General features: G+C 32.0%; 1 protein-coding gene and 1 long non-coding RNA gene across 2 annotated transcripts in view; one reads left to right on the top strand and one right to left on the bottom strand.

Annotated features, from left to right (window-relative positions):
• Positions 1-2,148, bottom strand: part of LOC139501706 (uncharacterized) — a 2,382-nt gene extending 234 nt beyond the window's left edge. Inside the window, exon 1 of the long non-coding RNA XR_011658634.1 lies at positions 2,049-2,148. This is a non-coding gene — a long non-coding RNA (uncharacterized lncRNA). The remainder of the gene's footprint in view (positions 1-2,048) is intronic.
• A 46,755-nt stretch (positions 2,149-48,903) lies between these two features.
• On the top strand, positions 48,904-52,171 carry LOC139501820 (soluble guanylate cyclase 89Db-like). The gene is made up of 3 exons (XM_071291035.1): positions 48,904-48,997; positions 50,802-50,893; positions 51,859-52,171. The coding sequence occupies exons 1-3, from the start codon at positions 48,931-48,933 to the stop codon at positions 51,976-51,978; spliced, it is 279 nt and encodes a 92-aa protein (XP_071147136.1). The 5' UTR covers positions 48,904-48,930; the 3' UTR covers positions 51,979-52,171.
• Positions 52,172-72,089: the final 19,918 nt, after the last annotated feature.

Raw genomic sequence — 72,089 nt, 5'->3', positions numbered from 1 at the left:
GTAACCAGCACCGGAAGTAAACAACCCAATTTTTACACTGTTATTTACTGGTTACCTGCTTTGGTAACTATGTAACCTGAACGCTCCAAAATGTTTTATAAGACCATCAAATAAAAAAAGAATGCTGCTTTCAGACATCCAACATACTCAGAAAAATTGAAGTTCACTGAAATGCAGGGTTAATTTTCTACAACTGTCGAATTCAAGGGAATATGTTTTAGGCCTACTTTCGTATGCAACCGGATGTGACGTACCATGATTTGGTGGTATTACACATAAAGAACACCTAAATGTCAAATAAACTTAATTAATTTTTTTTCCCTCCAATTGCAAGTTATTTCAAGCATAACTGTCAAGTTTTGTCTCAGTCAGAGCTTTTGTTTCAGAGAAAATCACTATAATGTAAGGCCATATCCTACGGCAATTTCAGTCTAATTTCTTCGAAAAATCCTAATTTCAGTGTATCATAATAAAATGCAGTGTTGACTAATATCTGATCATAAACTCATGATATATGCATTCAAACAATTAAATAGAATACAAAAGATAATTTTAAGATGATAAACAATTTTATTGCACCTTTTAGAGTTTATTTGAAGGTCTGTTTTGGTCTGTTTTGGTCCATTTTTCTTCCTTCCTTCCTTTTTCATCAAAACTTGATATCTTTGGTCTAAAAAATAAAACAAATGTGATTACTTTCCTACAAAAATGAAATAAATGTACTGTTAAATCAATAATTAAAGTGTTTTAGCTGAAAGAACTGTCTCTATAAATGTTAACAGTCTACACGGAAGTTTCTATAAGCCCTTATGTGTAACTTGAGTTTTTGGTCTGTTCCCCTAGTGTGACAAATAAATGTTCCCTTTCAGTCAATCATAAATTGTTACTGGTATCAAAGTCTTTTTATTTACTCATAACAGTTTAATTCTAATAGATTTACACAAAAATCCACTTTCTTGTATTTTACATTAGAAAATGGGGAGAAAGAGTAATAAAAAAATACCTCAAAATGTTTTTAAAAAGGGTTATGTCCCTTGGAATGCTGGTACATAATGTACAAAAAATAAATTGGTAGAAATTATAAAGTATGTGAAACTGGATTCTGATGTGTATAAATCCAGGGCAAATAAGTGTTTAAATGATTTATTGTCTGTGCAAAATGTAGACGACACACTGGCAAATTGTAAACTTTTGCGGTCAAAACAAAAAATAACATGACGATAGTTGATACATACTTGAATGCTGAAGTGTCATCTGCCGACCAATTCAGATATAAGATTATTCAACAGAATGCTCTGCAGAACATGGTTAACACTGAAATAAAAAAATCACATGGTGTATAAACAAAACTGTAAGGGCAATTTAAAATTTAACACAGTAAACTAAATACAGCCTCGTCTGTCCACCCATTTGACTTAGAAAACACCCGTAAACCCCCATTTCAAGGCAATTTTACCTCAAACGTGCTTTCTGTGTCTTAATCCATTCCGAATAGTCCATGTTTACAATGCATGAACTGGTTTATTAATAACTTTTAAAAATGAAAGTACAATAAGGTCACGAGTGCACATGTAGTTTCCCTAAATAGGTGTCATACCACCATTGATTTTTCCCTATTAGTCTTTGTTAAATTGGCACTTTAAAAAAAATGTATAGTATTTACCTTTATTTCAACCAAAGAAATACTTTGCATGTATAAAGTTTAATCCTTTCCAGTAATACAGTGAAAATTTCACGCTACATTTCATTGCATATAAGAAAGTAACCAGCACCGGAAGTAAACAACCCAATTTTTACACTGTTATTTACTGGTTACCTGCTTTGGTAACTATGTAACCTGAACGCTCCAAAATATTTTATAAGATCATCAAATAAAAAAAGAATGCTGCTTTCAGACATTCAACATACATATTAACGACTCAGAAAAATTTAAGTGCACTGAAATGCAGAGTTAATTTTCTACAACTGTCAAATTCAAGGGAATATTTTTTTAGGCCTACTTTCGTATGCAACCGGATGTGACGTACCATGATTTGGTGGTATTACACCTATATGCCATAAACCTATATTTCCTACAAAGCAAAACATCAATTATATCAATATACAACTTTCAGTACCATACTTTTAACTGATGTAAATATATTTACAAACATACAATGTAAATTATAATAAAAAAAATTCTTATTGACCTTTTTTATTATTTTCGAAAGACCGAAACATTTTAAATTTGTTGTACCTGTCATTTTGTATTGTATTAAGGTTTAAAAGAAAGATTTAGGATTAATAAATATTACCTAAGGTGTACTGCCATGTATATATTTGCTACCTATGTATATTATTATAATGACACGAAAAAACTTGGGCCTTTCTACATGTTCAATATGCTTTGAAATATATTATGTATAAACAAATTGTATCTGTGATATTTGAATTATGATTTTATCTCGATATTCAATTATTATTTAATTCATTATGTTATTGTCTTTATTGAATTGTCAATGATTGTACTTACTCTATACAATTAAAAATATTGAAGTCACTAGTATTGTCTCGAAAACAGTGAATGACCATCATGAACATGGATTCAATAAAACAATAATTGATTTGAAATTGGTCCAACATTAACATGAACCTAGCCTACTACTATTTCAAAACTTACTCATTGACGGGTTCATTGTCATCAAATGGACCAACATGCTCCATGTATGCATACATGCTGACTTGCAACACATGACGGTTTAAGCAGTTGGCAATAAAGACCTCATGTTCTGTGATGCAAGTCATCGGGTTGCATTAAATAGCTTACAGCTGATATGTCTGAATAGCATACACATTCATCTGCTGTTGTCATGGAATGGCAGTTTCAACAATCACACCTATAACATGAAAAAAAAAACTTATTTATGTGAAACCAGCAGTACACAACACACAATATAGAAAATGTGAAAACACAAGAGTAGGTTTCACAAATAAACTTTTGGCCAAGGTTGATCATAAGACAGTGCAGATCCTAACCATGGATAAAGGTGGGAGGGGGCAACTATGTGTCCCCATGCATTCAAAATTATGAATTGATTGTGGAGGTATATTTATATATCTTGAATTAAACTCTATAAAAAAAATATCATAAATGTGGTGGTGTCTTATTCATATATACATTGGTATATATTCTATGCTCATCAAATCTAATAATATATATATATGGACATTTTTTCTTTCTTTCCATTGCCAAAATGTTATGACCGTCTCTAGTGACTGGTTTACCCCAATACTTCTTCAGGTGGTTTGTTTATACAATATAACATGATGGACAATATTTTCTTCCCCCCTGCCCATTTATTATATTTGACAGTTCGTAATTCTTTATATAAGTGAAATTGAATCTGTATATCAGAAGGAGAACAAAGTAGAGGTATATGTTGTGGCTGTGCGTTGTTCCAGGGCAGAGGGAAACAAACTATTTTCGGTGGATAAATTAATCGTTAAAAAAACCCAGAAATTTATATTTTCTTTACTGTTATACATGTATCTGCAATTAATTAAACTCTGAAAGTGTTTAATTACAAGTATATTTATCATACGAACCAGTTTGTGTTTACAAGGCGATCGACATTGCTTGATAGATCGTCCATGTCGGACTCTTCGGATGACGAATTTATATCTTCTTCTTGATTATTTTCAACAAGTAACAGCTCAAACTGATACGGTCGAATATCTAAACTTTGAGAATTGCCTTGTAAACTGCTGTCAACACTGTCCATTGTTTAATTACGCAGAAATGCGATGTACTTCGTCCATATTGAGACATTTTCTCAGCTTGTATCAAGTGACGTCATCACGATCACGTGACCGGTATCTAATTAAAAATCAAAGATTACGACAAGCGCTGGATTTTTTTACCATAAAAAGTCCGTTTAATGAGGTTTTGACAAGAAAAATTAATTAAAATATGTTTTTTTACCAATATAAATTGATAAGTTAAAAAAAAATTGTGTCACGTCTCCTGTAATAGGATACAATACCAGTCTATAAACGTTTTATATGTTTGTTCTTCTGTTTTGAGAAAGAAATTCGCGATTATTTTTTTCACATACCATGTAATTTATCTTTGAGGTATGTTTCAAGCCGAACACAATTTACGTAGGATTGGGAAAACAGTTGAATAACATCGAGATTTCAAATCATTTGGTGAACTATATAGTTACAGTTCATTTTTATAAGGATGACATACATACCATTTAGCTTTGAATGAAATAATAAAATCAATAGCAACTTTAATTAAAATATGTAATTCCTTATTTTCCTTTAAATTAATCTGATGAAATTATGTGTAAGCAACAGCAGATGAGCTGATTAATGGACAATCCCTTAGTGTATTTTAGTACGACTGTCGATAACCCAATATGGATGTGTGGTCGTATAGCGTGTATAGTCAAGGTGAAATATGCGACATATTTCTCCTTCAAAAAAGTCCAAAAAGTACATTTTGAAATTGATCTTTTTAAAGAAACTGCATATAATTCGAATTAAAATTATTTAAATGCCTGGAACGTCTTGAGCAAACAGAAAACATAAACATAAACCATCTCGCAAACTCACAAACACAATAAATAAAGGAAGCCTTGGCTCAATGCTGAACAGCAAGCTATAAAGCTATAAAACAAGTAGTAGTTTTCTTACAAATAGAGAATATCAAATAGCTTTTTCAATTTCTAATCCGTATCAACCCAGGACACCAATATAGTCCATAGAGCTCTGCCTAAATTTAGGGAGGTTCCCGAATTTAGGGTGGCAGGCGGGTTTTATGTAGATAACTTCTACTGCGGAATATATACTAGAAAAGTCTGCTCTTCCCAAATGTCGACGTTTGTGGAGATTTATGAGCCAATCATTCACTTGTGAAGATTGACAATCCAACTAAAACAGAAACTATAATCCGATGAAACAGAATAAAGAAGACAATTGCATTAACACAACAGATTACTGATTTAAAATTCAAATTTTAATTCAAGTTAAACTTCATGGTAGTATGGTCTAGTTTCTGCATACTATTCACCATTGCTGATGCTCTAATGATGTCAACTGAAAAGATTGACTAGGGGTTTAATTATTTCAGAAGGTAGCTTTTACATTTTAATTGAATGCACTTAATTGATCTATGCAAAATTAACGTTATGTATTTGCAAGAAAAAAGCATGAATATCAGTTTATTTATAACATAATTTGCATTGAATACTCCAGATCGTCAAGACGAATAAATCCGATTTTGAATTACCTGAAGAGAAACGGTACGTAATTTTTGTCATTTAGAACTATTGAATACATTCATTTCATAAACCAACGTTTGTGTTATTCTTACATTGTGCATCGTGTGGGTTTTGAACTTTCACACATGTTTTAAAAAAAAAATCATCATAGACACCAGGATTGAAATTTTATATTTGCTCAAGACCCGCCTTTCGTCTACAAAAGACTCATTAGTGAAGCTCGAATAAAAAAAATGTTTAAAAGGCCAAATAAGGACCAAAAATTCTAAACCGTTTGGAAAATTAAGGTTATCTATACGAGAGATAGAAAAGTTTTAGATTTCAAAAAATCAAAGTTTTGTGAATAGTTAATTTATACATTTTTGTAGGACCATATCGATGATAATTCATGTCAACATAGAAATGCTGACTACTGGGCTTGTGATACCTTCGGGGAATAAAAAATTCACCATTAGTGATATCGTGCCAGTAGTTGTAAATAAACTCATCATTGTTACCAGGATTGAAATTTTATATATTTGACCCAGACGTGCGTTTCGTCTACAAAAGATTCATCAGTGACACTCAAATAAAAAAAAATGTTTTAAGGCCAAATAAACGAATAATGAAGAAGAAATGCATTTGATATACATGTACGAATAGATGTCGTGGTTTGGAATATAAACACCAGATAGATTTAGTAGGCCATAGATAAAATAAGGGGTGAGGGTGAGAGAAAATGCGTTTTATACACATTGTTCAAGTCTATAAATCTGGAAGAAAGAAACTCTGTTATCTACGCGTGGCATAATTGGGAAGGATCAGGGGGAGAAATGACGGACATTATATAAAATTATGCTAATAATTGACTTCTTTTCCCTAATGTTTGATGTGAAAGATACCAATTAAAGTATTGATTGATTGTTGGTTGCTTAACGTCCAGTGGCAAATATTTCATGCATATTCAGAAGGAAAACAAGTTCACAATAAATACTATAAGTAGGTCATAAATTAATAGAGGCCATCTGGGATGATGGTCGGGGAAATTTGGAGTTGTTGCAGGGGTTCTTAACTTGCAAAGAGTGTGACACTCTCCTTATACGAGGCATCGAATTAAACGTCCCCAATCTGATAATAAATGACTGCGAACTTGATACATCCCGCACAACCAAACGGACGCCCCACTTCGGCAAGCGTTTTACTGCTGGTCGGAAGAAGACCAAATTACCATATTTCTATTCCCCAGTCACCCTTGGGGGCATACAAGTATTGGGATAAATCGTCCTATGAATAAAGAGATAAGAACTTATACAATAATGTATTAATCTAGTATTATCAGCTAGAATCTGTTATACACACGAGACAGATAAAAAAGCAGCCAGGAAACAGGATATGTAGGGAAAATACCTCAAATTTGATTAAACAATTGTTCATTGGTTAACGTCCGGACGTTTTTAATGAGAACGAGTTCATAACAAACACAATAAACAGGTATTATAACGGGGGCGATCCAGGATGAAGGTCGAGACTGCAACTGAAAAATGAAGATAGACAAAGGAGACCATGAAAGTTTGCCTTGCCACAGGTCACCTTGGCAGAACCATTAAAAATGTGTTGCAACAGTTCTGAACGATCTGAGACCATGACATTACCTCCAGTTTAAATCAGGAAACTGTACATATGACAGATAAGAAGACGCCAGAGAAAGAAATTAGTTGAGAAACTATGTAGAAATTTATTTGATAACAACTTTTTCGTTTAATTCTAGAAAACAAATGAATCTTTTATTGACAAAAAGAAAATCTACCTCCTTGTACCAATGTTGGAAATCTTATTTGGATCAAATATGTAGACGTTTGATAACTTGCAATTGTGAATGTTCATTGTCAAACACGTGGAGGATTAGGAGTGACAAATTAACTAAGAACATCGTTATTTCATATCACATCTGATTACTCTCTCTCTCTCTATCGTGAAATGGAATATTTTAGATTTGTGTTGTGTTTTAAAAATATGTCTATGATTAAATTCATCTGTTGAAAACACACAAACATATCGGAATAGTTTGAAGAAAAATGTTATGGAATTAAATAGGCTGGGATTACCTAATGAGTATACCATCAACCTGAAACATCAATATAACGTCAACTATTCATACAATATTGGTTACTTATTGTATCTATCGTGCAGACTCAAATCACTGTTAGATCGCGATTAGAATTAAATTTATGTTTATGTTTTTTGATTACTTTACGTTTTAATGTTTCACAATAACATAGAATGGACACATGTGCAAGTATGGAGATAAAGGATATGTATATGGACAAATCAGAAACTGACGTTTTTATACCACTTAAACAACGAATATGTTTCTTCAACTCTAATGATCTTTTAACAAAAAGAGGGCAACATGCTCATATGTTGAAAATTATATTGTTAGCTATCATTCCATTATTCGTTCTTTTAATTCAAAGTAGTATTTACATTTCAAATGACAGCAAAGTAGTGTCACAACAAAAATCAGTTCGAGACAATATTTCATTTAGTGTAGAAATTGGATTACTTGTGCATTATTTACAGCTAGAAAGAGGTTCAACAGCTTTATATATAAGCTCAGGAGGTAGTAGTTTAGTTTTAACAAGTTTGGAATCCAATCGTTTAAAAACAGATATCGCTCTAGATTCTTTGACAAAATGGATATCAGTAACATGTCCATCTCATTTCCGTACTCGCAAAGCGTATCGAGTGCGACTTCAGGACTATAGAAAAAAGCTCAAACCTACAAATACTACAATTAAAGCGGCTGTCGAATTCTATTCTAGCGATAATGATGTTATGATTGATTGGGTTGGTTTGACAGTGAAAGACTCAGAAAGTGAGTCAACTTGGCAAGAATTAACAGCTTATCATATGTTACTGTTAAGCAAGGAACAGGCTGGGATAGAAAGAGCAGTCGGCAGTACGTTCTTTGCTAGAGGTAGGTAGAATAATATGTTTGCACCACATTTCTAACGCATAAATTGTCTTTAGTTTTCTATGTCGTGTCATGTGTACTACTGTTTGTCTGTTTGTCCTTTTCATTTTTAGCCATGGCGTTGTCAGTTTATTTTCGATTTATGAGTTTAACTGTCCCTCTGGTATCTTTCGTCCCTCTTTAATCATTTTGCTGTTCAGATACACTACCAACATCAAACACCGAAACAGTGGTGACGTTGCTTCGCTAAACTATCAACGTAGCGTTGTAAAGAGGACGTAACCACTGTTTCGGAGTTCGTACCAACGTAATCATTATACCCATATTAGGAAAGGACAATACACAACAATATGTTGTCCATTCACGAAAATTAACGATTAACTGATAAAAACAAAAATCAATTATATTCAGAAAGTAGGGTCTGGATGGGTTTGTAATTCACTTCTACTGTCATGTGTGTTTTGAAAAGAAATGTAAAAGGTTTGAATAAGGTCTTAAACATTAATCCATTGTTGTTTTTATTTTAATAATATGTATCACGTCATCAGAGCTTATTTGTTTTGATTTTTAAATGTTATAATGCTATAAACACAAATTAAAATTAAAACTAATTTCAACAAAGAATGTGTTATCTATTTTGTTTCAAAATTATACTATCTTAGAAAGTAACATTCATAGCCCCGTTATAAGAATTGACCAAATTTTTTCTGATAGAAATACTTTTTTATCTAGAAAATTTCGAATAGCAAGTACTTTCTTTGAAAAGAGTATTCGGTGCCTTGAGATGGAGCATATTTTTGGAATATCAATGTAATATGTGTTTTTATAATCATATAGTGCTCCTAGATTGCCGTCAAAAGTCTGACTATAATGAAAAGAGCTCACGATCTTTCCTCTAACAAATATACATATATACTGTTCATTAACTTGTAAAAGTATATAGAACATTAAAACCTCAGTGACAAGTGCCTGTAGAATTAAAATAACATGAATTATTAAGAATGTATTACATACTTACTTGAAAGATACAGGGTATATTATCAATGATAACTATACACGCATTAATTCAACAATTATGCTTTCGTCTTCAGCGCATATATTTACAACGGATGGGAGCCGAAGAGAGATGATGGAGAACACGTATTATGCATTTTATATTATCGTTAGATAAATTACAGACAAATCGATTCTTTTACAGTCGAAAAATAAAATGCACCCGCATACGGGGAATGATTATTGCATTTGACGGAAATGCGATGTAAATGTCAGCATGACAAATTACAGTAAGATACCAAAGGGACAACAAACTTGTTATTGCCTGCAGAACCAGTCAATATTTTTTTTATTAAACCGAACAAACCAACTTTCGAAACAGTCTACGATCTTCATCTGAAAGATAAAAAAAATGTCACATAAACATGCACAATATGAACCATAAATTGTTTTATAGTCCATGTTGTATTTGTAAATATTCATTTAACTGTAATCAAGACTAGGAATACTTGTGTAAAAAATCCCGTGCATATTATGAATTCTTCTAGACTAGCTAAAGTATCGTGCATGGCAATCCATAGCAATCTCAGTTTATGACGACAATGCCGTTGCCAAGCGCACAAAGCCAAGCAGAAAATTCAATGTCTTCATTATGTCGAATGAAAAATAAGTATGAAAAAGATCTGTTTCATTATTATAGAAAAATCATACTAAGATTTGATAATGTATATTAACAAAATAACATAAAAAAGAAAAATAACTCATTCATTTTTCTATATTGCTAAAACACCAATAAAATGACAAATCACTAGTTGCACTCATACACGCACCTTGATATTAGTAAATTTGAAAAAGCCAATTTAAATTATTAGATTTTCCTAACAACGCGCATCAAAGTTAAAATGACACTTGAAAAGTGTTATGCATGTGACATTACAAATGATATAAAATTTCTTGTTTAAACCAATAAACATTAAGATTTGTCGTCTTACCCGTTTCTTTTATTTTATACTGGGACCTTTTTAATTAACAGCACACAATAGCTATACAGTAGGATTGGTTTTCGTTATTAAGTCAATATATATTCTTTGATTTTTAATCTTTTTGATTAGTTTAATTTCCTAGAGATCAGTTTATTATAAGGAAGGTTTTTGTTTTAAAATCCATTGCACGACTATGTTGCTCCGTTTATGCTACACATTTTACATAATTACATTTTCTAGATTCAGCAGGAGAGTTGAAACCAAAATGATCACTATTATTGATAAAACCAATAATCGAACAACATTGTAACCCGAGAAAAATAACAAAATTTTTATTTCAGAAAAAAAAGTATGCCTTTTTGTCGATAAATAGGACGAGAATAAAGTCTTTTGAATTCACTGTAATTCTGTTATTCCGAAAAGAGGGAATCGGTCGTGATCAATGAACTTAGAGAACTAAGTTGCACATAGTAATGTTCTAAACATAGGGTTAGGTCTGGTCATGGTTGCGACAAATGAAACTGATTTGCAACATATATTATATAAATGCCATCCGAAATAGACGGAACATGCTTTGTCCGTGACTTTAATTGTTTCATATATAATGTTGTTTTTTTTAATAGCGATCTTGTTAGATACAGTCTACAGTCAAAGGAAAAGTCAAACAATCATGTATCGTACTCAATTGAATATATATGATCCATATTCAGGTGAAGCTTAAATGTTACTTCATTATGGTTCTCAATGGTGGAAATTATTATCATTATTTGTCGTACAATATGTAGCTCTTAAAAGACATTACTGGCAATATCTAGATGCTGATAATGAATAAAGAGCGATATATAATTTAATAAATCATATCACCAGAAAGAAAATTAAATGAGACAGATAACAATCTCTTGTCGCTAATTTTCAATGGAGGAAGACATCCTCAAAATCTCAAATAATATTACTAAGAACGAGAAGCTAATATGTAAAAGTAGTTAATGATAATAACTATCAAATTTATGGAAATCAGAACTTGAGATATCCCCCTTGTGTAACATTTATATTTTATGTCCATAATAAATATTTTGGTAATGGTCCAGATGAACAAAATCCTAACAAAGCATCGTTTTCATGTGCAAATATGTCTATATTAACAATATAATCAATATTTTAACCGTTGTCGGAAATCTAGGAAATCCTTACTATATTGAACCAACCACGATGTTATATGAAATAATCCAACCATTATTCTGCCCAATCATAATTTGACTATTCAGGGTGATACGAGAAACAAGAAACCTTATAACCATCAAAATACGTTATTTTGCAATAAAGGCAATCTAAAAAAAGTCTTATGAAATGTTCATTAACTTAACTGTTTTGATCAGTGTGTTTTACCATTTACCACAGTAATATAATCTAAAATTTCGATGAAAAGGATGTTTAAGTTTCCAATATATTACATATTTTACAGTCAGTTATATAGATCATAGGATGTTAAATTGTATGGGAAATAAAATCAATGGTACAAAATTATCAATTTTAAACAATCGCTGGTGTTTGTTTTCAGACTTTGTTAACCTATCATTAGTTTTCTGTTGTTAAATTTATAAAAACTTCACTCATTCAGATTTTAAAAAAATGAACTATTTACAAATAATTGGTTGTTCTTGTTTTGTATAGGAAACCATACTACTTCATCCTGTTACCGTGTTTATTTTAAATATCTCCACATTTTAAAAATATTAGTGTTCTTCTAAGAAGGCATTTACTCGTCTTTCTTTATAATAATCAAAAGTGTATCTCAATAAACATATCGTTCTAGGCTTGTGAAACAAATAAACTGAATTTAAAAAATGTTGCATGTATACCAACCAAACCCCTTTTAAGTCTTGTTTTTCAAGTGCATTTGATCTAATAATTCCCGTATGAATCATCGTACAGCGTTAAATATGAGAAATTCAGTTACTATAATTTGCTACTATCAGGAGTATGAATTGAATTATCGGACCTCTAGAAATTTTAACTTGCTTAAAATTTTCTTGTCTCATTCAAGATTTGACTGTCCCTTTGGTATCTTTCGTCCCTCTTCTCTTTCACACACGTCTTTTTATTAATATTAATAATTTTAAAACACATTTGGTTGTTGCATTTCTTTGTTTTGTGTTTTGTATTAACTTAGTTGGCCGTTTAAAATATGTCATTGAATTGCCGTTTCACAAATATGTTTAATTAATGTTAAAGTACTGTATTTATCTACACAAATAACAATGGAACTACAATTGATAAAATAAAAGATGCCTTAAGACAATGCATAAAGAAATGAAATATAGACTTAAATCATGAAATTGTTAAGACTTCACAACTAGTAATTAGACTTTTTTGTCTACTTAACTTATAGATAATTGGTAAAATTAGATATTGGCAAATCAGCATAGTAAAAAAAATGTACCATTGGGAATTATGATCTTCAAATCATATCTTAACACTGAAATCTTTGCATTTATTTAGAATGATAATGTAAAACATGGACGGAATAATTACATAGGAAATGAAAAAAAGAATAATACAGGACATGATATAATTATATATATTTAAAAAGAATTGATAATATATATAGAACATGAACAAAATTACAAATATCTTGTTATGTTTAGAGCACTCGTCGCATTTTAGGAGAGTACAAGTTCACCTGAGGTTAGCCGATTGATTTGTGATATATACTTAAAAGACAATAAAACAACTTGTAATGACACGATGGGATTATCGACAGGAAACATCTTTCCTTTTATTAGTTCATTTTTTATATAAATAAGGCCGTTAGTTTTCTCATTTTAATTGTTTTCGTTGCCTTATCGGGACCTGTTTTAGCTGACTATGCGGTATAGGCTTTGCTCATTGTTGACGGCCGTACGGTGACTGAAAGTTGTTAATGTCTGTGTCATTTTGGTATTTATGGACAGTTGTCTCATTGGCAATCATACCACATTTTTTATCTATAGTCTCTATAAATCATTACTATTACTGTAACAGTAATACTGTTAAAGGGGCACTAGCTGTCAAGTTCATGGTAACCGATTTGACTCAAATTCTCATATTTGATTTATAACAACATGAACAATGTAAAACAATGTAAAACATTTATCCAAACTATCAATAGTCTAAAATAAACAGTTTACAGAGCATGAGATAGATAATATATAGGTTCGTTTCGTGTGTATTTTGGTCCAGACGCCATCTAATTACCTATCGATTTTACCTCAGATGACCATATAAGCGATGTAAGTTATGAATAGATTCAACCAACACGTGCAGTTGGACTTTTATAAGTCTATTTGATTTTATTGTATAGATTAAAAATAGATGTCTCTCATTGTTTTTAACCGTATAAGAATGTTTTTATGTGCATCGAATTAGTAATCAAATGATTTACCGTAGTTTCACTTTCACTGTTGACATTCTTTTTCTTTAAATAACCAGTACACGTACAATGCATGCGTTGTCAATCTCTAGCAAGGGGTTAAATTGAAGTTCACATGGATACGGATTTAAAGAGATCGACTCATTCACTTTCAAGTGGATAACTAATTATTTTTTTATTTTCTAAGCGTAATTTGACAAAATGGAACCTTTTTGGCTGCAAAAAGCGAATTATTATTTTACTATTTCACTTTCATTATTGATTGAACAGAAAAAAAATCAAACTTTAGATTTTTTATATATCTCGCAGCTTGTGCCCCTTTAAGCTATTTTTCATTTTTGACATGTCACATCTTTTGTACATCCCGTCATTATGTTGTTGCACTGTAGTAATGTTGTGTGTGGTTTTTTTTGTGCTTTTCTTTATTGTCACATTTAATTGTTTTATTTGTGATTAAGATTGTAAGATTAAGATTACAAAGTTGACTGCTGTTTCCCTTTTTTTTGACATTTTTACCTATTATGTCTGTTTGATTTGTTCACACATCGTAGTCAATATAATGGAATTTGATGCGATTATCATACATGCACAAGGTAGAGGTTTAGCTAGCTTTAAAAGTTAAATTCACCATTTTTACAGAAGGAAATGCATGTACCAAGTCAGGAATATGACAGATCGTTTGATGTGCTTGAACTTTTGATTTTGCCTTTGCTTACGAAAAAAGTAATCAAAAATATCGAACTAAGAGTGAAATTCCAAACCGAAAGTCCATAATCAAATGGCAAAATCAAAAGCTTAATTACATCAAACGAATGGATAACAGCTGTCATATTCTAAACTTGGGACATTCATTTTCTTATGGATAAAATGTCCGTGACTTTCTGTTTAGAATTTTCCTCGGAGTTCGGTATTTTTTATGTTTTACTTTTATAATATGTTAACATGATCGATAACAGATAGAATTCGGCCACTTAAGATTGATCAATAGAAGTACACGTAACCTCCGTTTTAGCCTATCTAGTATTTTAAATACACAATTTTATTACATTTTCCGGAATTAAAACACCTAGTGACTATCATGACTATTGCAATGAGAGATCTGTTTCGGCACTAACTATCTGATATTCATTTGATCAACCACAACAACTAAAAAACCTAAAATACATATATGTACTATCGGGGTACAGGCAACCTAGAATACATGTATGTACTATTGTGAATTATATTTATAATTGTCAAATCATACGATTACATTCGAAACTTTTATTACTAGCTGTAATGATAATGGAAGACATGAAAGAAATAAATAAATGTCAAGAAAACAAAATATAATTATACAGAAAACACACACAACTTTTCAGAATAAAGCTTCCTCGCCATAATTTGTTTTAGATCAAGTTTCCAGGTCTAACAATCCAGCTCGATTGTGTCAAAGTATATGTTTAAACAGTCCAAAATTTGCCTCATTAATATTTGGTTTACAATAATTCCTTGTCTCATGTTTATTTACCTTATCATCACATAAAAGGAATAATGAATTACACATTGAATGACAAAACTACATGTACTCTTTAAGCATTCATTAAAGATTCTGCAAAATCATGATTATTGCTCATAAAATGATTGTTAGATAGTTTGTGTCGAAACGGATTTATTTTGGTATAGTTAATCAGTGTATCAATTCTATAAAATGTTAAATAAGACAGGGAAGACGAAGGTTACGTGTACTTCTATTGAACGATTACGGAGGTTAAAAACTAAAATATCCCTATTACTGGTTATGTTAATATCTTGAACTATATCTTCCAATAATAATTGCATCACATTATAACAATCATGTTATTTTTTTCATTGATGAACCGCATTAACAAAGAGAAAACCTCGGGTGAACCTAATATTATCTGTAGATGAACGCAATAAATAGGTAAATATTGAGACGAGTGCTCTGACAATTACAAACTATTTTCGATACTAAGGACTTCTTTAGTTTAATGTGTAGAGTATTACAACAAACTATCATAATAGATAACTTGAATGATTAATATTTGCAAGTGATTTATCTTTTTAACATTTTTCTGTTGAAATATGAAATGTTGAGAATATTTTCAGTAAAAATAAAATAAAACGTATTTAGAAATTGGCATCTTATATGCTCTTTATCAAGAGAAGAAGTAGCAAAGATGATTGTTTACCGGGAACATGGGGATACGGTTTATCAAGGGTTATACAAAATCTGATTACATTTTTAAAAAGTTGAAAGAATAAGACGTATTACCAAAGGTATTTCATGTTTATAGTGCAACCGACCCCGCAAACTCATGCAATATCACTGAAGTACTTAAACAAATTAAAGACAAACAACAACAAATGATACATTGCTTAACGAGTTTAAATTGTTGCAGAATAGCTGTGCCTTTCTCACAACAACACAACAACTATAAATGTAGTTTTACATGCAATATGACCGTTAAACTAGTATTTCGAACAAGTCATGTCTAAAAATTAAAAGGAAAACTTAGGAATTAGTAAACAATCACTATAGATGTATCAGTTATCGATAGAACTTCTGCTATTCGAACATTGGTAAACGATGAATCAAATCAGTAAAAGCATAGATAGTAGAAAGAATATGGTCATGTTGTAGTGTTAAACAAAGTGGTCTGTTGTCCATCTGTTTTTTCTTTCGTGTAATAGAATGAATATAATATTGCGGAATCGACTTTGACGTGGTCAATACGTTTTATTCCTTAAGACTTTTGAGGATTTGTAGGACAATCATGACTAATTATGTTTTTATTATTTTTTTTCATTTCTGAGAAATTATAATTTTCAGTTGTTCAGTTTTCAATGTAAGTAACATGATATAGTACCTGAACTTCTTATGAAGTAACTTTATCAGCTTTGCTTAAAAAATGATTATACCATCCAGTCTTTAAAGATAAAGTTTTTTTTTATCAGCAATCAAAGACGAACTTCAAAGTTATTGTGAAACTTCATATTCTAGAGGTGGCGTGTATCAGATGTGGTTTGTCTGTTTGTCTTTTTCATTTTTAGCCATGACGTTGTCAGTTTATTTTCCATTTATGAGTTTGACTGTCCCTCTGATATCTTTTGTCCTTCTTTTACGGTTAACTTTAGTCGTATCATGGTTTTTACACGGATCACACACACAGTAAAACCGAGAAATAAGCTATTTATCTTACTTGAAATTTACGCGATAAAACTTACCAATCTAGATAACCTATTTTCTTCTTACAAACTATAGGGGTGCACGACTTGTGTTTAAAGAATCTTAAAATCCACTTATCAAAAACTCTTTACAAAATTGAACCACATAGATGGCTTCAATTTATAGCAACAATATTTCACATTCACTGCAAGGGGTTTGTCTGTCTACTGTTTGTCTCCCTTTTACGTAAAACTGGAGCCAATTAAGACTTAGAAGTACAAATTTCGGCGACAACATCGGTAACAACTGATTATAGTTTGTTTTTATTATGGTACATTGTAGATCAATAACATTCTATATGTATTATCAATATCACATACCTTACTTTTGGAAGGTTGTTTGGCTCTGCTTCCTCAAACATGATCTATTGGATTAGGAAATTATGCACGGTTTACATGGTTTCATTTGCTATTAGATCAATTTAAGAGTTACAAGATATGGTAAATTAATGGTATTTGTATGCAGTTACATTAAAATTGGTCTATCTCATTTCTTGGTTATATAGATATTAAAAGTACTAGGATTATAATTTTATACGCCAGACGCGCGTTTCGTCTACATAAGACTCATCAGTGACGCTCAGATCAAAATAGTTAAAAAGCCAAATCAATACAAAGTTGAAGAGCATTGAGCATTTCTTGGTTATCATTTTTCTTCGCCCCTCATTCATTACTTGGTTTTCTGATTTGATTTTTTTTCAAGTTTTTAACTGCTTGTGTTTTTGTTTTGTGTGATTCTTTTTTTTTCTTAAATTTGAAATAGAAATACAGAATCTTGGAGAAACAAGCATCACAGAGACAACAACCAAACGACAGATGAATTTATTCATCCAGATTAATAATCGGCAATCAACAACGACATAAATAAACGAACAAGATCACAAAAAGCAAAAAAAAGTGTCAAGACAAAACGTCAAACTCTTATTTACATTGTATATTTTCTGTAATTAATCAAAATGTATCTTTTATGTTTAACTTTTAAATACATTGTATTTTATTTGTTGTAATAAATTAAATTTTTAAAATCAAAGTTTAAGAATATCATTTAAAAAGTTTCTCTTAATGTATATTAGAAAATTAAAAAGAGATTTGATGTATTAACTCATTAAATTAAAGACGTTGCATAATTTTAGACCATAAAATGTATCACATTTGGATTGTGCATAAATTTTATTTGCATTCATCATAAGTATTTGTACGAATTTTTCCAATTACAGACTTTACTGTTCCTGCAGTTGTTGAATTTATGACCTGTTAATTGGAACTTCAAATCAATGCATGGTGTATATAATCTTGATTTTCTATTGAAATAAAATGCAAATTGAGACTTGTTAGGAATAGAGTTCTTTTCGCCTATCATAAACAATAAAGATTTCCGTCCATTACACTATTTACGGGATGAGGAAGTTTTGTGTATCAATGTTAATATTAAAAAGGAGTCACATGTAAATATCTACCGCACGATAATAACGACTAATGCACTATGATTGTTAGTGGTCGACGCTACAATTTCTCAAAGTCAATCCAGAACAAAGGTCTAAATTAAGCACGGTAGTATACTGATTGACATATATTAAATATAAACCAGTATACAAGATTATCCTAAAGTAAGTATAAATTGTAGGTTACATATGCCATTTTCATTCCAAGCAGACAAAGATTCCTCGGTTGCCTATTAGTCTTAAAAGGTTAATCTCCAATTTTCACTAACTTTTCAACACCGATAGTGTAATTAAAGCCCTGCTCGTGGAACTATACGACGTCGTATGACTCTGATATGTATTGATTAGGATTTCCAGCTTCCTTTCAAGGATTTCTGCTTATTTCCGGATCTTCTTCGCTTCCTATCTCTAGCCAGATACCAGAGTGTGAAATTCGTTTCTTATATGTTATAAAAATAAACAAAGAAATATACTGAGTGCCAATGAAAACGCAACACTTTTGTTTTTCCAAAAAATCTTATAATTTTTATTTTATTTATATTAGAACTTTGTATAGTTGGTTGAAAATCATTTTTTAGACAATTTTCGACAACTTTACGGTTGAGTGATTTTTGGAACAAATGCGAAGTAAGGGTTATTTTGAACGAACAAAAACCGAGTTCACCGCTTTTCAATATAGGCACCATTTTCACGATTTTGTCATTTAAAGCTTGGCTAATGTCATGAATTTTTCCGCCCTTATTGTTAAAAAACTGCAATAAACATCTGAGTAAATGCCAGTACTTTCCGACAACCAGCAACATGCAGTTTTGGTCATTATCCAACGAAGCCTTTCACAGTATACAATTACGAGAAGACTGAAGTTGTAGCCTCTACAATAACCCAAATCATCCACAAATTCAACCAAAATGGATCATTTAATGATAAGCCACATCCCGGGGTACAAAAAGCAAGAAACGCTCAGCAAGACCGATACATTTGACCTTTCACATATCCAATATCGACTATGGTGGCTGTCCAAAGGTCAAAGAGTTCAATGGTGGTCACGGTAGAACCTTTGGAGCAATTCAGTTGAAAGCACCATTTGCGCAGAAATTGTTTAAGAGCACCACAGTCTTTCCTTAGTGACATTTAAACGGCCGTCTGGCATAAATATCGAATTCTGTAGACCAAAAACCATTCATTATGTACAAAAAACGTCAATGGTGGTTACATAGACATTTGGTACCCGCCTTGGCTAAAAGTCATGCTTTTCGCCAGATTTTGGTCCGATCGACCAAATTTTGCATCAGATTTGACATGTTTTAGACGATGAAAACCACCTCCAATATCATAAAATCAGCTTGAGTTTGCTTTGCAGGAAGTGGAATAACATTCCTCGGGATCACATTAAACGTCCGGGATGATCAATTCCACGGCGCTGTCGAGATTGCGCTGCACCACGGGGTTGTAACATTTTTTGTTAGGACTGTTAGTTGATGATTCGACATTGGATGTTTCGTTTACCTATTGCGCCCGAAAGATGACAATAAAACATTTTTGTTTGATATCGATCTATTGTTAAAATAGTTAATTTTCAAGAACAATTTATTTTGAGAGATTATCATTTCTTATATACATTTTATTTTTGAAAAACCAAGTGTTGCGTTTTCATTGGCACTCAGTATAAATAGAACCACGCACCAGGTAGTAATTATATTGTTTTGAGTACAAAATTTTCAGCCATCACTTACATTTGCATTGTAGGTTATTTTCTATAATTAATTAAAATGTCACTTTTTTTTAAATACAAATGTTAAATTAAAACATCATTTGGAAATGTGTCACAAAATGTACATTGACACATGAAAAGGAAACAATAATATAAAACTAATGTCTTATTAGTAAATTGACACTCGTATCACATCTTCTTATATTTATTGAATAGTTTGAGACAATAACAATTATTTCTACATTTGATGGCATTCATCCATTTTGCATTTTATTCTTTTTGATTTCATCCTACCTATGAGTACAATTGTTTCTATGTAAAGGATACACGTGTAACATGTAAATTCCTTCAGTTTTGGAACAACACAATTAATGACCTGTGGATTGGAAATTAAAATCGATGCACAGTGTATATAATCAAAATTTTTCCTTGAAATTGAATTCGAATTGAAAATTAAGACTTATAACAAATAACTATCATAGACAATGAAGATTTCCGTTAATCATTTTATATGTGGAATAAGGAAGGTTTGTTTGTCGGTGTCTATGTCAAAAAGGACTCACATTTGAATACATGGCGACCGACCAGAACGGCTAATACACCACAATTGTTATCAATCATTGATAAACTTGTAGACATTAAGTACGACTTTCTGTTTATTTAAGGTGGTATCCAACACTTTCACTAAAATTTATTTAACTTGTTTAATTTTCATACAATTTTGACAATGCATTTACGTTGACCCTTTAACAAAAATATAAAAATTTCAAAAATTTTGAACCAACCGTTTTGTCAAAAAAATTACACTGGCTATATAGCAGTTTGACAAACACCAATTTTGATCATTGAAAATCTTAATATTCCCTTTACAACACAACGTAATTAAAACGATTAGCTGACTTTAAAGAGTTATCTCCCTAGTGTTAGGTACCACCTTAAGGATACTCCTAGGTGTAGTATTGTACAACATGTGTTGTATGCTCAAAATTCAGAAAGCTGTTTTAGTCTTATATTTATATTGATTATTATAGAAAAAACAAATGTTGCAGTTTACGACGAAAATGTTTAGAAAAATGGATTTGTAAATATGTATTTCATCATCCTATTTTTTTAAATTTTGAGTTGTATTAGTTGATGCTTTACGCCGTATCACCACAAATATTAAGTTCTATCGCGGTAAGTGGAAAAGGACGGATATTCTATACACTAAATTGTACATTAATTATTTTGTGTTCACTTTATATTTTTAACAGGAAGTTTTTCGGTCGAAGAATTACTATGGTATACAGAAAGGAAAATACTTGGAGCGACATATTTGGAAAGGAGCATGCAGTATTCTACATTCGTGAGAACCATTATAGACGAAAGGTATACCAATACACATCTTTTGACTGAATTAGTTATAATGCGTGAGAAAATAATCGCCAACAGTTCGTCATTAGCATCTGTAACTGCTGGTATATTGTGGTTTAACAATATGACACAATATATAAATATATTAAAAGATATTCAGGACGGACTTGCACAGGTACGATAGCTAAATATTTCATGTTTTCGTATTTAAGTATATATACTAGTAGTCAGTTCGTTGACATTGCCATAGTGAACATGTATTGTTTTATAAATTTATAGGCAATATTTCTTTTTTAAAAAGGTTTTCAAGCGGTTCTGATGTAGTTAATTACAGAACAGCGATCAGTGGCAATACATTTATTTAGCATGGTTTTGATTTTTAGAACTGGATCGATTAAGTTTCTGCTTGCCTGTAGAATAGTATATGCATAGATATGAACATTTTCGCCACTGAAATAACTTTTCCGTTACAATTATACATTTTTGCAAGGAATCACGGATAAATTAAGAAACTAATTCAACACTAAGTTCAAATTCTCTCATATGCACTGACCTTATATTGGTTTGGCTTTTCAATTAAGTATTGCTTTTATCATTTCACCCTCGTATATAAAGACAACAGTAGTATACCGGTGTTCAAAAGTCATACATCAATAGACAGGAAACAAACCGAGTGACAAGCTAAAACCGAGGGAAAATCCTAGGTTTCTAATTTTTGGCTTTCAACGTTCACGATATAAATTAATATTAACATAGAAATAGGTCGAATGAACCCGGAATCTGAAGCTTATCTTGAGTGATTATCATTTCATGTTTTTTTTAAATATAATTCATATGCACATGTATAACGTTGCATACTTATACCTTTACGTAATTGTAATAAAGACAAAATAAACGTGTTCCCTTTTTAAGTGTACGGCCGACTGACACGAACAAAATAGGATTCATTGTATTAATATTGAACATGTAAATCTGTCAGACAAAATATAAAAAAGTGCAAATGATTTATATGGTTCAAAACGGGGCGGACTATACTAAAAGAAGAGTCCATACTCATAAGTTGAAAATGAAACTATATATCGATAAAACAATATAAAATAGACAAATTTAGATTGTTGAAAATTAAAAAGATAAGAGTTAGTTAGTTAAATTTTGAATTTTTGGAAATACTAAGGCTTTTCAACCTCAGGCATAGATTATCTTAGCTGTATTTGGCAACACTCAAATGGATCTCAGTGCTCTTCAACTTCGTACTTTATTTGGCTTTTTTGGATTCGAGCGTCACTGATGAGTCTTTTGCAGACGAAACGCGCGTCTGACGTATGCATAAATTTTAGTCCTGGTATCTATGATGAGTTTATTTACATGCGTGCTTCTACAAGAACAATGATAACGGACAAACATTATTGACACATAACATGTACTCTGATTGTCTTATCGTTGTATCAAATATGCTTTGAACCTATTCAGTTCCAATATCAGAGTTATAATCTGTAATTTTTTTTCAGGAAATTATTAGTTCATTGGCAGACCATATAACGTCACTTCAAAAGAGTTTAATATTTAATGTGATTGAAATCATTGGAGTTATGATAATGTCTCCTTTCATTATCTATCTTGTGTACCGGCTCACAAAGAAACTTCAATCGTTTGCAACATCGCTCAAACACAAAACTGCTGACTTGGAAATCGAACGGAAACGTTCGGAACAACTTCTTTATCAAATGTTGCCAATTGAAATTGCTAAACGAATGATGAAAAATCTGTCGATTCATCCAGAACATTATGATTCAGTAACGATTTATTTCTCCGATATTGTTGGTTTTACGACTATTTGTTCCATGAGTTCACCAATGGAAGTTATACACATGTTAAATATACTGTATATTATGATAGATGATCGTCTAGAATTGTTTGATGTTTATAAAGTCGAAACTATAGGTAAGATAAACGAGTCAGGATATTTAGAATCCAAATATAGATAAGGGTCCCTTGTTTAAGTCACAGGTTTTTAGTTTCATTGGAAGACTTGAATTTTGAACGTTGAACGTCAACTTATATAAAATATATATATATATATATATATATAACTATTTTTCCAACAAACAGGCACTTGTCTCAGACCCCCCCCCCCCCCCCTTATACCTTAATATAACACAAGGTACTTAACTCGCATTTTAGAAAAATGTCAGCCAATGACGAAATTTCATTTCGTAACGATTTCTTGGCTGTCAAACCTACTAAAACTTGTTATGTCGTAAATCTAAATTGATTTATCTTTACAAAGGTGAATACACGTCTACTTTTGTTGTTGGAATCATCCGTAGCAATCCTACCCAAGTATGTTAATCGGAATAATTTCGTCTACCGATACAAAATTGGAAATAAATGTCTCGCAGAAAAATGTATCTTCCTAACTCTCTTTATATATCTCAGTTTCCGATTGGTCTAATTCTATGGGAAAGTCTAAATGATTCTCGGAATTATCTGATGTTATTTTATTTCATACGTAAAGTCAAGAGAGCGTCTGAATGACATTGATGTAATGGAAAAATTTGTGTCTTAAAAAGGAAAGTCGTAACTTATTAGACATACCACAAATAACACTTGTTAGATTTTGTTCAAGGTATCTTATACAATTTTACTAAGTGGATGATAAGTTCTATTCAAACAGAAATGAACAGTTTTTTATGAAACAATTTTATAATTAATCCTTATATGCGAGTTTTGTGTTTCCAATCCATGGTTGGTAGACGAAATAATTACAATTGAAATACTTCTGTATGCCTGCTATAGATCATTCTGACAACAAAAGTAGACGTGTTATACACCATTGCGTAGAACAATCAATTTATATTTACGATATAAGTTTTAGTGAGGTTGACAACTGAGAAATCGGCATACAACGGAATTTCGCCACCAGCTGTATTTTTTCCAAAATGCAAGTTAAGTACCGTGTGTTATATTAAGGCATATCGGCATTTTTTCCTGAGACAAGTGCCTGTGATTTGACATAATCGTTCTATGTTCTACCAGATTTAGGGCTAAAAAGCATAAAGTGTAAGCTCCGACAAACTTAACATTCAAATTTTTATGGTAAAAGTTATAGAAAACATTTGTAAAACTATTGGTTTGTCGACGCATGCACTCTATTTTTCAAGTCCATGCCTGAATTTTACCTGTTTTCTTGAATTTAATTAATATTTTCCCTACTAGGCATGTTTTAACTATGATTTGTCTAAATACGGTCAATATATATAGGAAGATGAGATATGAGTGCTAAGAAGAAAACTCTCCATCCAAATTTATAAGGGTTAAGCATTATAGGTCATGTTACGGTCTTCGCACCAAACAGCAAGCAATAATGGGCTCCAAAAATTACTACTAAAAATAACCTTGAAATTTTAGCTAAAAATAAGGACCAATTTAGGGCCTTATCATACATACAAAATTTATGCTAAAATATATTATATAGGATTAAATACATTTTTTTCTAGAGGTTATTGGTGGGTAAACCGGGGCAATAAACTCACAAACTGAATAATAGTCCATAGGACTTTTAAGTAAAATTTGTGAGTAAGAGACCCGGTTTACACTTCGATAACCTCTAGAAAAAATGTGTTTAATCCTTATAATTCTTAAACCGAATATTCACGATTTTTAATGAACAATTTGTTGTGTAAAGGCTACTATAATTACTATCAAATGCACAATTGACAGGTCGTAACTAAGTAGTTGGTCGACATATTGACTTTCTGAAATTCGTAAATATTCGATAAGTGCAAAAGAATATAAAAATAAAAAAGCACCTACCTTCAAAACTTCGTTTTAATGAGTAATTTTACGAAGTTGTAGCGTACACAAGTTACGAAATACTCATTCCCTTAAAAGTTTTCATTCGTATGACGTCGTGTTTTGCCCTGACGTAATTCGCAAAAATCATTCCTGAATTTTCGCGGAATTGTATTCATTTTCGGATACCATAACAAAGAAACACATTTATGCATAAACACAGAAACACTGAAACAATTGAACACTCAAATGACAAATGTAACATACGTTTTTTTAGTTTTTGTTTTTATGAATAAAACTGTGTAAAGAACCTCTACCCCCCTAAAACTCATACCACCATACACCCAGCACTACCCACCTCTCCACAATAAAAACCAAAAACAAATAATAAAAAAAGTATGAAGTCGAAAACAAAAAAAGTAACACTCACACATATACAAAACTAGGATAAGAATAATAAGAGGGCCGATGATTGAATACCTAACTGGTTCCTAATTTACAAAGCGATTTCAGGTCTTCACATCAAACGAACAAATACCCTTGCGTGAATATTCCGTCTAGCAAAATGTTTTAATCAAGTAGAACGTTTATTTAACATGTGTTACAGGTGATGCCTATATGGTGGCGTCAGGTTTACCGATTCGAAATAAAGACCGCCATGTGTTAGAGATAGCAATGATGTCTTTAGATATAATGACAGTTGTTAACAAAGCAACAGTACCTCACATACCTCAGGAGCATTGGAAACTTAGAATTGGCATTAATACAGGTACGTTTTTAGCATTAATGTTTGTATGTATCCAATATATGTAGGTAAACAGGATATTAAACACTATAATTGTATCAATAGAGTGTAATATAAGTGGAACACTTTTTCTGCATACTTCTTTTATTGTCTAGTCTGTTTTTATTGATATTCATTTGACGCGGTTCGGTACTAGTATATACCGTGAATATGCTATTGATCTGTGATGATTTTGATAACTTTGATATGTCTATAAAGATATATGAAGATGTGGTATGAGTGCCAATAAGACAACTATCCATACAAATAACAATTTATAAAAGAAAACCATTATAGGTCAAGGCATGGCCTTCAAAACGGAGCCTTTGCTCACACCCAACAACAAGCTATAAAGGGCCCCAACAATTACAAGTGTAAAACCATGCAAACGGGAAAACCAACGGTCTTAATCACCCCTAGTTTTTTGGTGGGGTTCGTGTTGTTTATTCTTTAGTTTTCTCTGTTGTGTCATGTGTGCTTTTGTTTGTTTGTCTTTTTTGTTTTTAGCCATGGCGTTGTCAGTTTGTTTTAGATTTATGAGTTTTACTGTCCCTCTTCTATATGAAAAACGAGAAACGGGAAACACGTATAAATTACATAAACAAATGACAACTAATGTACATCATATTCCTGACGTAGGACAGGTGCAAGCATTTGCAGCGGGATTAAACGTTTTGATGGTACCAAACTTTTTCCCTTTTCTGTAACAATAGTATAACATCACAACATAGAAAAACACACGATAATATATCAATTGGAAGGCTTAACTCAACCAAAAAACGTAAACTAACACACTATGAACGAATAAATTTTATCTGCAATACCTGAATGCAAATACATACTTTTAACTTATGTGTGTTTTGTTTCTTTGATATATATATGACATGGCTTTGTACTTATACATCCCGTAGTTGTGTTGTCGTACAAAATGTACTACGATCACTTTGTGTAATATTGTCTTTTTTTGGGGGGATTATGATTGGTCTATATGCCATTGTGTGCTTTTTTTCACATTTTTTTGTTTGTTTTAATAGTGTTGATGATTTTAACAAAATGTTAACTGCTGTACCGGTACCTCTATTTCCGACATTTTTACCTGTGATATTTGTTTGTTTGCTTCACACATCGTTGTCAATATATTAGAATTTGATGCAACTATCATACAAGTGAGAAATTTTAAACCAAGTTTAATCCATTATTTTCTTATTTAAGAAATTTCCTGTACCAAGTCCGGAATATGACAGTTGTTATCCATTCGGTTGATGTGCTTGAGCTTTGATTTTGCCATTTGATTAGAGAATTTCTTTTTTGAATTTTCCTCGGAGTTCAGTATTTTTGTGATATTAGTTTTAGCATGTTTTTTAAAATTATTAATGAAAGGAATTTGGTAAAATAATCATTCGCTTTTAGCATCAAATGTATCAAAATAATTTTGGAAACATCGAGTATTATTTTTAGCTCACCTAAAACAAAGAGCCAAGTGGGCTTTTCTCATCACTTGGCGTCCGATGTTAGCTTATATCCCTGAAACCAAAGCATTGAGAGAAAATCTGACGTAGTACATTTTTTTATCAGGTAAAAATCTATCTGCCCTGTAATGTTCAGATGAATCGGACAATTCATTGTTGGGTTGCTGCCCCTGAATTGGTAGTTTGATGGAAATTTTGCCGTTATTTTGTTATTATCTTGAATATTATTTTAGATATAGATAAACTGTAAACTGCAATAATGTTCAGCAAAGTAAAATCTACAAATAAGTTAAACGACCAAAATGGTCAGTTGACCCCTTAAGGAATTATTGTACTTTATAGTCAATTTTTAACATTCTTTTGTAAATTTTTTTGATCTTTTAAATAAACTTTATCCTCAGAAACTACTAAGACAAATTTAACTAAACTTTTCCTCAATTATAATTAGGTATTTAGAGTAACAAATGTGTCCGATGACCCCGCCCGCGAACTAAGATAGTTAACATGGTTAAAACAAAGTACATAGGGCATAACGCAGTTTTGCCTCATATCTATGAAACCAAAGTATTTTTATCAAATCTGACAGGATAAAATTGTTCCTTAGGTCAATATCTGTCCTGTAATTTCAGACCAATCAGCCTGAATAGGTAATTTTAAGAAATTTTTGCAGCTTTCGGTTATTATCTTGAATATTATTAAAGATAGAGGTAAACTGTAGACAGTCATAATATACAGCAAATAAGACCTACAAATAAGTCAACATGATAAAAATGGTCAATTGACCCCTTTAAGAAGTTATTGCTCTTTGAAGTCAATTTTTAAGAATTTTCATAAAGGACAAGGTATGATAAGGGGCATTTTTGGCCCCCTCTTGAAGTGACTTCATATTCAATCCACCATTAGTCTATGCTTAGTGACTTAAATTTTTTTTTAACACTTTGTGTATATGTGATTATTTGGTTGCCTAGCAACGGGTTTTATAAAACGAACTTTAATATCCATTTTTATTGCAATTGCTCAAGGAAAAGACTTCTGAATTATTAAATAAATGGTAATGTGTTACCAAACACTTGAATATTTACTATTGTTAGGTCTATCATTTTAAAAAGTTCTTAATAGTAACCTAGCAACCACAATGTTGCCTTGTGACAACACAAAAGTACTTTTTTATCCAAGTTATCAATAAAAAAAAACCTGAAAAATTCAAATGTTTTCATACAACTCATATTAGGTCAAATAAAAAAGAATGTGTGGTTCCAGTTACATCTGAAAAAAAGTTAGGGTAGGTAGGTAGGGATTTTTTTCATTTTGTGTTTACTTTTTACATTGAGTCTATATGAGCAACATTCTGACTTTAACGAATGAATGAATACTTTCAGGACTAGTTCTATGTTTTGGAATACACAATTCGTCTAAAATTTTAATATCAGTAAGTTCTGTGATATCTATAACATTATTGACAAAATAATCTTCTGTATCATTATTTTCTATATAATCTCTTAAATTTCCCGTTCGAGCATTAAAATCTCCAACTAAAGAAATCAGGTTTGTATTTTCATTAAATTTATGAAATTCTCTTTCAATATCATTAAATGCCTCAACCGACGAATATGAACTATTTTCAGGCGGTACATAAACAATACCAAATATAACATTTTCCGGGGAATCAAAAACTTTTTTTATCGATACTGAACCAAAGAACATTTGACAGTCGGTTGTAATTGGTTTAATAAAACTTTCCAAATAACTTTTATACCCAAGGGCAATACCACCTGATTTGTTAATAAATTTCTTTCGATTTTTATTTATAGGTTAGGCAATACTTGATCATGTTTTATGAAGATTTAAGCCCAAGGCATAAAACATGACCAAGTATTGTCTGACCAATTTAGAACATATTCACACTTTCGAGTGACCTTACAAAACTCTACTTTCCCATTGTAATATTCAAACCTAATTAAGAGTTCACTTTTTATAATGAACAAAATATAAAACATAGGTAATGGTCATTTCAATGGATGAAATGAAATATCACTAACATAGTTTGTGAAGGATACATTGTTTTTCGTCTGCTTTAGGTAAAATTTGATACTTCTATATCTTTAGATTTATTTTTTTTAAAGCAACACAATGTTATATAAATCCCCTTGGAAATTTGATTTTTTTTTATAAATATAAAACTCTCTGTATGAATATTAGAATTCAGACCATTCAACATTACATGCTTCCTTTTATTGATAAATTTAAATGTATTGTGTGTCTCTGAAAACAATCATTTGCTTTATATATCAGCAGTCTGGCAATATTGTGTTTTTTAAAGAAAAAGAAATGTAAGGTAAATAAATTAAATAAATATCATTTTATTTATCCTTACCAATTTTTTTTTTGTGTATTCTATATATGTGTACCATTACAAAATGCATGAAATTTTGCAAAATTCTATTTTTTTTTTATTTTAATCTTTGTTCTTTTATCTTTAATCAGTAGTCTATTTTCCCAAGGAAAATGCCTTAGGGGATTGTACACTTAGTTAGTGCAGCTATTTTAAAAGAGTTCACTTTCATAGTTAACTGACTGACAATGAAAAGTCATTCATGTATAGCATTTCATAGTGCATGGAAAACCATGTACTATGAAAATTAGAGGAAAAAAAACCTGACTTTTCATTGAACGAGAGGGGTGAGTATGTTCTAAGATGAAATATGAAGTCATTACATTGTATTTCATCAAGGTCATCTAATTTAGTTTCTGTTAAACATAGAATGTCATAATTATTTAACAGTGATTCAAATTCTCGATATAACAACTTCTGTTTACATATAGTTTTAAGATTAAAGACAAATGTTATTATAATCTTTATGTACAATATGAGATTTTTTATTGCACGAGAGGTCGTCAGTTCCACTAGAGTAGTCACGTTTACTACGATCAGCTGATCCTCCATGGTTCACCTATTTATGACCTGGTCGAGAATGTCCATCTTGGGGTCTTCTTAGGGTCTTCTTAGGTTTAGCCCCTTGCTGTTCATACGTCTATTGTGCATTACGTTTTCTATTTGTCGGTTGCTCGTTTTCGTCGTCTGGGATTATAAACTCGGTACCATCTATAAAAAGTTTGTCTCGTTTAAGATACGCTCATCTTTTGGAACATTTGGTCGACTTTCTGTATTAGGTTATCGATTTTGTTTGTTTCTGACGCTTGTTTCATCGTTGACTGCATTATTGGTTGTATATACGGATTTGTCAGTCCTTTTTGGGTACACGGATAGAGACCTACCATTGCTGATATTTGGCTAAAATTCGTATTTTGCATATTTTGCATATTTTGGAAATGTTGAAAATTAGGTGCTGGTAAAACAGGAGAGTCACAATTTGGATTATAAGTGTTCATTTCTGCTGTTTTAACATTGTTATTTTTCGCCATTCCTTTATATTACAGGTCTCATTTTTTACATTTTTGTTAACTTTATCAACAGTGTGAATAGTTTTCTGTTTTATTTTACTAGGTTTCTCACCACTTGAGTTTTGTCCTTTTGAATTCTTCCTTTTTCTTCCATTTTTTCACTCTTTTTGGGATTCATCAGTTATAATGTTCATAAAACAAAGTCAGTTTCACAAATGTGTTGCAAGTTAAATCCAAAATCACAATATTTTTATCATAAATTTTCAAAAAGACGTCTTCCTTAGTTCACACATGCGCATCATACCAGTGCTTAATAAAAAATGACAATAAAATCTTTAGGGTAGGCTATTTTTAAGCCGAAAAAGTAGTGACGGTAGGGTTACTGAAACCACACATATATTTTTATATGGCCTTAAGTCGACTCCTATATTGATATATTAGGAAACAATGTTTGCATGAAAAAAAAAATGATTTTGTATCTATATAATCCGTCAAATCAACTAATATTTCTTATTTAATAAAATAATTGTATTTACTTTCTTTGCGTAATAAGAAGTAATTCGGTTCTAGACCTTTATATAATTATTTTGGCGCCTTTTTCTAATTATCGAGAAAACACCAAAGCGAGTTATACAGTTATATATTTAAATACCAGCGCAGCCATGAGTGACGAAGAAGATTTTTCGCACGAACCTGACGTTCGAGATACGCCTAGTCGAGCAGTCCCAAGGTCCGACGAGCACTTTTCTCCAGAGGATGCGCTTTCATTATTTTCAACAAAGCTAGATGCAGCATTATCCAGACAGAAAAATGAGATTGTTTCCGAAATTGATCATAAGCTAAGTACTCAAGCATTTGAAAACACCAACCGTCCCCCAACCCGCACCCAGAAAGTCAAGTTTGAAGGAAATAGCAAGCAACATTCCTTCAATTCTCTCCGCCTTGACGAAATCTTCAAAACAAAATCGTTTATCGAGAGGGGTTCCTTGGAAGACGCTTTAAAGTTGCTGGGGGGGGGGGGGGGTCGGAAAAGGCCCTGAAAGAGCGTAATAAGGTAATAAGGATCGCCGACAAGTACGGGTGGGATGTCGTCGAGGAGCACATGGACGACCCTCTTACAGACAATTCAGAAGATGTCACCAAGTTGCGTCAGGCAGAATCTAGAGCCAAGGCAAAACGCAGAGACAAAGCGCGTGACAAGCAGAGGACCAGTCCGTACAGCAGAAGTAATGAGTTCGGCAATGACAAGGGAAATAGTGATCTTTTTCGTAGGCCTGGCATATCACATCCAGAAGACTCATTTAAAGGCAGATCTTCCAACAATTCCCAGAATGTTTACTCCCAGTCTGAATACTACGATGGAAAGAAGAGCGACAAGTGTTTCTATTGCAACGCTGAAGGACACTTTGCCTACCAGTGCCCAAAGAAAGCCTCAAGACTCCAGTCTAAAACAGTTAAGTACATACCTAATTTAGTAGAACGGGATTATGAATACAAAAATTTAAGCAGTTCATCAAGTACTTTTTTAGTTGGAAGTCTTAATCATAATTTAGCATTATGGAAAGATACTTTACAAGCAAATAATTTCGTTTTAAATGTTATTTCAAGCGGTTATTTAATTCCTTTCTTTGAAAATCCATCTACAGCCCAGTTAACCAATAATATATCAGCTATTAAGCATGCTTGTTTTGTTGAGACAGCGATCAAAAAGTTGCTTGATTGTGGAGCCGCAATAGAATGTAAGCATTGTATTCCTCACGTGGTTAACCCATTAACGGTATTAGTAAACGTAAAAGGTAAAGAAAGGTTAATCCTTGACCTACGCCACGTCAATCAATTCATTGAAAAAAGAAAATTTAAATTTGAAGGAGTTTCTGAAGCTATGAATTATGTAATTAAAGACGGTTTCATGATTAAATCTGATCTTACATCCGGGTATCATCATATAAGTATACACGAGGACCACAAAACTTATTTAGGTTTTTCTTGGAGATTACAAGGCGTTACAAAATATTTCGTTTTTTCCGCTTTACCCTTTGGCCTCTCCACAGCTGCTCACGTTTTTTCAAAAGTTTTACGTCCTCTGGTAAAGCATTGGCGTTCACAAGGTTCTAGAGTAGTCATGTATTTGGACGACGGTTGGGGTATGGAACACGATTTCGATTCTTGTAATGATTTGGCTAATAAGATGAAGCAAGATCTGAAATCTTCTGGTTTCTTTGTAAATAAAGATAAAAGTATTTGGCAACCCACAAAGAAGCTTATATGGTTAGGATTTGTATGGGTTTTAAACACTCATACTTTGGAGCTACCCTCGAAAAAATCCAGCGCTTTAAAAACGATATAAATTATTTACATTCTGATTCACCTACAGCCAGACAACTAGCCAAAGTTACTGGTAAAATTATTTCATTTATGCCTAGCTTAGGAAATATTTGCAGGATAATGAGCAGAACTATGCTAATGTTAATAACCACTGGCCGGTATTGGGACGAACAGATTTTGCTAACGTCGAACGCAATTTTCGAAATTAATTTTTGACACACTAATTGTGAATTATTACAATCCAAAACACTTTTTTCGAATAAATTTTTGCCAGATAAAATAGTTTACACTGATGCCAGCAGTTTTGCAGCGGCAGGTTATACAGTTGAGACATTTAAGAAAGTCGTCCACAAAATGTGGACATATGAAGAAAAACAAAAGAGTTCTACTTACAGAGAATTAAAAGCCGTTTTGATAACTTTAAACTCTTTAATGAAATATTTTCACGGTCGTTTGGTAAAAATTTATACAGACAACCAAAACGTTGTCAGGATTATTACAGCTGGGAGCATGAATGCCGAATTACAAGTTTTAGCAATAGAAATATTTAATTTGTGTGTGCAAAATAACATTTCAATAGAAGTCGACTGGGTTCCAAGAGAAGAAAACAAAATAGCCGATTTCTATTCTAAAATTTTTGATTTTGACGATTGGCAGATTTCAGATATTCATTTTAAATATTTTAACAATTTATGGGGCCCTTTTACTTGTGATGTTTTCGCCGATTTTAATAATAACAAAGTACCTATGTTTTTCTCACCCCACTGGTGCACCGGAACGGGAGGTGTTGACGCTTTTGCATACGACTGGTCTTTGTATAATTGCTGGATCGTTCCGCCTATTAGATTGATAAGTAGGTCAGTATTACATTTGTCAAAGTGTCAAGGTAAAAGTGTATTGGTTACGCCGAAATGGACATCGTCAGTTTTTTGGCCAATCATATGGTCTTTAAAAGAAAACTCGTTTCATTCATTCGTTAAAAGATTCATAGAATACAATCAGCCCAGAGGATTTTTTCAAAAAGGATCAGATCCTAATAGTATTTTCGTCGCAGATCGTTTGTCTTTTAATGTGTTAGTATTATACTTGGATTTTACTACCTAACCGGCGTAATAGTGATCAGCAAATACACCCGTTATGGGTATTGTTAGTTTTGCACCCTGTGATGGGATTTTCCGTGACGGAATAAAAATTGCAATCATTTATTTTACCCGTTATGGGTCTTCCCGTGAAGGGATATTAAAAAGAAGGATTTTCCGTGAAGGAGTAAAAATCTTATCCATATATAACCTGTTATGGGTTTTTCCCGTGAAGGGATATTGAAAGGAGGCTAATGTATTTAATTATCATTGTGCCCGTGAAGGGACATGATTTCTCGTTTTGAGATTAACAATTTACAAGCATCCCATGAAGGGTCTATATTTTATAGGTATTTTCCCTGAAATAGGGTTAAATCTTATGGACGACTTATAGTTCGAAAGACGCATTAATAGCTATAATGTTATTGGGATTTTCTTTTCAGTTTTTGTTGTAAAATAATTTTATTTTTTTTAAATACTTTTATTGTTGTTTATATTTGATAATCGTTTTGTTGAATTGAATTTTGGCTAATTAATTTTTCGTACATTTATTTATATCATTCCGGTTCTTAAGTTTTGTTGAAAATGTTTTAAATATCTTTTCAGAGATTTCAATTTTCGTATTGGAAAGATTTGCAATCAATTCAAAACCCGTCATTACGTGACTTTGCTAGTAAACTCCCTAATATAGCAGAAGCAAGCAAAAGCAAAAACACTGTGAAAAAGTACTCTTACGCTTTTAAAAGATTTAGCGTTTGGTGTTCAAATTACGATTTATGTCCACTGCCAGCTTCAGTGATAACAGTTGCAGTTTATTTATCATTTTTTATACAATCCGAAGTTTCATCTTCTGTTTTAAATGGCGCTTTTATGGAATAAAATGGGAACATGATTTAAACCTGTATAGTAATGTGTTTACAAGTGATTTTTTGTCAATAGTTCTAGAAGGTGGAGTCAGACTTTTATCAAAACCAGTTAACAAGAAAGAACCTATCACTCACGATATAATAAAGAGAGTCATAGACAAGTTTGGTTTATCTACTAATTTAGCAGACTTAAGAATTTGCTGTTTAGTCCTTTTGAGTTATGCGGGAATTTTAAGATACAGTGAACTTTCTCATTTAAAAGCTTCGAATTTACGATTTTACGATTCGCATGTCGAAATCACCATAGTATCTAGCAAAACCGACGTTTACAGACAAGGCAATGTAGTTGTGATAGCAAAAACTAACTCTGATTTATGTCCAGTTGCAATGTTAAAAAGATATTTGGAAGCAGCAAATATTTCCAATTCTTCAGATGAGTTTATTTTTAGAGCTATTTCTTTTTTAAAGTCCAGGAATAGTCATATTTTGTGTAAAGCTAACAAACCATTGTCATACACACGAGCTCGAGAGTTGTTATTAAGCACATTTTCAGAAGTAGGTTGTAAAAAAGAACAATTTGGTCTACACAGTTTAAGAAGCGGCGGTGTTTCAGAAGCTGCACATAATCGCATCCCTGAAAGATTATTACAATCACACGGTCGTTGGAAGACGGATTTGGCTAAAGACGGTTACATAAAAGAAAACCTTAAAAATAGATTGTCAGTTTCCAAAAGTTTGAATTTATAGTTAACTATTAAATGTCAATAGCACGTACAATACACATTTATACATTTATACTTTTACCTTTGTTTTGTCGAACTGCTTTGTTGCATCTCTCAATTCACATAAGTCTTTAGTTGTCTTTGAAGTAATCAGAAAAGTTTTATGTTCGGATGAGCAAGCGAAGGAGAACATAATAATATTTCTTATTTAATAAAATAATTGTATTTACTTTCTTTGCGTAATAAGAAGTAATTCGGTTCTAGACCTTTATATAATTATTTTGGCGCCTTTTTCTAATTATCGAGAAAACACCAAAGCGAGTTCTACAGTTATATTTAGATATTATTTATTACAATGTTTTTGTATGGAAGTTTATTTTTTTCTTGTTCTAATTCATATTATTTATATTTGTAGATTGTGTGATTCCAGAATTGTGTTGATAATTTGGACTTTGAAATAATTTAATACAATTTGGACTAATATATTGGATATGAATGAAACATTTTGTTGAAAAAAGTTTTATTAAAACTGCTTTGGTGCATCTCTCAATTCACATAAGTCTTTAGTTGTCTTTGAAGTAATCAGAAAAGTTTTATGTTCTGATGAGCAAGCGAAGGAGAACATAACCGAGTTTTCCTTAGCAACGTATAGTTAGTTTTAAGTTAACATTGAAGAACATTTAAAAAGATGTTTAGTATCACTGAGTGTAATTTTTAAGCTTGAAAGGTGGAACTAAAGGATATTTATGAGTACCATTAGTGCAGATGTGCAATTCTAATATAATTCTTAATTCAGTGTTTCCATGGTTACACAGGAACGTATCCACGATATAATATCTTGCTAAGCAACCATCGCAAATCAGATAAAATAATTTTTATGCATATCTAAGTATGTATTTTCATATAAAAGAGAGACAGCAGAGACATATTTTTTTTTCGTTTTGCATACTGTATGATAATCTAAGATTCTTTGCTGCTAACAACAGCCTTATGACATGTACCCTTCCCCCCTGTTTTCACAATGTTTATTTTTTTCTTTATTGTTATTTTCAAAACAAAATCAATTGAGTATGATGTGATGAAAAGACAATGTTATATAAGACTATAAGGTTTCAATTAATTTCCGTATTTTTTTCTTTGCCCCAAGATTGAATAATTTAACTTAAATAAATGGAGAATGTGTCCATTGGCATAGGGACTCAGTCGATTCCACTGCTAACATATAAAGTTATACAGAGACATATCTCAAGAACTTTAAAAGTGACGCTATTAAAATTTGAACTTAAACCAGTGGCGGATCCAGAGGGGGGGGTTCCGGGGGTCCGCACCCCCCCTTTATTTTGGCCGATCAATGGATTTGAATCGGGACATATGTTTGCACCCCCCTGCACCCCCCTTTGCCCTGGGCTAGCACCCCCCCTTTCGAAAATTCCTGCATCCGCCACTGTTAAACTGAGTTTTGTGGCAAGAATCATATATATGCATTTCATAATATTGAATTAAGACAAACTCAAGTTAGAGATCGGAAACAAAAAAATCAGCATTTTTTTCATTTGTAAAGGAGCATAACCCTAGAATAGAAAAAAGAAATCACGAAAATTCATACTGGGTCTGTGTTTTGTGGTAATAAGCAATAAGTTTCATAACATTTGGTTGAAGCAAACTAAAGTTAGAGAACGGAAACGAACAATTCATCAATTTTGCTTTTAGTACAGGGGCAAAACTTTTGAACTGGAGAAGTGGCGCCATCAACATTCAAACTCTATCTGTGTTTTGTGGTAATGAACAATGTGTATAAGTTTTATATCATTTGGTAAAGAGAAACTAATTTAAAAGTTGGAAAACCTCTGAGTTGTAAAATAAATTTTATGCAGTAAAAAGTAGTAACATTGATATTATTATTTAGAACATTGAGTAAATTGGTGCATACTGTTAACTGTGATTGTTAAATTGATCTACATATTGATATTTTTCAACTGGGGAATTATTGATGTGTAAACTTGGCTCCTGACTTTCATAAACATAAACATCCATTTTTTTAAAACCGTTTCGTTATAAAATAAATTTTATGCATTAAAAAGTAATACTATTCATATTATTATTTAGAATATTGAGTAAATTGCAATTGGCGCATACTGTACACTGTTATTGTTAAATTGATTGATATTTTTCAACTGGGACCGAGAGGATAGGGGGCGATGACTTTGGATTCTTTTACAGTTTTATTTTTAATCTTAGACAAAAGATGAATATATCATGAAAATATAGAACAATAACATATCTATCTTTGGGCAATCGGAAAATGATAGGAGTCTAGTGGTTTTAGTCATTTTGTTCAATGCATTTATTATAAATAAGAAGATGTCGTATGGTTGACAATGGGACAACTCTCCATTCAAAAGACCAAAAGGACACATAAATTAACAACCGTACGGCCTTCAACATGAGCAAAGCCCATACCGCATTGTCTGGTTATAAAAGGCCCTGAAATAACAATGTCAAACGATTCAAACGAGATAACCAACGGCCTAATCTATGCAGACAAAAATTAACCAAAAACAAATATGTAACACATAAGCAAACGATAACCACTAAATTACAGGAGTCGATTCATAAAAAAAAACTTACGACTAAGAATGATCGTAAGTATACTGAATTGTTCATGACTCACGATCAATCTTAGTCGTAAGTTTTCTTTTGTGAAACTGACTCCATGCTCCTGACTTGGGACAGGCACATACATACATGTGGCAGGTTTAACATGTTAGCGGGATCTTAAACCTCACCCTAACCTTGGACAGTGGTGTAACAGTAAAACAATAAGCACGAACTATAAAAATCAGTTAAAAAAAGGCTAAGATCAATAAAAATACAAATATTACAAATAATCGGACGTGGTCGGGTACTTGTACATTCCAAAAACAAAAAGACACTGAATCGTTTTGTTCCTTAATTAATATCTAACAGGTCCAATGTGTGCTTCTCTGAGTAAGGAAATGTCTTTTCTACATCCCTTGAGAAGATACACAAAATATAAGTTTAATATATATTGTCTATTAAATTGGAATGGAATCGATAGGGAATGTGTCAAAAAAACAATTTATTTCTTTTACAAAAATTAGTTATGTTATCCTTTTTATCGATTAACAAGTCGCACACATAGTAGCTTCTTCTTTTATTTTATATTAGAGAACAGATTCTAAGAAAGAAAAAATGAAAAGAAATAAAATAATCACAGAAAAGATAGTATTATGTTTTTTTTTAACTGAAACTTTTATCATGTTGTAATGTCAGCTTTTAGCAAGTAACAGCTGTCTGATCAGCTTATATACGAGAGCAGACGCATGGATTTTCGTTTTAAAAAAATAAGTATATGCATCTGTAATGTATCCTCGGATTTTGAAAGTCGAAGTTTGTGGAGATTATTATATAGTATCATATTTGACTTTGTATTTTTTCAAAGGTTTACAATATTTGCATACACTTAATTAAAGTTTCAAAATTATATCTAAACCTTTCAGTATTTCTTTTTAATACATATTATTTATTTAAAATATTTATAATAAATTTAATGAGTTAAGATTTTTGTTTCTTTAAAATTATTTTTAAAAAAATATTTCAAATAATTTCCTGTACAATCCATTGACAGGGGAAGTAGTCTCGGTTCTTATTTTGTTTCCAAGTGAAATCGATTTTAAATTTCCAGTTGCCATTTACGTACTATGTACACGGATAAAAAGGGTTATAATTTGGTAGTGTCTTTATTCATTTAGTGTTGTTGAATGTACAGTTTGCTGGTTATTCTTTGACAACACTGCCACTATCACTTTAATAAAATGATGCAAAATCACATGTTCCTTTCATGACTTTGCCTGACTTAAAAAAAAAACCGTTAACATGATAAAGAACGAAAATGCTTTTTTTCTTCCCGGCATCAAAGTTTTGTAACTCAATCAAGATCACTTGAGGAATTAAAATATTACGATACTCGAGCAGATTCGGAAATGCAAGTTCGTTCCAGTGCTTGGTTCACATATTATCGACGTTTCCGTAAAAACAAGGAATTTTCAGTGTAGAATTATTGAATTTTGAACATGAGCGGACGCGAGTACCACGAATTTAAAAATTATTTACTTACAACAAACACCACTGACATTGAAATATCTTCGTGTTTCTCGCGTCCGCTCATAGTTAAAACTTGCTCAAACGGATGGAAAAACTTTGGATTTTCATAAAATTTACATTTTTCATGAGAAAGAGAGAGGTATTTGATAATTTTTTCACACGGAAAAAGAAAAGTTATACTGACTTTTTGTAAGATGCGACACTTTTCTCTTTAGAAATCAAGCCATGTTTCTTGGATATTATGCATTCTAATTTCAACGAAAATAGGAGGCCAGTTGCAATAGCTTATCGTACCTTTCAAAATAGTTTCCACTGTAACTACTGGGCAAAGTTCATTATATAAAGATAATTGTAAGCAGCAAGAATATTCAGTAAACTAAGATCTACAAACACATTACCATCACCGAAGCACAATTTTGTCATGAATCCATCTGTGTCCTTTGTTTAATATGCACATAGACCAAGGTAAGGTATATTACATTGTGTTGATAAAGTTCAAGAGGTTAAGATAAATTTATGGCATAATCTCAACTTCTCTATGCGTGAATGTGAGACTATACATCGTTACTGTCCCTTAATTAGTTCAACAGTATGCTATGGCATTGGTCTATTTCAGGAACGTATATATATTATTTTTTTTCATTGTCAGTAAATAGCTCTGAATCGTTAATTTAATGGAAACTAAAATGGGCAGCATATAATTGCCTTATCATTATAAAAATAGTCAAGCTGTAGCTTGAATAACAACGAGGAATAATAATAATAAATGCAAATAGTGGATCGACACATATTTCATTTAGTTTTTTTTAAATGTTGTTCGTTTTGTTAAATGGATTGACATTAATATTTCGACAGGTCGTATTCCAACAAAGATTACACTTTTGTTCATATATGACTAAATGAATAATATATATATGAACTATAAACATTTATGTGGTTGTCTTTTGTTATTATGTTACATATTTGTATTTCATTCATATATTTGTACATAAATTAGGCCGTATTTTTTTGTTTGAATTGTTTTACATTTGTCGTTTTATGTCCTTTAATATCTGACTATATGCGATATGAGCTTTGATCATTGCTGAATGCCGTTGGATGACCTATAGTTGTTAATATATGTTTCAGTTGGTATCTTGTAAAGAGTTTTACAATTCGCAATCATACAACATATTTTTGTGATATAGATACAATGGATAAGCGTTGATTCTTGAAAACGAAACCATGAGCCCGGAGAACGAATGGTTTGTTTTTCATGAATCAACGCTTATCCATTGTATATTTAACTTAAACTATTGTGTTAATGTCTTTTCAAAATTAAAGCCTATTCTTAATTAGAAGGTATTGTAAGTGAGTGAGTTTAAATAACCATGTTATCGTGACAAACGATGTATTACAATACATCATATATCACAATTAGATGGTCTAAACAATACAAATAGAACACAATAAATCAGTCCTTAAAGATCTTCATTTATTAGGCATCTGAATATTATCTGTTTTGACAAATTGAGACGCATTTGATCTTATTTCTAATAACATTGAGAATGAAAATGGGGAATATGTCAAAGCCGGGGACAACAACTTGACAAATAACATATATATATATAGGATGTATATTAAGCATGTGTCCGAAATTTCTAACAAGAAGCCTTATTCTAGGCACATCATAATTTCTAGCATAGGAATATGCGAATAAACAGATAAAATAATAATGTATTAATTCATAAAACAAAAATGGACACGTTGAATGTAAACAATTTTGTTTCAAACATGTTGAATAGCCAACAATGATCCGATAATAAACAATCAAACTCGCTTTTATTAAACAAAATATCCACAATAAATTACAAAACAAGAAACAAAAACAGGAAAACTAGAGAATAGGGACAACAAAAGAATACAAGGATTCGAACCTAAACCGACAAGTTCTAAATCATTGAGCTCAACCATGAAACCTCGCGGCTATCAACTCATACTACATAATTGGCTATTTTGTATATATAAAGGTACAATCCCTGTGTGTCCGTTGTACCGATGTATATCATATATTCATTTATATATATAAATTAGACAATGAAATCGTAACCTATTCGTAGCCGAGAGGTTCCGTCGATATGTTGATGTTAGTAACACGTAATAGAATTCGTGGACGGGTTTGATTCCCAGTGCAGGCATATAGAAATTACAAAAATTAAAGGTAAGTTTTTAAAATAATTTCATTAGTGAACAGAAATCAGTAAATTGACCAATTCAAACTTAATGAAATTAGACACACCAAGAAAACAATAGAATATAATTTGGTGATTCCATTTCAGCGACGGATTTCGAAAGCGTTGATTCTAGAAAAAGAATCCACAGTAAATGAATAGGCTGACGTCACCACAATGGTTTAATTATATATATTCACCTCGCCAAAAGTTAAGCAACACTTGATAATTTTCCAGAATAGTTTTTTAATGAATTCATTACTAATCGAAATATCTATACATTGAACTAAATTTGTGTTTTTATAAGATAACATATAGAATGTTTTGAAAGATTTTACTGTTTTCATGATTGATTTTTTGACAATTTCTTTATGGGCAAATGGTTGTAAAATGGCAACTTAAAATACAAGATAAAAAGTTTCAACTTATACTGTTTTTTTTAAATGTGCTGTGCACTATACACACAATTCTTTTCAAAACTCGAGAGTGACTGTTTGTGAATACATTAAATTACAATTAAGATCAGATGCGAGTGTATTATCCACGCTTCCGAAAAAAATCATCCACACATCGTCTCATGCTTTGAACTAAGTGTCGTAATGTTCTCACAGATTCTTCAATCAAGGTTGCTCGTAATTCAGGTAAATTCTGCAACACTGGAATCCTGATCAACCAATCTCACCCCAGACATGCTCAATTGGATTCATATACAGTGACAGACAGGCCAAGGAATTGTGTCAATTACCTCCTGTCGCAAATATTCTGAAACAATGAGTGCTCTGTGTAGTCTAGCATTATCGTCCATGAATATCGGTCTAGTTGCAAGATTAGGATTATCAAAATTTGGTACAACGATATCCCGGAGAATGTTATCGCGATGGTTTTGACCCGTCATATTCCAATCCAAAACATAAAGGTCCATTTTGCAGTCGAATAAAAAATATCAACAAACTGCCATACCCCACCACCAAACGATGTAGTTTCAAGGATTTGCTGTTCCCTGTATGCTGTATTTGGAGGACGCTATAGGCGCATGCGCCCATTAATATGATGTAGGGAGGAATCTTCCCTCGTCAGTCCAATGGAAATCAAGCCACTTTCTCAAAGTCCAATAGACAAATTGTGGTGACCAATGATGTCGAGCTTGACGATGTCTACGAGACAGCAATGGTCTTTTGACTGGTTTACGGGCACGTAAATTGGCACAATGTAGTCTGCAGTTTACAGTTACATTTTATTGCATGAATTTGCAAGGAAGCCTTGTATGTAGGCTTATAATACCTGTTTTTAAGGTACATAGAAATAAATGTATACATAAATTCTTACCTGTCGATTAACAATAGATAAATGAAAAATATGGAAACAAAGCAGTATCAAATTTAATTTTAAAACAAAATAGAAGCAAAATCATTTAGGTGTTGCTTAACTTTTGTTGAGGTGTATATATATAATTGTAAAGGTTATATTCGATCAACGTTCACAGTTTGTTTGTCTGACTACTTTTATTGTTCATTCAGTATTATTTTATGATTTCATATACAGAGCAATTAACGATAAATCTTATTGGTACGGTACCCGCTATGATAAGGTTGAAAAAGAATTGTATCAATTTCCTCTTAACTCATTTCACACCAGGGTCATTTTTAAAAACATCTGTTGACTTTCATTTGGAATTATCATTTTACTGTCTTTCCTTTTAGGTTCTAATAAAAAATAAAACCTGGCTTATTTAACAAAAGTTACATCATGACTTATGTTAGTAAAAACGCGCACATTTTATTTCCTTTTATTATTTTTTCGAAATGTGTCTATGGTGGATATCGTTCGGCTAAATCAGATTTCAGCATGCAACACTACATATCATTTGATTTTGAGGAAATAAGTCGAATTAGAACACAAGTTTAAGTCGACGATTTTCTTTACAAATAATTATATAATTCCATAAATATGTAATCACATTCAGCTTTATTCCACAAAATTACTGAAAGGTCTCATAAATAAGGAACAATTAGCAAAAAAAAACCGAATCAAACAACAAATGGATGAAAATATATCTTGTGCTGTTTGAAATTGTCAAAAGATCTCAAACAGTAAATCACTGAGGAATATTTTGCTATAGATACTTCGATCTTTACATATATGCATATAATACTAAAATTTATGATAAAAGGGATGATTTGTCATTTCCTATCGTTAACTATCCGTTTTAGATGGTGACGTTCCCTTGTCACCATCTTACGGTGTTTATATATCTCAACTTGTACGATTCGCTCGTGTATGTAACAATGTTTTAGATTTTAACGAGAGAAATTTATGTATTACTGAAAAATATTACACCAGGGTTTTCGATATCACAAACTAGTCAAAACATTTACTAAATTTTATCATCGGTATAAAGACATTATTCGTAAATATAGCTCAACATGCAGACTTCTAATACGTTCAGGTATTTCACATCCAATTTTTTATGGTAATATTCTTTATAAAGCACAAAGGTGTCAGTATTCACCTCAGAAACTTACAAAACCTTTGAATAGACTTATTAAGAAGGGATATAATTACGATACTGTTGTCAAGTCATTAAAGATTGCATATTTTGGCGTTAATATTGAGTCACTGATAAGGTCTTTGCATCGGAACTAAACACATTTATTCTAAAAACAGTTGTTGGCATGACACGGGTTATGTTCTTCACATATATGTTATGATGGTATGATACTAAACCCCTAACGGGAAGGATTGTGCCTGATGTTCATATGATGAAATCATAATCTTTCAGTCAGTTTAATTGAAGTCTGGAGCTGGCATGTCAGTTAACTGCTAGTAGTCTGTTGTTATTTATGTATTATTGTCATTTTGTTTATTTTCTTTGGTTACATCTTCTGACATCAGACTCAGATTTCTCTTGAACTGAATTTTAATGTGCGTATTGTTATGCGTTTACTTTACTACATTGGTTAGAGGTATAGGGGGAGGGTTGAGATCTCACAAACATGTTTAACCCCGCCGCATTTTTGCGCCTGTCCCAAGTCAGGAGCCTCTGGCCTTTGTTAGTCTTGTATTATTTTAATTTTAGTTTCTTCTGTACAATTTGGAAATTAGTATGGCGTTCATTATCACTGGACTAGTATATATTTGTTTAGGGGCCAGCTGAAGGACGCCTCCGGGTGCGGGAATTTCTCGCTACATTGAAGACCTGTTGGTGACCCTCTGCTGTTGTTTTTTATTTGGTCGGGTTGTTGTCTCTTTGACACATTCCCCATTTACATTCTCAATTTTATAGTAGACCAAAAGTATTTCATAGTAAGGAAACACATGAGTCGATTGACCGTTTCAGTAGACTATACACCTTTGTAATCTTTTTAACCTTATATTGTTTTTTCTATTGATCAGAAGACGAAAAAAACTGAAATCAACAGATAAAAAGTAATGTAACAACAACAAAAAACCATGGAAAAATTCAAAAGGAAATTCTAAAATGGCAAAACCAAATGCTCAACCAAATTTAACAGATGGAAAACAACTGTCATATTGTTGGCTTGCTACTGTTTTAAAAGAGGGACGAAAGATACCAGAGGGACAGTCAAACTCATAACTCGAAAATAAACTGGCAACGCCATGGCTAAAAAATGAAAAAGTCAAACAGACAAACAATAGTACACATGACACAACATAGAAAACCAAAGAAAGTTTTAAAACAGTTTTAGACAATCTTAACTAATTGATTGATATTGATTTGAATCTTTGATTATAAGTCTTACAGTAGAAATAACATCTCTAAGATTAAAACTGACATCCAAGGTCATTCTCACGGAAAGTAAAGAACTAGAAATGACTTTGTTTTGAAAGATTGAAGTGACATCCAAGGTCATTCTCACGGAAAGTAAGGAACTAGAAATGACTTTGTTTTGAAAGATTGAAGTGACATCCAAGGTCATTCTCACGGAAAGTAAAGAACTAGAAATGACTTTGTATTGAAAGATTGAAGTGTTTTATGGACGCTCACGACTTCTTTTGTTCTTTATTGATAGATCATGTCTATACTCTGTAGTTATGTTTTAGTATTCGTATAATTCAGTCTTATAAATAGACTGCATGAGATATCATAAAATTGTTATTGACATAATTTAAGAAAACGAAACAACAGAGGAGACACAATTTAATATCGATACGATAGATAAGGCCCGTATCGACTACTTTCTAAATAGGATTTAGAAATGTGTCATGCATATATTAACAACAGTAAAATCAAGAAGTTTTTTTCAACGAAAAAAAAAAACGTATGGGTTTGAAAGCATTATTAGAGTCCATTGTTTTCAACATTATGAGAATGACTATTTTGACAAATCTGATATAAATTGAAAGTAAATGGTCAATATCTCGTGTAAGTTAAACCTACCATGTTCTTGGATTAATTGCAAGTATGTAGAACAGAATTATTATCATTGTTAGAAACGACACATTTGTCTGTATAAACAGACGAGTTCAGTTTGCCTCATTGACAGAAAATTGAGTTGAATCGTTATATTAATTGAAGAGTGTTGTGCACAGAGTAACCTTATCAGTTTACATAATATCCAGGAAGCAATTTAATTAAAAACAAGACAACCACATGCAGCAGATAAGCGTTGTTAATGATAAAAATATGAAACTCGCGAAAGAAATCAAAACGGTTAGGTGATATTAGAGTAGTTACAACGGAAAACGGATATAAGGTATATTTACGTATTCGAAATTCACTGCAGGGCATTAAACATTAAGTAAATGATGGATGATAACTTTTCTATCGTCAATAATTTCCATATGCCAAATATCTGTAGCGTTACAGCAGAAATTCTTTTGTATTAGCAAGAAAATTGTCTACGATCTTTATTTTAAATTTTTCGAAAAACTAAGGATTTTCTTATTCCAGGCATAGATTTCCTTAGCCGAATTTGGCACAACTTTTTGGAATTTTGGATCCTCAATGCTCTTCAACTTTGTAATTGTTTGGCTTTATATATATTTTGATATGAGCGTCACTGATGAGTCTTATGTAGACGAAACGCGCGTCTGGCGTACTGAATTATAATCCTGGTACCTTTGATAACTATTTATTACAAATAATTGTATGATTTCACCAATTATTAATAGTATTTTCATTGCATTAACGGAAAGGCCCATACAGTATGGGCCAATTAACAACAACAAGTACACTGGTCAAAAAGTAAAATCACAAAAATACTGTACTCCGAGGGAAATTCATTATGAAAGTCCCTAATCACATGGCAAAATCAAATGACAAAACACATCAAACGAATAGACAACAACTGTCATATTCCTGACTTGGTACAGGCATTTTCAAATGTGGAAAATCAAAAATATCAAAAATAACAAAAAGATGATTTTTTTTTAAGTATTGAATATTTTTGTTGGTGTTTTTAGATAAACATGCACATTATAAGCTGACATATTTCGAGAAAAAAAATAGTTCATGGAGGCATATTTATCTTTGCATATTTTGATACCGCACATGCATACTGACTATGTGTGAAAATCATGATAGTAAAAATATTTTAATATATCCATCATATACTGTTTCACATGGAAGGGCAATATTTTCCGTTAATTGTTCTGGTTGACAAACGTTGCAGAACTATATATATATATTCAGTGTACTGTAATGTGTTTAAGTGCAATTTTTCATTTGACACTAAACAAAAAAATAAACATCTAGATTTTATTCGCGATTGTTTTTTACGTGATAAAGGTTTATATCTTATAAAGAATTTAATGTAAGGGTAGTGTCAGATTTAGATTTGCATACAGATACATATGTCTGATGTTGATACCGTTGATCGATGTTTTCTTTGACATATACGGTACCATTGTACTTCATTCAATGGATCTTTTACAAAATCCGTTCATATTATAGATAGAAATTGGAAAAGCAAAATGTTGATCAATTCAATTTGAAATATGCTAATGAACTCGTTATAATTTACCTGAACAAAATCTACAATATGCAGTCTTAAGAAACAATGCTAAAATCTGTTCTTCCCATCACAATATAATACCAACACCCCACATGATATAACAGTATCCTCACAATATATTGTACAGAAATTACAGAATTACGGTTACCTCAACTACACAACGACGGCATTATGATGATACCTCAATGTTTTAGTACCAATAACTGATATCCTATTCAATACATATTATAAAGTACATGTACTTTTTTCTACACACTTTAACTACGGTTATTACAGTGTTTAACGTTCGACTTTGATTTTTGATTTTTGCTACCTTCATGACGATAAGGGCAATTGCATAACAAAAATGTTCACTACATAACAAATTTAGATCAATAGTTATGTAATTGACCGTTATGTAGTGGACATATGCAGTCTCTGATTTAAAGCATATTAATATAAATCTACCTTGTATTTTCTATTTTAATAGTTGCAAATTGTAAGATTTTTGTAACTATATCTATTTTGATACGAAATTTGGTATTTTTGGAGTTGGAATATGCAGCTTGGGTTCATTTTAGAGCTTTGAGTACGATTTCCAAGAAAACCCGCAGACCTTATTGTTCGTATGTAAGTAGGTAAACCTTCGTTGCACTATGCAGGATACCAAAATTTAAATGATGATAAAACTGTATTTTCCTCACAAGTCATATTTACAAAAATATTGACGATTTTTTTTTAAATGAACCATATAATATAATATATACACATCTGGAGTACCAAATGCCAATCCAGGTATCACTGATGAGTTTTCGTATACTTATGTTATAGGTTCTGTTGTTGCTGGAGTTGTAGGAACTAAAATGCCACGGTATTGTTTGTTTGGTGATACTGTAAATGTGGCTTCAAGAATGGAATCAACAAGTAAACGTGAGTTTTACATACTGTAAACTAAGTGTTAAGATTATGTTGTAAATATGGAATTATAAAATAAATGTGTTAGCCGATTTATGTCCATCTAATAGTTTTATACATCCAAAATGTTGGGGTTTATATGCATGTACTCTTGTTTTATCGTTTGTTCATTTCGGGGTGGGGTTTTTTTTTGCCTTTGCTTCGACAGGGTTTTTTTCGACAAAAGAGTCAGAGTGACCCATTGTCATCATTCTTCTCTGTTCTAAAACGTACTCATCAACAGAACTAAGATGGGGGGGGGGGGGGGGGGGGGGGGGAGTTGAAACGCAGTTTAATTGTATCTACTTTTTTACGTTTATATGTACGAATATAGAAGATTATCATTACCTGGAGTTCTGAAAGACTTATGCCGATACTTTGTACATACTTAAATTTGTAAGGATCTCGAGCAAAATCAAAGTGTTAAAGAGACATTATAATTTGTTTAAATCAAAATATATTCAAGATTTTTTTCTATATTTTTCATAAATAACTTACATATTATCATAGTGCATTTAAGGGAAATCAAAGATCAGAAAAGAAATCGACACAAGTTAATTAACTTAAATTTTAGATAGAACAAATAGTCTTTTTAACTTTTAAACCTAATATCAGACGTCGATTTCTTACACAAAGGTATACTACAGCTATATATATATAAATATCGATAGAGCAGTTGTAGACAATTGGAACCAGTTGATTAATCTTACTTTGCAATCTTTGATATTTAATCATACGCAAGGAATTAAGTCGCAAAGATAAACACCGACATATTGCGTCATTTGGAGTTCGGTATTTTTGTTATTTTATTTTTACAGAGAAGCTAATGAATACAGATTTTTACGCGAAGAACATTAAAAACATATGGCGTGTTCGACTCTTTTAAGTTTCGACTGTTGTCTTGAATAGTACACTTTTATATCGTTTGTGCTTTGTACTTTCATCGTAGATTTTCTGTAATATTTTCAGAACATTATGCACACAGATTGTGAATATGAATTAGGTGTTAAAATTGAAAAGTTCAATTGAATTTGAAATCAGGAAACCCGAAATATCATATACAAACCGATTCGGTTGAGTTTTATGTAGGTGAAATAGATTGATTGGAAGCCAATAAAACTAAAATATTGATAGGCATTTCATGTATTCATGTTTATCATTGTTTACTTCAATGATTTGATACCGTCTTTCATTCCGATACAAATATAAAAAAAATACACAATTAAGCCTACCGTGACAGAGCACAATAGTGCCGAAAGTAGTGAAAAACATCAATCAATTTATCAATTTGAATTCTCTGAGTTTCAAAACATATTTCAAAAACAGCAGATATAAGATTTGTTTTGTATCAAACAATATATACTACCGATAAAATATTTCATTATAGATTGTGAAGACAAGACAACTAAGTTAAATTTCTTTTTACATCCCTCAAGTATTCATTAATAAACTACATAGAGTTTGTAATTTATCATTTAAATTCATAAACAAGATATAAGCAGTAGACAGACGAAAACGATTATCTAAGAAAGTCCAAACAAAATTATTGAAATGATTTCAATAAAAGATTATATCATGTATATGTATATAGAGAATGTCCTATTCTTCTCGAGGAGCTTTTTTTATTCATCTGGTAAGAATTAAATGGATGGTCAATCTGTTGTTGTCCGTTATTCTAATACTAATAGAAACACAACAATCGAATAAGTTATTGTTTAATCGAACCTAGTTATAATGTATATAACACTTTTATTTTTTTATGATTCCTTTTTTTCCATAGCATGTATGATTCAAATGTCAACAAGTACAAAGACAGCATTAGAAAAGTTTCCACAACTTTTAATACGTGAACGAGGTGAAATGACAATAAAGGTAACTTTAACCAAAGGAATTAAAGTAAATGCAACCTTTCACTTTTATTTTATGTCGTAGTTAGGTCTCTTTAAATGCGTTAATTAAAAACGTGCTGAAAGTAGGATTGATAACAAATGCGGAATTTATCATATTAAATAAAGCAAGCATTTTTTTGTTATTACAGACACAATAAAACTGACTTCCATGAATTAGAACATAGGTTCACGGAATTTGGAAAGAAACATGCAGCACTTCTGCAACATGTTATTAGGATGATATGTATTACTTATAAGTTCACAAACAACCTCCAATGTGCTGCATAATGATGACAAAACTTATACACATTCACGCTCATATGTCTAAATGAAAGAGAGGACAATGACTGTTCAAAGATAGAAGAAAAAAAATCATTGCTAAAATCGAAAAAAAAACAAACACACAAACACACAAACACACAAACAACAGTCAACTTGAGACCAGGTTAATAATTTGACCATCGAACTATCTTAATTTGAGCGCAACTGATGAATTAAGGCAACAGTAGTATACCGCTGTTCGAAATTCATAGATAAATTGAGAAAAAAATAAATCTGGGTTACAAACTAAAACTGAGGGAAACACATCACATATAAGAGGAGATCTACGACACAACAGAAACACAACATTAAAATGTAACACACACAGAAACGAACTATAATATAACAATGACCATTTCCCCGACTTGGTACAGGCAATTTCAAGAAATAAATGGTGGTTGAACCTGGTTTTGTGGCATGCCAAGCCTCCTGCTTTTATGGCAATTTTAAATATAACATTAAATTAAAACATTACATGACAGGACTTGAGTCTTGTGATAACAATTCACATTAAAAGTCTGGCGTACCAAATAATAAGGCTAATACGGGGATAACTGGGTGGCGAGTTGTCTCATTGGCACTGATACCACATCTTCCTATATTTATGCAACTGTTTCTTGTTTACAGGGTAAAGGAATGATGAAAACATATTGGTTAATTGGTCATCGACATGGTAGCAGAAGTCCAGCATCAGAAAGGGTCCTCTATGAACAAGATGAAAACTGGTGCCAACTCGCACATGTATAATGATATGTTTAAAATGCATGAACGAATTAACAAATGGACGAACCAACCTACGAACCAATGAGCAAACGAATGATTGAATGTATGAATGTTTGCATGCATGAATGAATGAATAAAAAATGAATGAATAAAAAATGAATGAAATGAAATGAATGAAATGAATGAAATGAATGAAATGAATGAAATGAATGAAATGAATGAAATGAATGAATGAATGAATAAATTAATTAATTAATAATTAATAATTAATTGATTGATGACGAAAATGATTAATTACTTAATTATTGACAGATTTAATTAAAATACGATTTGTTGGATACTTGAATGAACGAATGAACAAAGAGATCATCTTTATTCTGATGAATCATAAGAAAAATTACAGATTTTTTTCTCATGTAATAATATACTGGATATAACAAATTTTGAAAGAACTGACCAATAAAGATATATATGAAACGTGTTATTTCAAGATAATACATAATTCTTTGTTCATTTCTTTATGTCTCTGTTTAATTGTTTACGTGGCAAGCGATTTCTTCGAAAAGGCTATTAATATGTGTCTCATGGTAATGGTCATTTTTGATTGTGAATCACCACTGTTTACTCGAAATTAGTGTGAGAACACCATAGATTCGCACACATTATTCATGATTCCAGTTAAACATGTGAGACGACACATGAGGAAATCTATTTGGTCGTATTTTTGATATGCAATTCTATTTTGAATCGACACAAAAAATCACTCAACAAAGGAAATGACTATGTATTGATTATTAATGAAATCCCAAAGGCGATTCCTCTTAAAATCCTTAAAATTTTAGATTATTACAACAACAACAATTTTGATGAACATGTCTAGATGGATGCGGTGCGGTCAATGCTAGGACACTAGACAGCAGATACTTGACTGGTCAAAATATTATACAATAAGCTTTATATCGCTGTTCCAGCCGGTCTAATTAGCAAGTCAAGTTAAGATAAAAAGCAGACATTGTACTAAGACTTTGTTTATTACTGCCTAAAATGCAAACTTTAAATATTTAGACATTTTCTCTACTGCGGTTGACTTGGTAGCCTTCTGCTATTTTCTGCTATTTGGTCGGGTTAATGTGTTATCTCTTTGACACATTGCCCATTTTCATTCTCAATTTTATTCAAAACTGTGTTTGACGTTATATTTGTTTATTTAACTCGCAACTGTTTGGATAATAAAACGATAAAATATGCTATAGAAGTTTATATGTTGTAGCATCCCATTGTAATATTATCCATAAATCAAAGGCGAATAAAGTTAATTACATAACAAAATACATGTGCGGGCATCGAATAGACTTCACAAAAAGGAAAGGACGGAGGAGAAACAACTAAATACAATATTCTCTGTTGATTCCTTTGCTTAAACATTTTCTTCGTCTTCGAAATACAGTGTCCTTTTTTACTTGTATAGTACCTTTTGTGTAAATACATGTCGACAAATGTAAAATATGGAGAACTTAATTGAATTTAAAGAAATGTATGAAAGAGCAGACGAGGATAATAATGTGTTTGCATAAAGAACGATATTTGCTGAATGGTAAGGAATGGAAAAATAATTATCGTTCATATGATCCAAAAGCCAAGTAAGAAAAGTGCTAAATACGACAAACTGTCAAAATCAGATTTTACCACAGATCTTCTGTCGTCTTATGAAAAAACCTGAAACTGCAACGTACAGACATACTCACATGAATTATCTAGTCTAGATCAGAACTGTACTCGGGAATAATAAAACGACTTTAACAAAAAGTGAAGAGTTTGCTCCAGATTTACTTATGTACATGTAGATCCACACCAAAACATTTTGAACACTTACCAATGAGTAGTGCCAATGAGCCCAAAAATACAATAGTAGTAAACCGATATATCTTAATCTCAATAATCGATTAAAAGAACAAAATCAAGGTAACAATTTAAGGTTGCACTTTGTAAAGACAGCTGTATCACAAAAACACGCCTCTTTTGGGGAGATCTTGAATATTCATAGAAAATTATTTGTGTTTACATACTGGTTCCCAGTTATGCTATCTGTGTTCTATCTCATGGAGACATAACTTGTGAATGGAACAAGTAAATATACATGTGCATATTGTTTACATTGACATCTGTGGTAACCCTTCATTCGAAGTATGGGTAGTTAAGAAAATAAGTGTTAGTTTAAAATCTGAAAGGTTCAGGATATACAAACGTTGAAAATATGCCGCACAGCCCTATATTTTGACCTTTGAAAAAAATTGTAGTGCATATGAACTTTCTATTCTAGGATAAGATTTTTTTCAAAACTTCATTGTAAAAGTGGTACAGTTTTAGACATAAAAGGAGTTCCTATTGGAAATTGCATTGTCAATATTTACAGAAATGCAACCTATAAACAATGCCTTAACAACAAAAATTAAGAGACCAGTTACGTGGACAGAGTAAACGAATTCTGTTATACACACAGTATATACAAATTCAAATACTTACTTAGTCAAAATGTCCAAAAAGTATTCAACAAACCCCAAAGAGCTGTCAAATGGACAGTCAATATCAAGAAATGGCACCGAGAGATTGTTAACTATAAATTGTTACACAAGACTTATCAGAGGCCCGCATATCAATAGAAGGAAAGCCAAATCAAATGCATATACGAAGTTGAAGAGCATTCACATCTATTGTGCTTAACAATCCTTATGCGTTATATGCCTGGATTTTTTTAACTTGCAGTATGTACAATCTCCTTTTGTGTTCTACATAGTTTCTGTCTGTCTTTATTTTAAACGTTTGTTTGATATTTTATAAATATTTACATAAATGACAAATTTACCTACACAAAAAATAATTTAAGTAGTGTTATGTTAAAATGAATTTATTAGAATTTAATTCAATAATAATTAAATTCGGTTATTGTAATTATATAACTTGGTATGATTTTAATTGCCGGTGTGTTTGATTCATTTTTTGCTGGTCACTTTTATATGCTACTTAGTTTAGCCCGCGAAATGTTAGTCCGTGCAATTTACCTCGTGTAGTTTGGTCATTTGGATTCAAACCTTACACGGAGCTTGACCAAAGCTATAAGATTTACCCGCCCTCCCAGTTTCCCATTATGAATTTTTTCTGCTGCTTTTTATTTATCTTTTCAGTTTTGGGTGAATGATTATAGAACCAGCGTCATGGCATAAATAACAGACTCGAGTTTAGTTATTTCGTTTATTGTGAATGGACATGCAGGCCGAATTTACTTTAAGCTGCTATGGATTACCCAGTGGCTCCTGATATAACTTTATTACTGCTGGATCGCCCTTCAGTAATTCAATCGTCATCAAGTTTTGATTGACAAGTTGGTTGTGTTTCTTTGTTGCAATAAATGCCATGACAAATTTACAGCCAAATAAATCTTAATTTCTTTATGCCTTTGATTCATAGTTTAATTGTTAGATTCATTACACCATAAGGTCAAACAATGAGATTACATAATTATACCTAAAGTACACTTGACATTTTATCTAGCTAAGGCCTTCTTTTCAATCTATGTGCGCGTGTATATATATATATAAAATGTTGGATTTTTTAGTAATCTATATATATTTCTATACACAAGAACATTTATTATAGTGATCATTATATATATATATATATACAATAACTGTTTTTGTATCTTTATATTAAGGAAAAATCCAATCAAGTACACTTGTGATTAAAATACGTGTAACTAATATTCAATTAAACAAGGTAGAACATAATTGTTGTTGCTGAAGTTAGTATTTGATACAAACAGATTTCAAAAATGTTCTTTATTAATAAAATGTGTCGTTAAGTAAAATATATGTAATCCATAATAATTGTGGTATTAAAATGAAGAACTAGTAGTGTGTAATTAGATATTACATAATGTCTTGATTTTTTGAAATAATGAAATTGACAGTATAAAGTGATTTTGAAGTTTAAAAATACTTGTGTGCTTCGCTAAATTAATATTGCAGTTACCTGTTTTCAAGGAACAAGAAATTAATCGTTTTTATTGTTTATTATTTCCCGTTAAATGCCAAAAAGTATGCTTTAATAATGCCGTGATGCTGACAGAACTATGTTAATCATGAAGAAAGCCTCAACGCATAGTTCATATATACATGTAAGTAAACAGTCAAAATTTTTGTATCGAGGCTTGTTATAGCATATTTTATATCTTGGGATAACCCTCGCTATTAAAGGCCATATGTTACCTATAATTGCTTACATCAACTTTATTTGAACTCATAACCAAGTACGGATACTCGCTGCATGCTATACGGATTTTGCCATGTATTATTCTGTTTATCATATAGTTCAATAGAATCTGACTCATGGAATATAATTTTTTAATCGTTTAAAATTATAAGCAAGAAAAGAACATTATGATTTTGCTGTATTTTTCCAGTTGACCTTTTTTTATAGACTTCCTTGTTTGCTTTATATCCACATCGTAATGTCCCCTATATCTTTATTACATTCTCAATGCAAGTTTAAGACAATTGTTTTAAAAGCATCCACTAACGATACAGTCCTATTATTTCAATTAAAACTATTATTTATCAAATAGATATCATGATGTAGAAATATTTAAAATTGTATTGTCTATTTGGCGATGAAATTATTCATGATCATTCTAATGTTCTGATGAGGTGAACACCAAGAAAATCATTTCTTGAAATATAACCAAATTAAAATCGTACATATTTGTATTAGTGTTTAACCCTTCAGGTAATGAAAACAAATTTCACGAAATTATGACTATATAAACAATAAAACGTAAGATATTCCTACATCTTATTGTGAGTATTTTTTAAAATCGCTCGAAAAGTTACTTGGTAATAATTTTTTTTTAAATATCGGCTTTAGTTTAAATGATAGCCTATCCCAGAAAATACTGCAACTGGACGTCATAAATCAAACGTTTATGTCATTCGAATTATGACGTCACGTCAGGTATTCGATACTGGATTTGCTATGCGATTCGGGTTTTACTATGCCATACGGTGTATGTGATGCAGGTTTAGCTATGCGAGACGGGATATGTGATACAGGGTAGGTGATACAGACTGAAGGAAAGCACCTTTATCAGACATACAAAATTGCGGTATTTTGTACTAAATATATGATAAACTGAACTAAACTAGCTATGTGTATGGAACTTTACTGCTACACTTATACAGGATGTTCATTTCTATGGTTAACAATGTTTACTGTAAATTCAGAAATTATTGCGTGAATTTAATATTGCGATTTTATTTTTTACGATTTTGAGAAAAATCCTGTTTCATTCATATAAAATCCATTAGAAGCTGAAAATAGTCAGTTGAATTCTTATAGAAGTCTAGAAGTCACGGCTTGCAGAAATCTGAAAAAATAATTCTTTGCTGAATACTTTAAAGTCTCTCTTCCTTTTCTATACTTTTATCTTTTTTGTCTTGCTACATATACATGCCTATATAAATGGTTTCATTCTCCTGTATTTGGTTTGGTTTTGATCTTCTATAACCATTTCACATTTTGTTTTACCTTTATCGACGATTGATATCTACACTTATTTCATCTGATTCCTTTCATTTGCCCCTTAAAACGTCTTACGAAAGAATCTATTTAAAAAAAATAACTTTAATGTTTTTGTTATAAGAACGAACATGAAATCAAGAATATACTATTTTATGTGCACATCGTTGCATAACAAAATTTAATATGTTACATAAGCCATAGTACGCATGACATTTAACGTGAATGAAATAAAACAAAATGTCTATAAAGACATAGTGACAGAGTATTATAGTCAAACGTCGTTATAGTATATAAATATATCTTGGTGATATAACATATTGACAGAGTATTATAGTCAAGTGTCTTTATAAAATATAAATATATCTTGGTGATATAGCATATTGACAGAGTATTATAGTCAAATGTCGTTATAGTATGCAGGTGGCAGTTAGGTCCGCTGCTATATGCCCTGAGGTAATCGGTGCCCTGAGGTAATCATGGTAATGCGTCATTGATTAAATACGCACGAAAATATAGTTCTTATTTAAATAGATCTTAATACCAAATTTTAATGTGACCAAATACCAAAGATGTCAACAAACTTCCCAAATGATTTTATTATTTGTATTCACCGATCGTTCATTTCGTATGTACGTGTAGGGTGGGGATGGCTTGTAAAATTATAAACTTCTTTTTTTTTTTTTTTTTATAAAAATTTAATTAATGATCTGAAGTATTCATTCATGACAGGGTTACCTGAGGTAACCCCAATTATAACAACAAATGCAACCATTAAACTCAAGTCAACTGGGGTAACTTTATATATAATCACATAAACAATACAAATCTATGAAGTCCTACATTCTAAATTAAGAAATTGTGTAATTAAAATATAAATGTATACACTAGCAAAGTATGTACTAAAAATTCTTTCATAACAGGGTAACCTGCGGTAACGCAAACAATAACAGTAAATACAACCTATTTAACTCAAGTTAATTCAGATCACTTTTACATATACATCACATAAACAATATAATTTCAATGAATTCCTACATAACAAAAGAAGAAAGTGGTTTATTACAGCATAACTGCATATACTAGCAAAGTATCTACTAAGTATTTTGTTATGACAGGGTTACCTCAGGTAACCCATAAAATAGCAACAAGTATTATCCATTGATATCAAGTTAACTAAAGTCGCTTTTCCGATATATCACAAAAAACAATACACATCTATGAGGCCTACATGTAAAATAAAGAAATTGTTTGATTACAACATAAATGTTTTCACTAGCAAACTATCTAATAAGCATTCTTTATAACATGGGTACCTGAGGTAACCCCAGAAATAATTACAAATATAACCCACTTAACTTAACTGAAGTAAACTGAGATCACCTTTACATGTACATCAAATAAACAATACAACTTTCACGAAGTCCTACATTTAAAATAAAGAAGTTTGTTTATTACAATAAATGTAAACACTACCAAAGTATCTACGAAGTATTCATTCATGACAGGGTTACATGAGGTAACTCCAATAATTACAATAAATACAACCCATTCAACTCAAGTTAACTCAGGTTACATTTATATATACCTCGCATACACAATACAAATCTATGAAGTCCTACATTTTAGATTAAGAAATTGTGTCATTACAGCATAAACGCATATACCAACAAATTATCTACGAAGTATTCTTTCATAACAGAGATACCTCATGTTATTTCAAAAATAACAACAAATATCCATTCAAATGAAGTTAACTAAAGTCGCCTTTCCTGAATATCATATAAACAATACTTATCTATGAAGTCCAAAATGAAAAAGTAAATGGTTTATTAGAAGTTAAATGTATACTCTGGAAAACTATCTACGACGTATTCTTACGTGACAGGGTTACCTCAGATAACCAAAACAATCACAACAAAGATAACCCATCTAACTCAAGTTCACTCAGGTTACCTTTAAATATATATACATCACATAAACAATACAAATCTATAAAGTCCTACATTTCAAATTAAAAAATTGTGGAATAACAATATGAATGTAAACACTAGCAAAGTATCAACTAAGAATTCTTTCATAGCAGGGTTACCTGAGGTAACCAAAACAATAACAGCAAATAAAACCTATTTAACTTATTAATAAGTTAATTTAGATCACCTTTACATATACATCACATAAAAGATATAACTTCAAAGAATTCCTACATTAAAAATTAAGAGGTTGGTTTATTACACCATAAATGCATATACTAGCAAAGTATCTACTAAATATTCTGTCATGCACTGTTTCCTCAGGTAACTCATTAAATCGAAACAAGTATTATCCATTCATATCAAGTTAACTTAAGTCGCCATTCCAATATATCACATAAACAATACCCATCTATGAAGTCCTATATTTAAAATAAAGAAATTGTTTGATTACAACATAAATGTTAACATTAGCAAACTATCTAAAAATCATTCTTCATAACAGGGTTACCTGAGGTAACCCCAGACATAATTACAAATATAACCCACATAACTGAAGTTAACTGAGGTCACCTTTACATGTGCATCACATAAACAATACAACTTTCATGAAGTCCTACATTTAAAATAAAGAAGATTGTTTATTACAATTAATGTAAACACTCCCAAAGTGTCTACGAAGGATTCATTCATAACAGGGTTACCTCAGGTAACCATAACAAAAATAACAAAGATAACCCATCTAACTCAAGTTAACTGAGGTCACCTTTATATATATACATCACATAAACAATACAACTTTCATGAAGTCCTACATTTGAAATAAAGAAGTTTGTTTATTACAATTAATGTAAACATTAGCAAAGTATCTACAAAGAATTCATTCATTACAGGGTTACCTCAGGTAACCATAACAATAACAACAAATACAACCCATATAACTCAAGAAAACTCAGGTATGTCCTTTAAATATATATGCATCACATAAACCATACAAATCTATGAAGTCCTACATTTTTAAATTAAGAAATTGTGTAATTAAAATATAAATGTATACACTTACAAGGTATATACTAAGAATTCTTTCATAGCAGGGTTACCTGAGGTAACCAATACAAATACAACAAAAACAACCTATTTAACTCAAGTTAATTCAGATCACCTTTACATATACATGTACATCACATAAACAATATATTTTTTTTTAATGAATTCCTACATTAAAAATGGAGAAGTTGATTTATTAAACCATAAATGGATATACTAGCAAAGTATCTACTAAATATTATGTCATGACAGGTTACCTCAGGTAACCCATGAAATAGAAATAAGTATTATTCTTTCATATCAAGTTAACTTTAGTCGCCTTTCAGAAATATCACATAAACAATACACATCTATGAAGTCCTGCATTTAAAATAAAGAAATTGTCCGATTACAACATAAATGTTTACACTAGCAAACTATCTCAAAAGCATTCTTCATAACATGGGTACCTGAGGTAACCCCAGACATAATTACAAATATAACCCACTTGACTGAAGTTAACTGAGTTCACCTTTACATGTGCATCACATAAGCAATACCACTTTCATGAAGTCCTACATTTGAAATAAAGAAGTTTGTTTATTACAATTAATGTAAAGACTAGCAAAGTATCTAAGAAGAATTCATTCATTACAGGGTTACCTGAGAGACAGGCTTACCTCAGGTAACCTAATAATAACAACAAATACAACCCTTTTCACTCAAGTTTACTCAGGTAGCATATATCTATACATCGCATAAACAATACAAATCTATGAAGTTTTACATTTTAAATTAAGAAATTGTGTAATTACAACATCAATGCATATACCAGTAAAGTATCTACGAAGTATTCTTTCATAACAGGGTTACCTCAGGTAACCCGAAAAATAACAGTGAATATAATCAATTCAAATAAAGTTAACTTAAGTTGCCTTTCCTAAATATCATATAAACAATACACATCTATGAAGTTCAAATTTATAAAAAAAAGTAAATCGTTTATTACAACTTAAAGCTCTATTCTGGAAAACTATCTACAAAGTATTCTTACATGACAGGATAACCTCGGGTAACCATAACAATAACATCAAATAACAAATACAAATCTATGAAGTCCTACATTTTTAAATTCAGAAATTGTGTGATTAAAATACAAATGTATACACAAGCATAGTATCTACTGATAGTTTTTTCATAACAGGGTTACCTGAGGTAACCCAAGCAATAACAGCAATTACAACCAATTTAACTCAAGTTAATTCAAATCACCTTTACATTTACATCATATAAACAATATAACTTCAATTAATTCCTACATTGAAAATGAAGAAGTTGTTTTTTTACACCATAAATACATATACTAACAAAGTATCTACTAAGTATTCTGTCATGACAGGGTTACCTCAGGTAACCCATAAAATAGCTACAGGTATAATCCATTTAAATCGAGTTAAGACAGATCGCATTTTCTAAATATCGCGTAAGCAATTTACATCTGTGAAGTCCTACATGTAAAATAAAGAAATTGTTTGATTACAACATAAATTTAAAATGTAGGACATAAAAAAAATGAGTTCAGAAAAAAATTCAGTCTACTAAATTATCTGTTAATCTCATTCTTGTCTATCTTTATGAATAACCTGAAAATGCACAGTTGTACAGTGGTTCCCTGAGGTAACCTGACCATGCACAAAAGTACAATGGTTCCCTGAGGTAACGTGACCATGCACAGTTGTACAGTGGTTCCCTGAGGTAACCTGACCATGCACATTAGTACAATAGTTCCCTGAGGAAACCTACCATGCACAGTAGTACAATTGTTCCTGAAGTAATCTGACCAGGCACAGTAGTGCAATTGTTCCCTGAGGTAACCTGACCATGCACAGAAGTACAATGGTTCCCTGAAGTAATCTGACCATGTACAGTAGTACAGAGGTTCCCTGGGGAAACCTGACCATGCACAGTAGTACAATGGTTCCCTGAGGTAACATGACAATGCACAGTATTACAATGGTTCCCTGAGGTAACCTGGCCATGCACAGTAGCACAGTGGTTCCCTGAGGTAACATGACCATGTACAGTAGTGCAATGGTTCCCTGAGGAAACCTGACAATGCACAGTAGTACAATGGTTCCCTCAGGTAACCTGACCATGCACAGTAGTGTAATGGTACCCTGAGGTAACCTGGCAATGCACAGAAGTACAATGGTTCCCTGCAGAAACCTGACCATGTACAGTAGTACAATGATTCCCTTGGGAAACCTGACCATGCACAGTAGTACAATGGTCACCTGAGGTAACATGACAATGCACAGTAGAACCATGGTTCCCTGAGGTAACCTGACCATGCACAGTAGTACAATGGTTCCCTGGGGAAACCTGACAATGCAAAGAAGCACAATGGTTCCCTGAGGTAACCTGACCATGCACAGAAGCACAATGGTTCTATCGGTAACCTGACCATGCACAGTAGTACAATGGTTCCCTGAGGTAACATGACCATGTACAGTATTTCAATGGTTCCCTGAAGTAACCTGATCATGCTCAGTAGTGCAATGGTTCTCTGAAGTAACCTGACCAGGCACGGTAGTCCAATGATTCCCTAATTACTTACCATGCACAGTAGTACAATTGTTCCCTGAAGTAACCTGACCATGCAGAGTAGAACAAGGATTCTCTGAGGTTACCTACCATGCACAGTAGTACAATGGTTCCCTAAAGAAACCTGACCATGCACAGTGGTGCAATGGTTCCCTGAGGTAACCTGACCATCATAGTAGTACAATGGTTCCCTGAGGTAACCTGACCATGCACAGTAGTTCAATTGTTCCCTGAGGTAACCTTAAAATACACAGCGGTACAATGATTCCATGAGGGACCATGACCATGCACAGTAGAACAATGATTCCCTGAGGAGACTTGACCATGCACAAGAGTACAAAGGTTCCCTGCACAGTAGTACAATGTTTTCCTGAGGTTATCTGACCATGCCCAGTTGTACAGTGGTTCCCTGAGGTAACATGACAATGCACAGAAGTAGAATGGTTCCCTGAGGTAACCTGACCATACACAGTAGTACAGTGGTTCCCTGAGGTAACCTGTCCATCCACAGTAGTACAGCGGTTCCCTGAGGTAACATGACCATGTACAGTAGTGCAATGGTTCCCCGAAGAAACCTGACAATGCACAGTAGTACAATGGTTCCCTGAGGTAACCTGACCATGCACAGTAGTACAATGGATTCATGAGGTAACCAGACCATGCACAGTAGAACAGTGGTTCCTTGAAGTTATCCGATCATGCACAGTAGTACCATGGTTCCCTGAGGTAACCTTACCATGCACAGTAGTACAGTGGTTCCCTGAGGTAACCTGGTCATGTATAGTAATTTACAGATGACCTGAGGTAACCTTGTCATTTACAGTAATTTACAGATGACCTGAGGTAACCTGGTCATGTACAGTAATTTACAGATGACCTGAGGTAGCCTGTCCGTGAAAAAAAAAGAACATAGATGTAATCTGGACTGACTAAGCTGACGAAGGGAGTTATGAACATTCAATTGTGGTAACCTGAGGTTTGTAGAAAATTAGCGTTTTGCAAAGTTTATCTGTGGTAACATGCAGCTGGTACAATGACCATGAAGTTGTGACCTTAGGTTACCTCAACATATTCTTATATACAGAGGTATTCTGAGGTTACATATTTATATACAGTAGTTAAGAAATGACATTAGTTAACATGTGCACTTGGCCATGTATACAGAAGTGCCCTGAGGAAAACTAAAAACATAGTGTTTTGTCAAGTTTATACAAAGTGTGGTAATACAAGTATGTGCAGTAATACAGAGTAACCTCACCATGTACAGCAATACAGAGGTAATATTAGGTACCTCACAATGTTCAATCATACAGAGGTGACCTGAGGTAACCTCACCATGTGAGCAATCATAGATATGATCTGAGATACAGGAAATACACAGTAATTTAGAGATGACCTAAGGTTATCTGACCATGTACAAAAGTCCACTGGAGATGTGAGGTTTTTCCTTGAAAATATCCAACAGCTCTCAAATAAGATTGATAAAGACAATTAACATTTTAAAAAAGCAGTTATATACTATATAACCTGTGCTTGTAACTACGTTACTTTCAAAGTAATGTCAAATGAAAAAAAATAGATTACTGTTCGTACTACAATGTTTCTCTTTTTTAATACTGGTGAATAAAATCCTTAGAGTGTGTACTGGCTGGTGATCATCGCGTGCGATACGATTTTGATACTCATACACAGTTAATGAATATTATGCATGAATATAGATAAGATCAGCACGTGTAGCCATAGACTGAGAGTTGTAGATTTGTAGTGTAAATATATAGATGCAGTTTATAGAATACAAAATTAGATCAGAAACATAGTTATTAAAATTGAGAAAGGAAATGGTGAATATGTCAAAGCGACAACCACCGACCATAGAGCAGACAACAGCCGAAGGCAACCAAAGGGTCTCCAATGTAGCGAGAATTCCCGCAGCTGTAGGTGTCCTTAAGCTGGCCCCTAAAAATTTGCATAATAGTTCAGTGATAATGGACGTCATACTAAACTCCGAATTATAGACAAGAAACTAAAATTTAAAATCATACAAGCCTAACAAAGGCCAGAGGCTCCTGACTTGGGACATGCGCAAAATTGCGGCGGGGTTAAACATGTTTATGAGATCTCAACCCCCCCCCCCCCCCTATACATCTAGCCAGTGTAGAAAAGTAAAAGCATAACAATACGCACATTATAATTCAGTTCAAGAGAAGTCCGAGTCCGATGTCAAAAGATGTAACAAAAGAACATAAATAAAATGACAATAATACATAAATAACAACAGACTACTAGCAGTTAACTTACATGCCAGCTCCTGACCTCAATTAAACTGATTGAAAGATTATGTGTTCATCATATGAATATCAGGCACAATCCCTCCCGTTAGGGGTTAAGTATCATACTATCATAAAATATATGAGAAGAACATAACCCGTGTCATGCCAACAACTGTTTTTTAGAAATAGATGTGTTTAGTTCCGATTCAAAGACTCTATCAGTGAATCAATATTAAAGCCAAAATATGCAATCTTTAATGACCTGACAACAGTATCGTAACTATATCCCTTTTTAATAAGTCTATTTAAAGGTTTTGTTAGTTTCTGAGGAGAATACTGACATTTTTGTTCTTTATTTAGAATACTTCCATAAAAAATTGGATGTGAAATACCCGAACGTATAAGATGTCTGCATGGTGAATTATATTTACGAATTATTTCCTTATACTGATGATAAAATTTAGTAAATGTTTTGACCAGTTTGTGATTTCGAAAACCCTGGTGTAATAATATTTTAGTAATACATAAATTTCTCTCGCTAAAATCTAATACGTTGTTACATACACGAGAGAATCGTACAAGTTGAGATATATAAACACCATAAGATGATGACAAGGGAACGTCACCATCTACAAATGGATAATTTACAATAGGAAATGAAAAAAACATCTCTCTTATCAACAATTTTTGTATTAATCTTCCCGTTTATGATATAGATATCAAGATCGAGGAAAGGGCAGTGGTCATTGTTATCATTAGCTTTAATTAAAGTAAGTTCTACAGGATAAATTTCTTTAGTATACATACGGAAGTCGTTATTATTGAGAGCCAATATATCATCCAAATATCTAAAAGTATTGTTGAATTTTTGTACCAAATATTGTTTAGATGGGTCTTTGCTAATTTAAGTCATAAATTTTAACTCATAACAATACAAAACAGGTCCGCAATAATTGGTTCACAGTTAGTCCCCATTGGAATTCCAATAACTTGACGATGTAAGGAATCTCTAAAAATTACAAAAATGTTATCAAATAAAAATTCAAGCGCATAAATAGTATCAAAGCATGTCCAATTGACATAGTTCTTTTGTTTATTGCTACTAAAAAATGATCGCAAAGAGTTTGAACATATGTACTCGCATTCCGACTTTTTAAATGCCCAGTTAATTAGGGATGTGATTTTTTTCACAATAAGAATATGAGGCAAAGTTGTATATAGGGTAGAAAAATCAAAACTTTGAACAGATTTAAAATCACCAATTTATGCATGCAATTTATCAAGTACTTCCAACGAGTTTTTGACACTCCAAAAGTAATTAATTCCACTATTTTCAAAGGCCTTATTTGAACAATTTATTATCAGGTTTTTTATTGTACCAAGTGTACTAGTAAGTAAAACAGACAATTTAGTAGTTGAACAATGGACAGTGGCGGGTCCAGGGGTGTTCTGGGTATAGGAACCCTTTTTTTTTGGAGATCAATGCATTTGAATGGAAACATATAGTTGGAACCCCCTTCTTGTGTCCTGGATTGGGAACCCCCTTTTTTAAATGGATGGATCCGCCGCCGCCCCTCATGCAGTCGGACAAGATGGACTGATTTTCATTAACCTATCTATTAAATGTTATCGTTTTCTACTTATGTTACTTTAAAAGAAGTAACCAAAATCAATATATGCGTAATCTGTCCATATGTAAGTGTCATATATTACCAAACACAATGATAGTCAAAGTTTCAACAGGACATTCACGAAACTTAGGCAGCAATCATTTCATTTTCAGAGGGGGGATATGTTTTTTTTAAAGTTTGGTTCTAATTGTTCTGCCACTATATGTAATGCTAAAATTGAAATGAAAGAAAAAATGTTTTCGACCTGCCTCCTGTCTTTCGCCGAAGAAAAAAAATCCATAACCAAACCCCCCCCCCCCCCCCCGAAAATCAAATGTTTGCTGCATTATGCATGTGTGGATAACTTTTATTCTTTAATAATTATATATACATTTATTTAAATAAGTCTCTATGAAACCAGTTTTTGACAACTATTATTATAAAAGTTTAAATCGCCATTCAAAAAGTGTTTTCTTTTTAATTATTTTAAGTCATTTACGTTTTACTAAATAAAAATCTGTTCACGTTGCACTGATCACAAATAAACCAAATATTTGGATTTTTTTCGTGAATTATTTGTCGTAACTTATTGTAAAAAATTGTATGTGTTCCTGTTTTCTCCTATTTTTCGCACATATACTGTCAGTCGAAATAGAAAGTACAATGATGTATTTTTAGTTTATTCTATTTTTAGATCATGTTATTACTACGCATATGGGCACTATTGCCACGATTACCTGAGGGCACCGATTACCTCAGGGCATACAACAGCGGACCTAACTGCCATCTGCTTATAGTATAGAACATTTGCTTCATAATATATCTCTACCCTTAATGATATGGTTATTGTTATCATAAGGCAACTCTGGCGTTCCATAAACGCTTGTATTACAAAACCAAGCCTTTTTATACCCTAGCGAATGCAAATTTAAAACAAAAATGCTTCGACCGAATCTGTATTTCCTTACATTTGCAGACATTTAGAGAAATTCGTTATCTAAATAAACAGGAGATTTTGATAATCAAATATGTTTGAAATGTCCTTTTTTGTCAAAAAAAACCAGTCTAGTTTGGGGTAGCGTCAATAGTTAATCGACCAAATAAACAATAATACCGAAGTATGTGCTCTCTTATTGTATTGGAGGACATTGTTAATCAAAACAATCAGCTTGAATACAGAGGACAATACTCCTATCATTTTAACTGAAACAATCAGAGAATATACCGGATACATAAAGCATTTTACTCATTACCAAACAATGCATATACGACCTATATTGACCGTAAGATTCCGCTCTGATACTAATACAGACAGCAGCAGAGAAAACGGTTTCGTTCACTTATTCAACCCGCATAAAAATCTGTGTAATAAATGTTATGAGAAATGATTGACATACTGTCTGTGTGTGTTTGATACGAAATGAGATCAAAACGAACTGATCAAATCGTTACACATGCCTTTCTGTCTTTTTCTGTAATTTATGCTCAATAATCTTTCCATATTCATAATCATAACGGGTAAACTTCTCCATCGACGATTTTCACGCGTAGTGTGCAGCTTGAAAAACAAACGCAAAGATGACACTTAGTTAAAAAGAAAAGGGACAAAAGATACCAGAGGAACATTCAAACTCACAGATCGAAAATAAACAGACAACGCCATGGATAAAAAAAGGACTAACAGACAAATAATAGTACAAAACACACAGCATAGAAAACAACACGAACCCATCCAAAAATTCGGGTTAATCTCATGTTCTCCGGAAGTGTAAGCAGATCCTGATCCACATGTGGCACCCGTCCTGTTGCTTATGTTATTAAAAAGAGTTAAAGAGTCTAATTCGGTAACCATTTTCGATATTATGCATGTTATTCTACGTAACTTGTGAAGTTCTGATTTATTTTAGTAATATCAAATTGGAGATTTTTAATCGTTGGATAAACATTTAACAGCTAATTCCCTTTAAATTATTGGTCTGTAAGTGAGAAAAACAAATGGTGTTTAAACATTTAAATGTCTTCTAATCAAACTATATATTATTTCATAGCATATATATGAGAAGATTTAGTATGAGTGACAATGAGACAACTCTCTATCCAAGTCCCAATTTGTTAATTTAAGGTAAAGCATATAATATTTCAAAGTACGGCCTTCAACACGGAGAAAGTGTTTCATGTGGTTTACTGATGCATATACATTATGAATTATAAAATAAACATTACCTAACGGGAAGCAAAATGTTTTCTGGTTTTACGCTTTTTGTGATTCTCATTAACATAATTTAAACACATTAAAAACAAGAATGTGTCCCCAGTACACGGATGCCCCATCCGCACTATCATTTTCTATGTTCAGTGGACCGTGAAAATGGGGTTAAATCTCTAATTTGGAATTAAAATTAGAAAGATCATATCATACAGAACATATGTACTAAGTTTCAAGTTGATTAGACTTCAACTTCATCAAAAACTACCTCGACCAAAAACTTTAACCTGAAGCGGGACAGACGGACGAACGGACGAACGAACGGACGAACGAACGGACGGACGAACGGACGCACAGACCAGAAAACATAATGCCCATAAATGGGGCATAAAAAAGACTTCAATTACCCAACTAAATCCAGTATATTTATATCTTAGAAAAAAATGTCGAGAGTAAATGTGTGTGTGTCAGGGTTACCGTCGGTAGTCCAGAGTTCCCGGTTACATACTTACATGATTGAGGTAATTTACAAAAAAGTATTTATGCGAAGAGACGGGAAATAAAAGTTTGCTACGGAGCATAAAAAAAAACTATTAGCATAGTGTGTTTGATTTAAGGAATGACTGTAATATTTTTTCAGTCTATGAAGAAATAACATAAAAAATCTGGTGCACACTAAATAACGCGCGTAGCCTCCATTCGTGCGTCCGTGCTTCCGTGCGTCGTCCGTCCGTCCGTCCGTTCGTCCTTGCGTCCGTTCAGGTTAAAGTTTTTTGGTCAAGGTGCTTTTTGATGAAGGTGAAGTCACATCAATTTGAAACTTAGCACACATGTTACCTATGATTTGATCTTTCGAATTTTAATTTTAAATTAAAGTTCTGACCCCAATTTCACGGTCAACTGAACATAGAAAATTATAGTGCGAGTGGGGCATCCGTGTACTATGGACACATTCTTGTTTGCTTGCTCCATTGATTTGATAGCGTTCGATTTTGAGTGCTTTCATAGACTTCCCCGTATTGAATTTGCCTGGAGCTAAAAAGTGTATATTTGAAAATTCTGAACAGTTATTTTCAATGTTTGAATGTTCCTCCTCAGTAATAATGAGTTCGTCTAATAATTAATTTGAGACTTTGGTGGTGGTTTCAAATTAAATTAAAATTCATGTAGCATTATGTTTGAACATAATTATTATCACCTCTGTCAGTCAGTTATATAATGGTGATAATTATAAAACACAGACATTTTATGATAATGTATTTTCTTTTTATCGTGACCTTGTAAATCACAGACTTCTTTTTACTTTTTATTTAACGTATTATGAGACTTTTAATTTATTCATCGTAACCTACTTTAGTATTAACTAGGTATTATACAAGAAACAAAAATCATCTAATAAATCATATGAGATTACAGTTTACTTCAATATGTATATTATTTCAGGAAAACTAGCTCCTGAAAATGATTTAAAAAAAAACGTTTATATGTTTATAAAATATTGTTACATATTTGAATTATGTTTCTGTCTGATTGTTATAATGTTTTTTTTGTTTTCCTTTGTAAATTATAATTTTAACTGTTCAGTCTATTTTTGGTATCATAAATTAGACGTTTTACGGTACTGATACATCCAAGTGTATTGTTGTGCTTGGTAAATTGTTATTTATTGTCCTGTTTGGTCATATCACGCTTATACATTCTTTGATCTCAAATGTTTGGCTTTGATTGGATTTTATGAAGGTAAACCCAGAAATGCATGAAACTTGTTACGTGTTTTGTTCATTTCTTACAGCACTGAGTCAATACCTCTGCTTGTGGACTTCCCATTTCTGAGTGTATCATCATCTCAGTAGTCAGAACGACATCATTTATAACAAACCTTTCTGAAATTTCCGTTGATGGATTTTAAAATTATAAAAAAATTAAGGTATCACCTTCCTCAGGTATCGTTTTTTTGTGTCTTTAATTGATACATAGCCTTTCAACTGTTTCTGTTATAATACTTCTTTGACTTTCAAATATTCGCGTAGGCGTTCCTAAAGGAGGTAAATCTAAAATAAATAGCAATTCGGACGCATTTATAACGTGTCGTTTTCAATTTATAAAGGCATTTTTATATGCAAAGAGTATTACAGTGATATAAAGTATGAATGTAAAAATTAGGTACACATGCAGCTCACAAAATGTAGATCTAAGAAGTATTAATGCCAATATCAATCAATAATTATGGGGTAGAGTAAGTTCATTTTCTATATTCATTGATCCAAGTCTCCCAATCGGTTGATGACACCAATATCAAAGTGACTTTAACCTAGAGTAATCAAAGATTAGTTATGGACAAATGTCAGAACCAAAGTAGAACAACTGCATTTCCACACGAGTTATAAGTCTTACTGGCGAGAAGATATATACGAAATCAAAAATAAACCGTATGAATTGTAAGAGGTTGGAATCTGCAACTTTTGAGCTTTTAGTTATGAGTCATCTAAATGAGATTGAAACAAAATGTTCCCCATGGCCACTGAGTCGAGTACCTCAGTTGAAAATCTGATATTTTACCAGAAGTTACGGTGATCTGAATTTTAAATCGATAAATGTCGTCTATGGATTAGAGTGAAATTGGTAATGATTATGCCAGGTAATGGGCTAAGCGCGAGAAGGAAGACGTTGACACTCTTTCCGAATGGACAAGGGCAGTGGGGTTGTTGAATTAAGAAACTGAATGGGTTTATCAATGCCCATGCTACATCAATTTTTAGAGACCCAAATGTTGCAAAACACTTATCCTACCTCCATGACAAATATGTTGTTGTCCCCGCAGATAAAGCCCCAAACAACATCGTTTTTGTGTGTAAAACTCATTGCATAAATTGCTTGA

Source organism: Mytilus edulis, chromosome 13 (genome assembly GCF_963676685.1).
Source record: "Mytilus edulis chromosome 13, xbMytEdul2.2, whole genome shotgun sequence".
Classification (NCBI taxonomy): Eukaryota; Metazoa; Mollusca; class Bivalvia; order Mytilida; family Mytilidae; genus Mytilus; species Mytilus edulis.
The sequence above is the reverse complement of the archived record's forward strand: the minus strand, read 5'-3'. Positions and strand labels throughout refer to the sequence as shown.

What these genes read in the sequence shown, in the direction of transcription:
- LOC139501820 (XM_071291035.1), top strand. Translation starts at nt 48,931, where the DNA reads ATGCCACGGTATTGTTTGTTTGGTGATACTGTAAATGTGGCTTCAAGA. An exon ending in AATGGAATCAACAAGTAAAC is followed by an intron (nt 48,998 to 50,801) that starts GTGAGTTTTACA and finishes TTTTTTCCATAG; the next exon opens with CATGTATGATTCAAATGTCA. An exon ending in GAGGTGAAATGACAATAAAG is followed by an intron (nt 50,894 to 51,858) that starts GTAACTTTAACC and finishes TCTTGTTTACAG; the next exon opens with GGTAAAGGAATGATGAAAAC.